General features: G+C 43.6%; 1 protein-coding gene and 1 pseudogene across 1 annotated transcript; both read right to left on the reverse strand.

The window, feature by feature from the left end:
• Positions 1 to 7858: 7858 nt before the first annotated feature.
• Positions 7859 to 21200, reverse strand: SRGN (serglycin). The gene is made up of 3 exons (XM_045842061.1): positions 21047 to 21200; positions 11522 to 11669; positions 7859 to 8774 (listed from the first exon to the last, which is right to left on the reverse strand). The coding sequence occupies exons 1-3, from the start codon at positions 21120 to 21122 to the stop codon at positions 8555 to 8557; spliced, it is 444 nt and encodes a 147-aa protein (XP_045698017.1). The 5' UTR covers positions 21123 to 21200; the 3' UTR covers positions 7859 to 8554.
• A 29951-nt stretch (positions 21201 to 51151) lies between these two features.
• LOC123821171 lies at positions 51152 to 51916 on the reverse strand (annotated as a pseudogene).
• Between the last annotated feature and the right edge of the window lie 20173 nt (positions 51917 to 72089).

Consider the following 72089-nt stretch of genomic DNA (forward strand, 5'->3'; position numbering starts at 1 on the left):
TTTCCATCTATCTGTATTTTAGTCTCCTTTCTAGGTAATTTTCCCTAATTTTAAGTTCCAACCCTTTTATTATTGTGTTATGGTAGCCAGCTTCTAGGATGGCACCCAATGATTTATACCTCTGTATAGCCCCTTCTCAAATTCTGTCATGGTTGGTCCGTGCGACCAACAAGATAAGGTGGAAGTGATGGTACGTGACTTTCAAGGCTGCTTCTGACTGGCTCTCTCTTGGATCACTCACCCTCCGAGGAGTCAGCAGCCCTGTCAGGTAGCCCAGTGGGAAGGCCCAGTTAAGGAGGAACTGAGGCCTCCTGTGGATGGGGAGCACTAACTGCCAAGCATGTGAGTGAGTCATCTTGCAAAGCTGACCCTCCCACCCCAGTCATCCTCAAATGGCTGCTGCCCCAGATAACATCTTAACTGCAATCTCATAAGGGACCCTGACTGGAACCACAGAAACCAGGAAATAATAAATGTTTTCTGTTATTTTAAGTCACTAAATTTGAAGTCATTTATTACACAGCAATAGATAACTAATGAGGGCAATGATAATTTTCATTTTCAAGAGCTCTTTCTCCTTCTCTGAAAGCTCCATTTTATTAGCATTTTGTCCTTTTGAAGATAAACAAAACATTCAGTAGTCAACATGTAAACATTTACAAATGTAAATCTGTACATAAATCACTGATGTAATTTCTTCTGCAACAAATTGCATATCAAGTAGCTGAATGATTGTGGTAGTGAAATTCCTAGTTCCTATGGACCAATGATAAATGATAAATCATACTGTATCTTTATAAGGTATGAACGTAACTGATAAGACTTTAGTCCAAAAACAATCGTGGCTTAGTACAGTGGTTCTCCAGAGGGAAGTGTATTTCTCCCCAATGGGCATTTGGCAGTGTCTGGAGACATTTTTGATTGTCAGGTCTGGGGGATACTCCTGAGAGCGAAGATATGCTCCTTGCTCTTTAAAGCCTGAGATAAGGGTTTCTAACATTTGTGTGTTTTCTCTTAAGTAGCAAAACTACAGTGAAGTTAACATGTAGAATAGATCACCTTACACCTGCCAGAATGGCTACCAACAGCAAATCAACGAACACCAAGTGTTGGTGAGGATATGGAGAAAAGGGAACCCTAGTGCACTGCTGGTGGGAATGCAGACTGGTGCAGCCACTGTGGAAAACAGTATGGAGTTTCCTCAAAAAATTAAAACTGGAACTGCCTTTTGATCCACTGATCCCACTTCTGGGAATATATCCTAAGAATACCAAGACACCAATTCAAAAGAATACATGTACCCCTATGTTCATAGCAGCATTATTTACAATAGCCAAGATCAGGAAACAGCCCAAGAGCCTATCAGTAGATGAGTGGGTAAATAAGCTGTGTTACATTTACACAATGGAATACTACACAGCTGTAAAAAGAAAAGAAAAGAAAAGAAACTCTGACCTTTTGTGACAGCATGGATGGACCTGGAGATTATTATGCTAAGTGAAATAAGTCAGGCAGAGAAAGAAAAATACCACATGATCTCACTTATATGTGGAATCTAATGAACAAAATAAACTGACAAACAAAAGAGAAACAGAAGCACGGACACACGAATCAGACTGACAGCTGTCGGGGGTGGTGGGGACTGAAGGGAAGAAAGTAAAGGGGTTAGCTGAAGAACACGTATGCATAACCCATAGACACAGATAACAGTGTGGTGATGGCCAGAGGGCAGGGGGTAGGGCCTGGGTGGAGGTAGGGAAAGGAGGAAAAATGTGGACACCTGTAATAGTTTCAATAATAAAAATAAAGTTAAAAAACATGTAGGATAGAAAAGCTGTTTCATATCACATATTCACACATCACTATTAATAGAGTTTAATTTCTTTCAATTTATTATATGTGAATTAACACTGCTCCTCATAACCTTCCATTACCAAATCTAGAATAATAACTTTGGTGATCAAAGCAGATATACAGCACAGCCCCTGAAAGTACTAGTTTTAAAAGAGAAGGGCATTTTTATGAAGATATAAGGTATCTCCTGAAGTCTTGGTGCAGTTTTAATAAGCTTTGGCACTTACAGAAGTATAAGTGTTACAGATCCACAAAATATCACCTGAGAATTCACATTTCTCTCAAGCTGATTCAGTACTGCAAATGTCAAATATTAAGCTTTTAAAACAAAAAAGTTTAATATCTAAATTTGATATTTTTTGTTTCAGCCAATTAGGGCTGAAACAAAAAAAGTTCAATACCCTATAATTATGGTAAATAATTAACAAATAGGACCCAAGAGGTAAAAGAGTAAGAATTAGAAAGAACTCATCTGCATGCATTATCTCCCCTCTGTGCCTGAAAATTTATATTCATCTATCTACCTTCCTTTGCATCAAGCAAGACTAACATTACATTCACTCCCATTCAGTCCTTGTTAGACTCGAAGCTCAAGGACAAAGGCTGTCTCGCTTGTCCTTGTTTTTCTCTGTGTCACACGTACCTGGCAAAGTACCTGGTACATGGAATCTTTAAAATAATCTTATGACACACATTTTAGTCATTAGAATTTATAGAGGTGTCCTGTGTACCAGGCACTGAGCTAATCACATCTCTTACATTGCTTCATTTAATCTTCACCACGACCCTATGGGCAAATATTGTTAAACTCTAGTACAGGTAATGATCACAGCCCATGTTTATTGATCACCTGCTCAGTGAGATTCCCCCAAGAACTTTACATACATTAATTTATTTAATCTTCTCAACAAACCTATAAGGTAGGCATTATCATTCATTCTAATGATAGATAGAGGAGAAAACTGAGGCACAGAGAAGTTAAGTAACTCACCTAAGGGCACCTAGTTGGTAGGAAAGGCAAATCCATACTTAGAACATATGTCTGTTTCTATTGGAACAAATGTATGCCCTGCCCACCTCCCCCTCCCCCCCATACCCTCCCCCCTTCGAGGATGAAGGAGACTAATAGGCAACTTACCACCAAGGTCTTGAAGAATGGTGTCACATTAGTAGTTCAGCAATGAACTTTGTTGCTGGCATGTGGGACACTTGGCAACAGCAGTAACTAGATCAGTCTTGGTTAGTGGGAGCCCATTTGTAGCCTTTTTCCTGCCATTATGGCTCCCCCCACCCCCACTCATTCACTGGGCTAGCATTAGGGCAGTCCATGACAGAGGCTGGCTGACATCTGCCCCTGTCATTTTGTCTACCTGGTTGTTTAGAGCCTCTTCAGTGATGGATGCTTTTTGATGGATATTATTATTTGATAAAGATTTTCTGGGCCCTGGCTGGTGTGGCTTAGTGGATTGAGTGCCGGCCTGTGAACTAAAGGGTCACCGGTTTGATTCCCAGTCAAGGCACATGCCTGTGTTGCAGGCTGGGTCCCTAGTGGAGGATATTCGAGAGGCAACTGCACATTGATGTTTCTCTCCCTCTGTGTCTCTTTCCCTTCCCATCTCTCTAAAAATAAATAAAATATCTTTTAAAGATTTTATTTATTTATTTTTAGAGAAGGAAGGGAGGGAGAAAGAGAGAGAGAGAGAAACATCAATGTGCAGTTGCTGGGGGTCATGACCTGCAACCCAGGTATGTGCCCTGACTGGGAATCGAACCTGTGACACTTTGGTTCGCAGCCCGCGCTCAATCCACTAAGATACACCAGCCAGGGCATAAGATCTTTAAAGAAAAAAGATTTTCACACTTTGCTATCTTCTGTAATTGGTCTATTCACATGTCTTTATCCCAGACTTCTTAGTCCCCAAACTTCTAATCTTTCTATTTCAGGCTCCTAACCAACTGACCAAAACATTCACCACTACCCGTAAAACTCCGTTTTCTAATGTTGGGCTAGTTCTCTTTCCATGCAGAGTAAGTGACCGGGTACAGCTTCTGAAGCGCTGCACTTCAGAAGGGTTTCCTGTCATAGCTATGCCCAAGGCCACTCCTGATGGGCACTGCCATCCACTTTGGACCTGCACCTGCACACCAGGGCAGTGCATCTGTGAACCAAGCTTGACCTTATTCCTACTCTGTCATTTGGTCGTAAGGAACCCACATACCCTTCCACCATATAGTCACAGATGTGAGCTGAAGGAGAGCTATCAGGGCATCAGTGGTAGATGAGGTGGGGTATCTGGTCACACACTCACGACCCTGTTATACAATAGACTTACGTGATATTCTGTGAAATGTGCAGCCGTCCAGGTCTCTTTGTATCATCATGACAGAGGGTAGAAGAGTTAGCCTGGCACTGGGAGTAGACTATAAATATATACTGTTGTCCTACCCAAGAGAACATAAACTGTTTCTGATCCTCCTTTTGACAGGGATGGAAAAGACAGCACCTGCCAGCTCAGGGCTTGCCTACCACATACCTGACACTGTGCGAGTCTGCCCCAGCCAAAGTTCCACATCTGGCACAGCTGCTGCAATTAGAGTACTGCTTGGTTGAATTTGTGATAGTCCACTGTCGTCCTCCAGGGTTCACCTGGTTTTTTCAAGACCTGGACTGGTGAATTAAATGGAGATACACTGGGGACCAGCATCCTTGCATTTGTTAGGTTTTTAAAGGCACTGCTCATCTCCCACATTCCCACCCAGACGAAATGTTTTTTATTTATTGGTGGATATGGGGGGAGTAGTGGTAGAAGTTTTTGCTTGGTCTTCTTCATCACAGTAGCTCTTCTCTCACAGGTCAAGAAAGCAACATGGAAGTTATGCTGACTGCCAAGTATGTCCACCCTAATTATAACGTGGGGACTGGAAAAATGACCATTGTGATTGGAGAGCAGCAGTCTATGGGACTGAGCCCGTAAGCTGTGGAATCTGATGCTATCTATAGGTAGGCAGTTCAGAACTGAGGTAAATTACAAGATACCTGGCTACTGTTGGAGACTGGCTGATTGGGGTGAGGTGCCCCACATTCTCCAACACACATTGTAATTTGATGCAGAACTCTTACCAACTATTTTACTTCTAGGGAGGCCCTGTCCATAGCTCTTTGCCCATCAGGCTCTCCTGGATTTCATTCTAACTTTGGTGCTTATTATGATCATTGTACCACCTGGCTTCTGATGGCTGAGAATACTGCTGGCCTCTATTATTTTGGGGACTTATCATTCCCATTGCTATTAGAAAACCCAGTTCTGTGACATCTATACCATCAACCCTCCCCTTCAGAGGAGGGTTACTACTGGCAGCTCAGAGATGCTGTCTCTCTCACCAGCACATTCTTCATTGTTTGGACTTCCTACAGAACAAAGTCACCTCGAGGGTTTTCAAGGCTTATGCAGTCTGTGCATCCCAGCACACTCACTTCCTTAAACCTCTGACCCCTCTTCCACTTCCTTCCATGGCAGTTCTAGCCTTTCTACTTTACTTAAGAGGGGCTGTTACTCTCTCCAACCTTCTACGAGCCGCTCTAGCAGCATGTCAACACCTTCTCCTGGGGTTCTGCCAGGGTGTTAAAACCTGTATGCTAAAAGAGTCCTTCCATATTGGTGTATCCATGCAGAAACTTTATTTCTCTAATATGACTTTTTCTCCTTTATTCCCTTTGGATTCAGTGCCTCATTCAGCATCCCCACTCACCTGCTTCCTTCTCCCTTGCATGTCCACTCTCTTAATCATTAAGCCCTCAGGACAGCAAGCACCTGGTGGCATCAAATAATCTTAGGAACAAAGCCTCAGGTCTATTGACCAGAGACAGCATTTCAATCAAAGTAAAGATAATGTCTAGGTTCCAGTTGTATTCCAACTCCAGGCTCAGAAAAGCAGTGAAACCAGATGAAGCGATGCCATGGCTGTTATCAGGACCAGATGCAATGACCAACTGCCTCATACCCCAGTGCTGACTAACCAGTAGACATGCCGACCCTGACCGCAACACTGACTCCATTGGTCACCATAATTAATGATTTTCCCCTGTATGAACCATCCCCTAGAAGCCATCAGGAAGCTAGGTCTTGCAGCATTAGCTCACCTGTGACTCCGGATGTGGGCCACTTCCTCAACTAATAAACCCTTACTTTCTTTGCTGCAAGCTCTTGTGTGTGTCGTATCGGTCTGTGATGCATGCTGGCAAACACCTTTAGTCCAGTAATACTGGTAAACACTGCCTTGTCCAACTTCATGTTTTATATCTTCTTCCCGTGATCTAGCACTCTTAGATTTAAGTCGCATAGATACTACCCTTGCTTCTGAGGTACATGACAGGTCCTGCAGAACCTTCAGAGTGTGCTACCTTCCCTCTTTAGCAGGTTCAACACTTTCCTATTTCTTTTCTTTTTTAACTTTAGTTATTGATCTAGTGGGTAGGAGGGAAGGTGTGGACATACCTTAAGGGATTATGCATGTGGTCTTGAAGGGCAGAAGTCTCTTAATCACCTTCAAGCTAAAGGAAATCATTAGTTCTTAAAGAGTGGTCCTCTATAGAGTACAAGGGTTTGAGGAAATCTGGGAATTTAAAATCTGAATGTATCATTCCAAATGTTCTTATCTCTCAGGGTCCCATTTTTTTTTTCCCCAATCTGGGCCCTGACCTTGTATAATCAACTTGGCTAGGTTGACAATGAAACATTTTTGAATTCTGATATTCTTATAATTACATCCTGGACCTGGTCCTCAGCTTTCTCTGCCCTTCCACTGAAGAAGAGTTTCTTAATATGCTGCCAAGGAGGCCCACTAGTTTTCCCATTTAACCTTTAATTAATCATCCGTAGCCTTTCATTGTCTCTTTTATTTTATATTTTTTAAGATTTTATTTATTTGTTTTTAGAGAGAGGGGCAAGAAGGGAAAAAGAGAGGGAGAGAAACACCAATGTGTGGCTGCCTCTTACGTACGTGCCCCTCATTGGGGACCTGGCCCACAACCCAGGTATGTGCCCTTATGTGGATTGAACCAGTGACCCTTTGGTTGAAAAGTTGGCACTCAATCCACTGAGCCACACCAATGAGAGCTCATTGTCTCTTTTAAAAGCATTAATTGCCTCCAGCAATAGCTATCTAATACCATTGTCTTTATCATTCCTACATCCCCAGAGTTCTCAAATACCTGATACGTCACACCCTGGAACACTTCCTTCCACTGGTACACCATCCCAGTTCATCCTCAGTGGAAGTTTTAACAATTGCAATGCTATTCTGTGCCTGTGCTGCATCTATGGCCAAAGTGGGGTTCTCATTGACAGCCAGGCAGCAGGTGATTTAGCTCCAAAATCCCATTTTGTCACAGGTTGGATTCTCTGTGCAGCAAATTCTTGATGAAAACTAGAGTGCGGAAAGTTTCTATGGGGGCATAGCTGTGAGGGGAATGGAAGGAAGCAAGACTAAGGAAGAAATTGAGCTGCAAAGCAGTGCTAACAGACTCAGCAGACCCCTCAGGGAGCTCTGAATCCATGACAGCCCGTCTAAATTGCTCCCAAATTCAGGGGAGGAGCCTCACATTCATATGCCTACAGCAACCAGTCATTGAGACAGGCTGCCCTAAGAAGAAGGTGTGGCCTTGGACGGGTGGCTCTCTGTAGCAAAGATTAATGTGAGTCCTCAGTTCTGAATAGGTCTGGACGGTGCAGATCAGGGTCCATGACAATCAAAGCAACAGGCCCCCTGAACTAGAGGAAACAGAAATGGGAATCGCCCTCAAGAAGAGGAAGTGCTTGGGCAAGAATAACCCTCTTGCTATATAGTATGATTGTTTTCTTCATCTATTAGTTAATAGGATTTGACTCTAGTTACAAAGTTTGATCTCATTATAGCAAAATGTAGATATTTTGTTAATAAAATGTTTGCACAAAAATAAGTATTATCCTGCATTTAGAACAAAAAATTCCAGACAGCTTAACCCTTTGATTATACTTATGCTTTAATAGGATAACATTGGAAAATACACAGATATCGGGGAGAAAGGTAAAGCATGCGAGGTACTGAGAGCACAACTGCGCTGTGAATTGGGCCTAAGTTTGTCATGGTAACAGCAATTGTGCTTCTGAACAAACCACGTCCAGTCACTCTGCAGACGCAGCCAGTGGTAATGTGAGAGCTGCGCACTTTCCACTGTAAGAATGTCAGATACCCACTCTGTAAATTCATTGTGTGTTTCATCTGTTTTTTTTTTTAATTAAAAATAGGGTATATCTATAATTCAAAATTAGAGTCAGGTTCCTGAAGACTTAGGTATGAAATACTGCCGGTCAATTTGCTTCTCAAACCGATTTTTTTAAAAAGAAAAACAGTACAATTTAGTCTTTAAAGCAATTTTATAGACATTTGGAATCTAGTTACTTTCACAGTGATGTTGGCTGAATATAATATAAGGAAACGCAAGTATAAGGAAAATAGTATAGATAACAGAGGCTTTAATAATCCATGAGAAAAAAAAGGTGATAAAACTTAAACTTCTTTTTCAGACAGACAATAAAAGTAAATAAATCAGATGTTTTAAAATTTCTATAAAACTTTCTGTCCAAAAATTAATCATTTTGCTATGGTACACAAAATACGCCAAATGCATTGCCTGGTGTCAAGGCGGGAACACTCTTTCTTACATAATAAAATTCTCTTCTAGTCCATTCTGACCCAAGTCCGGGTTGTCTGAGGACACAGGCTTATAGTCATAATAAAAAGCATCATTTTTATCTACTGGTTGGTATTCATGTTCCATTCCCATCATGAAGTCGCCTCCAGATCCTGAGCCAGAGCCAGAGCCAGAATAGTCCTCAGAAAGAGGGAAGACATCATTCAAGTTCTGAGTGCTTGCCATTCTGAAGTGAGACAGAAAAATGAAAAAACCACAGTGAAATTGGAGATATAAAAAAGATAATTGAATACATGTTTTAAGATAAGAAAATAAATGCAGTCATCCAATTAATCAAATTAAAAGTTTAAAATTTCCCAGTTACTCAATGCTTTGAAACAAAAAATAAGTCTGACCTTCTCATGTTCACCTATGCATATTTTATGCAACCCATTGCATTGATCAATTCCACATCTATGTATTGCAAATTCATATGAACAATGCTGATTTTCTTATCACTAGCATAGCAATCCTATATTTGGAATTTACTTAAGGGATCCTTTATTCAAAAAAAAAAAAAAAGACTCTCTTTTCCATTTTCTCCCACTAAAGAAAGAACGAACAAGTCAACCTAGATTGATGTCATCCCTTCCTATTTTAGAATTTTGACAAAACTTCTAATAATTCACAGTGCTTCAACAAAGCCCTCTGTAAGAAATTCATTGGGACAAGTTAAGCATTATATTTGCCAGTATATTCACATTCAATTTCCTCTAAAAAAATAAGTGCATTCATTCAGCTGGGTTTTGCATGCTGGTTAGAAATTCACTCAGATCAGAAGTTTGGAGCAATGGTGCCACCCCTCAGTAGCAAAAGAAGGCAACAACGTTCAGAGACAAACGTTGAATGTCAGAGCCTATGGGTCTTTTTCTCCATGAAAATGATAAACCACAGGCCATGCAACAGATTAGAGTTTGAGTCATGCATGCATTCAATAAATATTTACTGAATATCTGATCTCTGTTCTGAGTACCTGGAATAGAATGAAGACCAACAGATGAGATCCCTATGCAAGAAGTTTATGACTTAGTGGGGAAGACAGACAATTAAAAGTGAATAAATCAGAAAAACATTAGGTTGTGCTAGATGCTTTGCAGAAAAATGAAGTATAGTAATGCAATAGAGGGTGACCAGGGGGCTAGTTTAGACTGTGGGGTCAGGGAAAAGGGGTCAGAGCAGGAAACACAGCTTTGGTGGTTTTTCACACAACACACACACAGTATTAAGAGCCAGGGAACAGGATGAGGTCACCAAAGAAAGCATGCATATAGAGAAGAGGCGCAGGACAGAGCCAGGGCCACACCAACATATTAAATATTGAGCAGAGGAGAAAAGAACAGCCAGGGACACAGAAGGAAACCCAAGATAAGGTGGGGCCATGCAAGCTCAGAGAAGAAAGCATTTCAAAGGACAGGTGATCCACTTGTTTTTGAAGGCATTTAAGAACTCAAGTAAGCTAAACAGAGAAGGAACCAGTGGCGCTGTCAGGAGTCACTGTGATCTTAACAAGCTCACTGGGTGGAAGGTAGAAAGTCCAAGCAGGAGGGGTCAAGGAGAGGGGGGGGAGACAGCAAGCACAGGCTACCCTCAGGCAGAGCTGCTGGGAAGTGCGAGAGGATGCAGTCAAGGAAGGGATTTTATCTGAAAGTAGGAGATACAAGCTAGTGTCCGCACACTGATGGGAGGCACATGCCAGGTTCAGAGGGGTAACTACAGAACTGGGGTCCTGGAGCAGATGTGTGGGGACAGTGCAGCCAGCACAGGAGGAGAAGCCTCAGAAGCTGCCACAGTCCAAGTCCAACCGGGGTCTTAGAGCAAAAATATGGGGCAGGACTGCAGAATTTCATTCTGAGGGTGGCGATGATGGAGTCTCTTCTCCTGTGAGCACAGCGATGAAGACGGCCAGCAGCAGCCTCTCGAAGGCCCTGCTGGACTCGCCAGGTTTGGGTGAGATGATTTACCTGGCTTTGAGGAGAAATGCCTGGCTTTGGCATTTTCTAGGTTTAAATCTAAGGATTAAAACTTTTATGATAATCCTTTTAATAATTCACTTCTGCTGTGTGATATGTAATTTTGATATTCATTGAAATAATGGATTCTAATGCAATTCACTTTTTTGTTACTTATGAGTTCCTCCTGAACTTCTTTTGCAAATGTAAAGCAGGTTTTATTTAATCAAGAAGAGAGGTTTGGTTTTCTTTTTGTAAGTCATAGCCATTTATTCTTCCTTTCTCTAATATCCTTTAAAAAAAATCACTTCAACCTAATTCCAGAACATTTTTATCACCCCCTCAAGAACCCAATACCTATTAGCAATTTTTGAATTGCTCTTTATCCCTCACTTCCCCCCAGCCCGGGGCAACCACTAATCCATTTTCTGCCTCTATGGATTTTTCTATTCTGGGCATTTTTTATAAATGGAATCATAGAATATGTGGCTTTTTGTGTCTGGTTTCTTTCACTTTGCATAATGTTTTCAGGATGCACCCAGACGGTACAGTAGCAGATGCCAATACTTCATCCCTTCTTGTTATTAAATAACATCACACCTCAGGATACACTGCATTCTGTGTGTACATTAGACTGATGGACTTTTAATGGATTTTAGTATTTACTGTGCTCAATTTACACAAATAAAATAGTGTTCAATCATTTTCAATACCTATTGATGAAAAATATTTTCACCAATTATCACAAATCCTTCCCTCAATTTCGTCTCTGCCACGATAAAGAGACTTTGCGGAAGAAAACCCGAACCGTGTATTCCTATGCGCCTCATCCACCAGCTGGTACAGCGCAGTTTTACCCAGCCTTGTGCAGTGAAAACCAAATGTCAAAGCAAGAGCCTGAAGACACACCCTGGACACCCCTCCCACCTCCCTGTGGAGACCCCAGCAGAGACTGGTGAAAGCGAAAGAGGGCAAGTCCACTTACGAAAAAGGGTCAGTCCTCGGAGGGGGGATTCTGTTGGATTCACCCGGAGGTGAGTCGAACACTGGGCCCTTTTCATCAATGCAGTTTGCAAACATACTGTCGGGAGTGCAGCGGACCCACTGGTACCTGGCTCTCCGCGCAGGTAAACCTGCCCAAACAAACAACGCACGTGGTGAATAATCATCTCTTACAGAGCTTCTAATCCCTCTGCCCCCAAGAAATGTTTAATTAAGCAGACTCTAGACTTGGTAGAAGGCAAGGTGTGGCGAGGTTTCCTGACCACCAATATAACAGGAGCACCCAGCGTACCGGCCTTTCATGTGCACCGCATGTCCTTCTCACAACACCCTTACAAAGCAGCCCGGAGCTCAAGGTTGGAGCAGGCTCTGGCGATCAGCTCCAGCTCTGCCACTGATGACCTGTGGAACTCTCACTTCCCTGAGCCCTCCCCATAAAGCCAAGAGGCGAACGGTGTCTCTTTTTCATAAGCTGGTCACAAAAATTAAATGAGAAATGCAGGTAAAGACCTTAGCATAGTTCCAGGCACACAGTAAACACCTGATAATACTAACCATTATTACGTTTGCACCATTATCTCCATCTACACAGAGGAGAACTGAGGTCGCACAAGTGCTAAGCAGGGGGCCTGGGGTTCGAACCTGTGTCTGACCCCCAAACGTGTCTGTGCTCCTAGAGATGAGTCCAGTCACGTTTAGGAAGGTTAAGGAATATAGTGAATGTACCCAGCATATTACAGAGGCCTCGTTCTTTAGGGCAACATAGTGTTTTTAAGAAGGAAAAGTAGACAAAAACTTGGCCTTTTTTTTTTTTCTTTTGCCCTCCTATCTAGTCAGAGATTTCAAAAGAACAAGGCTTCTCTTGGAGGGACAGACAGGCTGGGATGCCCTCATCTATCATAGCTTCATTTGAGTTTCACTTCTGTGCAAAAGGCTCCAAATCTGGTGTTTTGAGATTGTATAGGAGATCCCTAATTAATTCATTAAATTCTTCATTCCTCAATTTAACAAGGATAGTGGTAAGAAATACTTCACCCTTCAAAAGGTTCATCTCCTCCTCACCCAAGCACACATGTAAGTGCAACTAATCACCTAACAAGAAGGGGCATGTTGAAAATTCTTTTTCTAATTATAGTTGACATAAAATTCTTAAAAAGCAGGAAAGATGGTTTTAAAGGCCAGCACACTGCTGTCCTGTACAGATCGAAATGTAAACAATAATAACTATTTAAGGGAAAAAAACACACAATGCTGTGCACAATCACTGAAGCATTTTTTACGATAGCAAAAGCTTAGAAAATTAAATGTTAAATAAATTAAGGTACAGCTTACAATACTATACAGTCATAAAAAGAATGAAGCAGCTCTCTGGGTACTGCTATGCAATGATCTCCAAGGTATATTATTAAGAAAAAAAGTAACAAACACTACGCATTGTCTATCACCACTTATGTATGTTTGTGTTTTTAAGAACACATTCACATAAATGTTTACCGCACGGAACACCTCAGAAAAGATGCACTGCAAACTGATTGCCTTTGTGGAGGGAATTGGAGGCTGGGAGAACACTGGCTTTTCACTGCATCTCCTTGTGAACTTTTTGATTTTTGAGCCATATGTATGCATTGTGTATTCAAAAAACGTTTTTTATTTTGTAACAGCTTCATTAAGGTGGAACTGACATTCACTTAGCTGAATGTACTTAAAGCATACAATATAATGTTTTGACATATGAAGTCTGTTCAGAATAATCCAGCCATGTGATATGAAAAATAGAGACATTTATTGAAGAAGATACCAGATACAAGAAACATTGTACACAGGACAATGACGCCTCAGTCCCCTTTGAAGTAGGCACCTTGGGACCTCACACAGTTCTCCCAGTTGCCATCAGCTGCCCTGTTGTATTTTCCTGGATCTCACTGACAGTCTGAAATCTTTTCCCTTTCAAAGGTGATTTTAGTTTTGGGAAAAGCCAGAAGTCAGGGCACAAAATCTGGGTCACCCAGGTGCTGAGTCACCTGGGTGATTTATTGTTTCACCAAAAAACTCTACACAAGATGTGATGCATGAGCGGGCACATTGTTGTGATGAAGCTGCCAGTCACCAGTTGCCCGTAGCTGTGACCTTCTGAATCATCTGAAGAGTTTCCACAGAGCAATGTTCAAGCTTAACGTAAAATTTGATGCAGATTTGTTGCTCTACTCACTCATTTTGAATGTGACAGCCACACAGTACCCATGCTCACTCAACATGGGGTCTACTGCCCTCACTGACTAGCACAGTGAATTGTCATTGTTCATGCATGTGCATTCCAGTCCACTCTCCTTGGCTGCCAGGTTACACCAGTGTCACACAAACTGTTCTCATTATATTAACAGTGGCTGGACTTTTCCTGGACAGACCTCCTCTGTGCACTCCCATGGAGCCACAACTACAATCAGGGGTATGGACATATCCAGCACACCCCAAAGTAAAACTTTGAAAAACATAGCAAACGAAAGGGAAAATTACCACTAATCTTATTATCCAACTCTCCAGAGCTCATGGATTTGGGAGTTTTGCTTTTCTTTCCCCTCAGTGTCTGTGCTTCTAGGAGAGTGTGCACAAGTTGTGTTCTATTCTCTTCTGACAGCAAGTATCAGGTTGAAAAGTGGAGCCTCTTCTGAGGTCAGGTTCACATCACATCTCAATGGAATGGCCACAAACTTGTTCTTAAGAGACTGCAGAACCAGTTAACTTTTTCACAATGTCCTCTTTCCCTATTATGTTCCCTTTCCTGCTGATTGTCTATTATCTCTATCCACGATTTTTGTCTAGCTAGCATTTCTGACTAATTTCATAAATATAACAAGTTATTATATCATTAAGATATACATGTATCTATAGAAAAATATATACATAAATATAAAAGATATATGAAACTGTTCTATTGTTCAAAACAAGGAAATAACTAAGTAATCAAAAGAAAATACTCAAATAAATTATGGTGCATTCATATGAGACAATGTTAACCAAATGGTAAAAAAGTAGTTGGCTATGGAAAAAGACTATCTAACATCATAGGAAAATCTATATTTTAAAATGAATGGAAAAAACAGAATAGCACTCTGTGTGTGTAATAGTTCATGTAGCTACATAAACAGATATGAAAGGAAATGGGAGAAAATACACAAAAATAACTAGCGATAGACTGAGGATTTTTTCTCATTTATTTTCTAAATTGCTATAGTAAACAATATTTCTTTAAAAATATAAACAAAAAGCAAGATTCTAATGTAGAAAAAGGTAAATATTCTTCACTGTCCTTCCTCCCTCCCTCCCTCCCTCCCTTCCTTCCTTCCTTCCTTCCTTCCTTCCTTCCTTCAGAATCACCATCCTATCACAGTCTTCCCCACGGGTCCCAAAACAATGTCAGGTCCAGGACAGCTTGTCACTGATGAGGGGTCAGCTCTGTCTCCGCCTGGAGGTGGGGGGTAAGGTAGCAAGATGGCATCACAATGTCTGCCCCTTACCAGCTGTGTGTCCTTGACTAACTTACTTAACCTCCCTATACTTCAATTGTCTCATCCATAAAATGGGGACAATAGTAGACCCAATGATGAGATGCAAATATCAGGTCTTTAGGATAGCACCGTGGGCATAACTCTTTAAGAGCTAGTTTCTCTGGTTAGGAGAACAAAGACCTATCTCTGATGGAGAATAGCTTGTAGAGAGACCAGAATTTAAATTATTGTTCTACCATTTAAGGCCTCTCTCTCTGGTTCTCAATTTTTCATCTTTCAAGTGTGAAAAATAGTATCCCAAAGGGTTCCTATTTAAGCAAGATAAACATTGGTGAAACATCTAGCACAAGCCTTTGCATATGGTAGGTATTTAATACATTTTAGCTCTTTCTTTCTCCTTTGATTCTTTCCCAAAGCAGCTTAAACTTGGAATCTAGTTACTACTTACAAGCTTGATCTTGTAGGTGACAGAGCAACATGGTCTCCAGCAGAGGGCGCTATATTCACACCCTATATTGTCTAGACCAGCTATTTATTCTCCATGGGTGTATGGCAAGAATTTTAAAACATGCAGTACCTGACTATTTAATCAGGGGCACTGACCTCTTTTCCCCTAGATTGTTTAATAAAAAAAAATGACAACAGGCAACACAACAGCCATCTGGTGTGAATGAATTAAAATTGTACCTATTTTTTGTAGATTGACAAAAAATGTTTTTTGGTGTGCTGCAGAATTTTGACAATTAAGTTTATGTGTGCCATGAGCTAAAAAAGGCTGAAAATCACTGGTCTAGACCAATGCTGTCCCATAGAAACAGAAGATGAAACCACATGTGGAATTTTCAATGTTATAGCAGCCCTATTTCAAAAAGTGAAAAGAAACAAGTGAAACTCATTTTAATGCATTTTATTTAAACCAACATATTCAAATATTGTTGTTTAATATAATCAATATAAAAGTTATTAGTGGGCTTTTGACATTCTTTTTTTCATACTAAGACCAGATCTGGTGTAATATTTTGCACTTAAAGCACATCTCAGTTTGGACCGGCTGCATCATACGCATTTGAAGAGCTCAGTAGTCACGAGCGGCTGGTGACTACCGTTTAGGACAGAGCAGGTCCAGGCAGTCCTCTCCGTGTGTGGTGATGCACTAGGTACCGAGCCAAAGAACTATTCACAGAGATAGAAAGTGCAACAGAAAGGAAATCTCATAGTTTGTGAGGAGGAACTAGGTGATTGACCACATATTTTCTCTGGTTATAACAAATAAAACTTTGATAAATTAATTTTTAAAAATCTAAAATACAAATTTTTCCCCAGAGTTCAGAATCTCAGCTTTTAAAATTTATAAAGGGGGTTTATTTTTTTTGGGGGGGGGGGCCTGATGAAACATCCTGAAGCCAACTATGGGGATGGTTGTGTGCGTCTGTGAATCCACTAAAAACCACTGAATGGGAGGCTTTCCCTTTAAATGGGTGAATTGTTTGGAATGTGAGCTCTATCTCAATAAACCTGTTTAAAGATTTACAAAGAAATTAAAGGTAGAAGTGACCCCCCACTCCAAAAGTTTATTTGATTTGGGACTGATGCTTGGAAATCTACTTTAAAATAAAGAACACAGGCACAGACACACTACCCCGGACCTAACTCTCCAAGGGTGTCGGCAGGATGTGAAAACTCAACAGTTCCAGCCTCCGATGCTGTGGGAGTTTCTTGATGCTATCTTGCTTAAGAGAAATATTTTATGGTTACTGTATTGTAAAAAATAAAAGGGAGTATGCTTGTGAACAGAAAGATCGATTATCTTCCTAAAAGACCTCACTTACTGGATCTGCTGGTTGATTTTGTTGTGGACTCTGGGGCGAAGAATGGTTTTTACTTAGAATCCTTTTCCCTCATTGCCCACTGCCCCTCTTCTCTCTCTGTCACTACTCCCGCTTTACCAAAATACTTTCTATAAATAAACATTACCAGAGCAAATAACTCAACCCCACTAAGCTTTCTGTACCTTTTTATATTGCAGTACCAATTTCCCCCCAACATCATCAAGATTTACTAATTTCCTGTTGTAATGGGGACTTGCCGCAGGTGTGTTAGAGCAGCCTAAGCAGAAACTGCCGTGGGAGGAGGGGGGGAAAGACCCTTCTGATTCACCATTTGGCAGCATTTGAACAGACCTCACTGTCTAAGCTGAAGCTGCTTCCCACTGACCAGTCAGCTCTACAACACGGAGAGGGGTCCCCACCCTGAGTGGTTTTACAAGCTATATAAAGTGTCATGTTTACTTTCAATTTCTAGTCAAAGCAAGGTTTTTTGCAAATACAGAAAACCTCCAATTCACCATGAAGATGGCCAAATTGTAGTAGAAAGTTAACTGACCTTGAAATTAGATGAGTTCTGCCATTAATTAGTTGTAATGGGCCTTGGGCAAGTCTCAGAAATTATTTGCAAAAGTTCTATGTAAAGAGCAAATGAGATGACGAGCGTATGATCCAGTTTTCTGCCCTCTGCATCGGTGTTGAGTCCTCCTCACAGAGAACGTGGCGATCATTTACCAGGGAATGGATGTGAAAACCCACTGCCACCAAATGGGGGCACACGGGGTGGGACCGCCATCGTTACTATGATCTAGGAGACAGTGTGGAGTGGACATGTGCTCCGGCCCTGACCCCCTGCACCACACCTGCTCATGGATTTTATAGTTTCTCCCTTTATGGGTATCTTCAAAAAAGAGGCAACGAAAGGGTTTAGGATTTACAGGCTTCATCAGGAATCAGTCCCCTAGAGCTCTCTACTTTAAATGGATCCACCCCCTGTGCTCTCCAGGGTCTCCCACACATCGCCAGTCTTCCATGGTTTTGATTCGGCAGACAGTGTTACACCATGTCTCTACCTGGGTTTGACTCATAGTAACAGGTATGGGCTGGGTTGTGTCCCCCAATTTGTGTGTTGAAGTCCTAACTCCCAGTACCTCAGAATGGAACTGTACTTGGAGACAGGGCCTTAAGAGAGGTGATTAAAGTAAAATGAGGTCATATGGATGAGCCCTAATCCAAGGTGGTTGGTGTCCTTATAAGAAGAGGTGACTGGGACGTGACATATACAGAGGAAGGACCAAGTAAAGATACAGAGATAAGACAGCCAGCTATCGGCCAAGGAGAGAGGTTTCAGAATGAAATTAACCTTGATCTTGGACTTCTAGCCTCCAGAAATATGAGGAAATAAATTTCTTTTGCTGAAGTCATTAGCCTGTGGTACTTTGTTATGGCAGCCCTAGCAAACTAACACAGTAACCTAAGATGTTTTGAATTTGTTCAGTAAAAGAAAGCCAAAAGCCTAGTCAGTTTGATCAGTTCAGTTAAACCAATGGGTTAAGTAAAAATCTTTCAAGCGGGGGAAAGAATGCTGTTGAATCATAGCTGGCACCACGTGACTGCACAGTGACACGGTGCTGTGGCCCTTTGCCTGGCAGCCCTGAGCGCCCGTCGCTCACTCACTCACGCCGTGTGGGTGGGCGTCTAGTTCCCTTCTTACTCGGAAGTAGACACAAACTCTTAATTCCAACACCAAGTGCCCTTCTCTGGAAACACCCTAGTTTTTCACTCCGCTTGTGTTCTCTTTTTTGGTTTCTTTTCTAACCCATAGCTAAACCTACCAGGTGAGAACATAAATGCTAGTCTGTTATACAATTTCATAAGGGTTTCTTTCTCTTTTCACTTTGTTTTGGTGAACACCCACTACATAGGAATAGTTCTGTTTTAATTCTAGTTTTACTTGTTGAATCTCAGTGGGGAACATGACATTTCTGGGAACCCTGGACGATGGAAAGACTCACATGGTTCTGGCCAGGGTGGGCCCAGCACCACTGGCCACTCCAGGCTGCGTGGCAAACACACGCCTCTCTGCTCCAGACCTTGTGAGAACATGGGACCACTTCACCAAGCTGAGGACCTTCCCTAAAAGATCCGAGTGAAGCCTGTTCCCTACAGTTAACAACGTTTCATACTTTAAAAAAGAAACAGATTAGCGGAAAAGTTTCCGCAACATTACTTGCTGTGTGTTCTTCAATGATTGCACGACAAGAAAAAATGACTTTATAAAGTGCCAATACATAATTCATGTATCTGAGATCATCTATACGATTTCACTTCCGCAAGAAGTAAAAGCCAAAGAAGGAGTTACTTCAAAGGAACAAATCTGGGACATATGTGTCACCGTGACTCAGTATTTCCTTTACGATTTAGGGAAACTTCATGTTTTTCTAATGTAAATTCTCCCATCTATTTGTCAGGCCGTGACCTCCTGGCTTATTTACACAGGGTCTCTTATTTACTGAAAGAGCAGACGTTGTATATTCCTTAGAAACTGATCATTTTTGTTTTCTTAGTTATTCAAAGTTTTGTTTCTGACTAGACAGCCTTAAATGACAAAGAAACCTAACAAGAAATTTCCAAATGTGATGTCTCTCTGAGCAACAACTGCACAAATACTAAAATTCTTTGGTCTGTCTTTAAAATCTGAGAGGATTTTCATAAACTATGCCAAACTATAATTGAATTTTCAGTAAGAACCAAGTTACAAAAGAAGAAAAATACACATAAATTTACTCTGATTATAACATTGAAGAAAATAAATAGACTTCAGTTTTTCACTTCTTTTTACATGTACTATAGGTGAATATTGATTTTAAGTTAATTGATACATTAAATTTCTAGGTGAAATTTTTTTAACTTTATATTTCCAATGACTGGTCTCAGAAGGATTTTACATGGAATATGTTCCCTATGCATGATTTAACCAGAAAAGAAAACCTAAAGGGTAACATGGGTATTTCAAAGTAAATAAAATCCTTTCTGGTGTGAGAGGATCTTTTGATTTTTATTAAGCTTTCCTTTGCCTCTTAATACAAGACACATTAATGAGCACAAGTATATGAATACATATAACTACTTTTGTGATATGCAGTGAATGCTTCTTTTCTCTGAAGTTTAGGTATCAATTAAAAGATACTCCCTAATTTCTTGTCTTGATTTTGCTGAGGATTGGTATGATTTCAGTAAGCAAACTCTTTAGATTTTTTTCCTTAGGTTTTTTTTTTAAAATTTCCTTTTCTGGTAACAATGATAGTGCATGTTCTCAGTAACATAGGAAGGTCCAGAGAAAAACAGTAACTTAAAGTTCTTGTTGTACTTAAAAAAATAATCATGTGGTCCTGTCAATATTTGAAGTGCTAGGTAATGACATCTATAATTTCATCTTTTTATCTCAAAGAAGTACAAATATGACACTTTAAATATGTAAACATTTTAGATAATGTTATTATTAATGCCTTAACATAATTTAAGTTGTAGCTATGTTGTGGGAAATATTTTAAAGACAATCTACATTCACAATGCTGTGCTATGCTTTCTAAAGTTTGTGTACTTCACATGTATATTTTTGGTTTGGCATAGGATACTATTGTAATTTTTTGGCATTTTGCTCATAAAGAATTTTTGAAGGAATGATGACTTCTCAAGAATTGTGAATAAACACATTTTTACATTTAAAAACTAAAAAGAAAATTCTCTGATTAAAACCGGCACTTCCCAGTGTTACAATAATCATGACACCACTGTAGAACTTGGGACAGATGCAGACAGACCCTTGGGGGTAGGCAGATGCTCTAAAACCTTGTAGGTGCCGTCTCCTCCAAGCGACAGGTCGTTATTCCTCTCCGAGCTTTTAAAAATTTGTAAACCATACATTTGCATCCAGAAATCAAGTAGTGCAATTCAGTCATTGTAAGACTTTGCAAGGCTGTGTCTGCCTAAGAGTTTAATATTTCCTGGGATCAGACTTAACCGAACTCACAGGAAGAAGTTCAGTCACCACAATCCTCCTCCTTTGCCTACTTTCCCAAGTGGAGCATGTTCTGTACCTTCACGTGAGTGGAACCACTTGTGTGGTCCCCGGGCTTACGAAGAAGATTATAGGAGAACCCGAGTCCAGGGGCTTACCTTGAACGGAAGAGTCCAAAACCAGGATGAGGGTGAGAGCCAGGGCCAGCCGACTGCACGGGAGAAGCACACCCATCGTGACCAGCTCGCTTCAGCTCTACCGCCTGGACGCCAGCCCCACGATTAGGAAATGTAGCAGGGTGTTCTCTGCGCCTTTTAGAAGGGTTCTAAAACCTCAGACCCTGCCCAGAACACACGTCACAATTTCCTGAACAAATAGAAAGAGACCCACAACAACAAAAAAAAATACCAGAAAGATTAAAAAAAAGGAAAGCAGCAAAATAACTATTCATACCCATTATGAAACTGCATTACTCTCCCCAGGCCTGGCTTTTCAAAAGCTTTGTTGTTTGCCATTTGCCTGTCAGAAAATTTTTTCCCACTGACACAGTAGAATCAGCATTCAGTACCGTTTGTTTTTTCTTTCTTCAGGTAACAGTCTAAACAGGAAATTGCTAGCATTGGCGTCCACTGCACTGTTGATGAGATAAGGGAGCTAGGTACTGCTTTTTCATCACTGAATACTTTCCACATAAGATATTCTCAATTTTCTTTTTCTTCAAGAGTAGCATAACTCCCTGAGCCAAGCTCAAGAAGTGAATCTTCAAATCGGAATTCTAATCTACAAGAAAAGTGTTGTCAGATTCCAGATCATCAGTTTCTTCTTCTTGGACTCAGTTTCTCCCATTGAAACACAGATTCTCCCTGTAGCTCAAGAATAGAATATTTTATGTTACAAAGAACCAGGTAAAACAAAAATGATTTTGCATTCCTCTGCTCCTTCACACTGAGTACTTATGATTTGATGCCATTTATACTTTCTTCTTTTCTCCTGGTAAAAATTTTCAACTTGAGGTTTGGGTCCTCTGGCCTTGAATAAGCCGAAAATCAAGATTAAGAGGAGGCTGTCCGCAGTGGGCTACTGGACCTCAGAAAACACCGGATCCACCACCGCCCCTGTGAATGAGGCACAGCGTTTCCCGGTCCGGGGATGGTGCAACTTCAGCAGGACTGAGGATCACCAGGTAGAGATAAACACAACAGTCCATCACCAGTTCTTGCCCTTGGGGCACATGCTTTTTCCTCCTTCCATTCAAGATTCAGTCAAGCTCCCTTCCCAAGCCTACAGCTCCCACTTGCCACCTCATCCTCACTCCGTCCAGTCCTTTGACAGGAGGGAGGAGTTTCCCTTCCCTTGGCTGCGGCTTCCTGCTGATTCCTTTACCGTTTCCTGCTGAGGACAGGCCTCGGCATCTAATCTCTGAGGGGCTGTGGTGCGAGTCCACGGGGTCACTGAGAATGAACATTTGGCCCTCCTCCAGCTGGAAGTGTGTCCAGGCACCCCTGTGAGCTCCATAACCAAGCCCAGCTCCCAGGTGCAGTGAACTTCCCACTACGGAATATTGGTTTAAGCTGGAAAGAACAGCCCTCGAGTTTGGTTCCTTTTAATCTTATCCCCTGGTTTAAAACCCTGGCACCAAAACAATAATCCCTGTCAATAACTTCAATTAATTCCCTGCAAAATGTCAGAGCTGATTAAAACTTGTGTTTGAAATGGTGATTTTGGAGGCTTTTTCCATTTGGGTACTTCATTTTTTTTCTTCTTTGGGGTGTGATTTAAAAAAATATTTTTGCAGATTTTAAAAGCATTTGCTCTTCTGCTGGTACACTGACAACTAAGTTTCTTCTTCTCAAATAGCCTCCCTCCGGTTTCCTTACGCTGGTTCTCTTCAAGCTGTGGAGGAATGGGTCAGATGCCAGCGGTGGCCAGAAACCTGGTCCAGAGCTTGTCTCCCTCACTGCCCAGCTGAGACATGCTGGGCCACCTGCACTTCATGTCCTATTGTCTTGGCTCTGAGGATTCTGTGGGAAACTGGAGGGTGCCCACGAAAGCTCGTGACACATACTGTGGGAAGCACATTGGTGGTGCTCTTCTGGGCTGGGTGCCATCTTCTCGCCCAAAGTTTCTTCCGTTAACCAAAGAGGACTCCTATCTTTCTCTAAACCTTAGCCCCTACAATAAGCATGTTTTCCATAATTTCAAGACATATTCTATTCCAGACTTAATCCTTTATTCACCAGGCAACTTAAGTGTACCCTACTTTACACTCCATTGATTTGCCTGTAGAATGGCTATCTTTATTTCTCCATAGTTACCCTGTAACGGGACACCTGTCAGTTCCTTGTATAAGAGGGTAATTTACCCCCTGCACCCCCAAACTATATAAACATCACTTTTTACTAGCTATAGGCTTTAGGATGGTCTTTTTAAAAAATATTTTATTTATTTATTTATTTTTGAGAGAGAGGAAGGGAGGGAGAAAGAGACCGAGCAAACATCAATGATGTGCAAGAGATACATTGATCAGTGTTTCTCGCACACCCCAGCTGGGGACCTGGCCCACAACTCAGGCATGTGTCCTGACTGGGAATTGAACCAGTGATCTTTCAATTCACAGGCCGGCACTCAATCCACCGAGCTACACGAGCTGAGACAGGATGGTCTTTTTAAAACAAGGATCCATTTGGAACACTTGAACCTTCCCAGCATCACGACTCAGCAGAATACTTGTCCAGATGCATTGAGGCCGTGAGATAATGACATGCACACAAAACCATCCTGAGGAATGCCTCCAAGGCTCATTTGTTTTTTAAAGCTCCACGTCAAAGATTCTGCCACTCAGCAGCCACTGGGATGTGAAGCATGGGAAGGTCTTGACTGTGAACTGGGCACTGCACCAAGAAAGCAAATGGCAAACAGATCCTGTACCAAATCCATGTATTTTTGGACCATAAGATGTACAAAGGTTTTAGAGGAGGAAAATAGGAAAAAAATTTTTGAAGCAAAAAATGTGGTAAAATATTTAATAACATAAATAACATAATATTTCACCAATGTAAATATAAACAGAACTCAACAGCAGCATTAACAATCATTATCCCTCCCAAATGGGGGGGAGGGGGTGCATCTTATAGTCCAAAATATGGCATGTGTTTCTTGAGGCTTAAAGGATGATACTTGCATTTTTTTTATATTTCTAGAATTGGAAGAGACCTTAGAAATCATCTACTTCACACACTCCAATGGGAAAATTCAAGCCCAGAGAGGTACATGATTTGCCACTGATCACACAGCTGGTGAGAGGCAAAACCAGGTCGAGAACTCAAGTTACTGAATTCAAAGTCCAATGACACATGAGGAATGATGAGAAAAGAAGACCAAGATTTATAAGTCACCAGAGTTATTCCTTTTAGTTATTTTACTTTTTAGGGATTCATACCAAAGTATTTCTATTTGGAATGATAAAATGGCTGGGAATCGCTCTTGAATAATTCATTTTGAGGAAGGGGGATAAGAGAGGTATAGAAGTGGACATTTAATTGCTGAAGCTGAGTGATGGGTATATGGAGGTTCATGATATTAGTCTCCCTACTTTAATATATGTTTGAGAATCTCCATGGTAAAACACTTTTAAAATCAGTCTTTTAAAAGGGTACCTTTATCTTATTTGAAGTTCATATCAATAAAAAAAATCTAACTATAAAAGGGACCTTGCAGGGGAAAAAACTATTTTCCCAAAGAAGTGACTCCTATATTCATGGGTCTCACCGCCTTCAAGTCTCCCATTCTTTCATTTCTATCCTCATTCTCACCTCCTCCCCCTCGGTGGATGGGGAGACTGCGACCAAGACAGAAAAGCATCTTGACATTTCTGGCTCAAGGGAACAGCTACCACTGTGTTCTTCGTCAGGTCACTGAGTACCAGTGGATGGGTGCCCACAGGGCAGGAGCCATGGAAGAGGACACAGCCTCCTGAGCACCCCCAGCTGAGCCCCCTCTCATAACTGTAGCCACACATCCAGTTTCCCGGGAGCAGGATCCTTGTCTTGTTGAAGGTCTCCACGGCCCTAGCCCAGAAGCCTCTCCAGGTGAGGTCAAGAACATAAAAGTTTGAGAACCTCACTGTTTTAATCTTAGACTGGGACAGGGTGGAAAAGAGCTCCTCCACCATAGTTTGGGCCTACAGTCTTACAAGACAAAAAACTAGGGGCAGAGGATATATAGGAAATCTCTGTATCTTCTGCTCAATTTTGTTATAAACCTAAAACTGCCATAAAAATAAATTATTTTTTAAAGATGTAAAGCCTTCTCAAATGCTACCTTCAGTTTAGTAGAATATGACATTCCAAGTCCAAAATTATAGGTCTCGGAGAAACCAAAAGTTGTCGTGGAAGAGCCACGTGCTCGGTGGTGTTGGTGTAAATAACTGGGAACAGGGGCTGTATCACTTCTCTTGGGAATATTTTCACAGGGATCAGAAATATTGGAAACAGATCTCTTCAGGAAAATTTTAGACATGAGAGAACATGAGCGGACATGTAGGTGGAGGAGAATCAGACCCTTTAAAAATAAATCATGAAAGGAAGTCTGTATTTGACTTCTTAAGTCTTATCTTTTTTCCAAGGCATACTATCTATCAATCCTACTCTAAGTTATTTTTTACATCTTTAGTAAATTATATTTAAATTTTTTTCAATTACAGTTTATACTCAATATTATTTTGTATTAATTTCAGATGTACAGCATAGTGGTTAGATAATCATATGCTTTACAACATGTTCTCCCTGATATTTCTGGTAACTGACAGGTACCATACATAGTTACAATACTATTGACTATATTTCCTATGCTATACATACATTCAAATTTAAAAAATTAATAATGCTTACTGTGGAAAAGTGGACAGTTGGGGAGTGGCAAGGGAAGACGTAAAAGACAAATCTTTTATCACCTTCCATCCAGAGAAGACTACTGCCCTACCCTGCCTTTGGTGATTCAAAGCGGCACAGACTACTTCCTAGCACACTGGGTTCCTTCTTATCTCCTCTTATTGCTTTTATTTTATACCTTACTCCGTGGCACTACCCGGCCTCACAAACGTCCCCAGAACTAACGAGCCAATCTGTAACCCATCCACCAATTCATCACCTCTGCAGATAAGCAAACTACCCAAGTTCCCAAACTCAGTGATAATATTCCCTAAGCTTCACAACGCAACCTCACTATTTCCAAAAACACATACTGAAATTCCACTCATACTTCTGCAATTATACTTAAGGTTATTGGCCACTAAGGAAGAGAAAAGTTCTTGCCCCTTAATTTGTAGCCACAGAGCATCAGCCAGGTCTGCAGTGGCTCACTGGTTTCAAGCCTCCAAGGCTGACCACACTGACTAGTTAAGTTACTACACTTCAGTTGGTTCTTATTCTTTGTCAGACTCTAAGCTCTTTTTTTATGATCTTGGTCACAAACATGAAAAATGAACGGGATCCCTTAGTGAAATACCATTTAGAAGCTTAACCATTTGGTCACAGTTACTACATTGAGACAGTAAAAATTTTTCTCATGGGAAAACTTGACTTTTAACACAACCCTCCCTGCCCCAGAGAATAAAAGGAAGTACCCATCCTCCATCCAAAAAGATAGTATCTACTGCTAGAACCGGTTGCTCTTCTGGCTTAGATAGTCTGGTCTACATTTGATGACCTTTATTTGATGATATCCCCAGATGGACTAAACTTCTAGATTAGTTTAGTATGTTTCTGTACATTCCCCCAAAGGAATGAATGAATGCTGTCTCGAACACTTCTATTTTTTTGCATGTGCTAGTCTTCTTATTTTTATTTTTTTGAGAGTATGTTCATTAAAGCTGGAAACAGTGAAACAAAGGAAGGACTTAGGGCAGCGATCCCCAACCTTTTTGGCACCAGAGACTGGTTTTGTGGAAGACAGTTTTTCCATGGACAGGGGTAGGGGATGGTTTAGGGATGATTCTAGTACATTACATTCAAACTCACCTCCTTATGTGCAGCCCAGTTCCTTAAAGGCCCGGACTGGTACTGGTCCACGACCCAGAGGTTGGGGACCCCTGACTGAGGGTAGAATAAGCAACAGGAGAGAGCCTGGGTGGTGCTCTGCTTTGACTCCCTAGAAACATTCTGGGATAAAAGTGAACCAAGGCAGGGCTACTTTGAGCTCCCTGAGAAGACAGAGGGAAGGGGCATTGGAAACAGGCTCCAGGGGTAAGCCCAAGACAGATGCTGCTGCCCATTGCTCCTTGGTTGGGAGACCCTTAGTGTTTGGGTGAGAAAACTAAGATGCGTGCCTGACAGGGAAGAAAGTGCGGGAACGCTCCAAAGAGAGAGCCTGCCTCGTGTGCTAGTCTTATCTTCACACCAAGATTATTCTAGAGGTATATTTTTGATTGGTATAAAATATGATAACCTCAAAAAGTTTTATTGATTTGAGAGAGAGACAGACATCAATTTGTTGTTGCACTTATTCGTGCATTCATTGGTGATTCTAGTATGTGCCCCGACCGGGGATCGAATCCCCAACCCTGGTGTCTTGGCATAATGCTCTAACCAACTGAGCTACCCAGCCAGGGTCATCGCTGTTGATTGCCCAAAAGTTAGTAGTGGTGTTTTCTAAATAATAGGATAACAAATGTTTCTTCTTCATCTTTTCCAAACTATGCCAAACTTACAGAAAAAATGTACATATATTAGTAATCAAGAAAAAACAACTCAATAAACATAATTTGTTGGCAAAAAGTTTAACTTAAAAAAATGCTACTAAGGGAGAGCATTCTTTGACTAACCTCCCCTTGGGCACAGCCAGACTAAGGAAGTTGGGTCGGAGATCAGCACTAGGAACTGCCTGATAAAAGCAGTTTTCCTCAAGGCAATGTAGCTGGGAATAGTGCAGACAGGGAAAACGTAGTAGTCAGGAAGACTGGAGGGAAAGAACATTTGTGTGATAAGTAGATAGTCCAATTTTATCACTGATGAAACAAGAATAGAGTTTCTTTTCACATTTTAGAGTATCCACCAGGTAATAACACTACTAGCATATAGGTGTAAAACAGGCCCCTTCCACTCTTCCAAAGGACTGGGAATTAGGGAAATGAGACTCCCTTCATATAAATTATAATATGAATTGGAGGAAAGATGTGTAAATTCACCCCAAAACAACAGAATGAGAAAAGGAAGAGATAAAGTGAGAAATTTCTGTCCTGGAAATGAAGTCAGCCTTCTCCAAGGCACATCCTACTTTATCTTTTTTTAAGATTTTATTTATTTTTAGAGAGAGGGGAGGGAGGGAGAAAGAGATGAAGAGAACCCTCGGTGTGCAAGAGAAACGTCCATGGGCAGCCTCCTACACGCTCCCAGCCGGGGACCTGGTCCCTCATCCCAGGCCTGTGCCCTGACCAGGAATTGAACTGGTGACTTTTAGGCTTGTGGGAGGATGCCCAACCCACTGAGCCACACCAGTCAGGGTGACACATCCTTCTTTAAAGGCCAAACTGAAATCTCCTTGAATAGGATCAAAGGGCATTTCCCCAGAAGGAAAGAGGTGGCCTCTTCTTCTTCTGGGCTGCTGAGAATGGACTAGCAGACAAGTCTGAAAATTCCTATTTTAAGAAACTCCTTGTGTAGTTGTCAGGTTCATATTTATTCACCTAGAAAAGTACATACCCATGGTGCCCAGAATGTTGGTATCAGCCCCTCCCCTCATAGCTTCTGCTTTTAGTTAGTGAAGTACCCATTACAGCTAAGTGACTTGTGTTCAAAGGGCTCATTAAAGGTCTGGACCCTGCAGCATCAGCTCTGCAATGTCACTTCTCAGAGATTTCCAAAAGAACCCCAAAAGGCATTCTGCTTCCCATCTTAATCTCTATCTCACTACCTTAGTCACAGTGGATACTCAATGACAGTATTACCCCAACATTTGCATCTTAATAGAGGATGACAATTTTGAATAAACTGATTTTGGAATTTAATCCTCAAGACAAGAAGAGATGGAGGTTGGGGTTAGTGAGGAGGGAGGAAAGGACCGTTAAGGGCACACAAGCATTTACTCAATAGGTCTCAGTTTAAAACCACACTCTTGGACTTGGAGGGCTTGCATCAAGATCCTCCTTGTGCCCTGGCTGGCATAGCTCAGTGGACTGAGTGCGGGCTGCAAACCAGTGTCGCAGGTTCGATTCCCAGTCAGGGTGCATGCCTGGGTTGCAGGCCATGACCCCCAGCAACCGCACATTGATGTTTCTCTCTCTCTTTCTCCATCCCTTCCCTCTCTAAAAATAAATAAATAAAAAATCTTTTTAAAAAAGATCCTCCTTGTTTCATATGGTCAGAGGACCCCCTCACCATCTCACAGCCCTTTCTGGTCATCACAGCAGTGATTGGGAGAGAGTCAGAGCCCAGCCTGACTAGCTCACCCAGGCTAAGAACCATCCTCCTGTCATTTATAACATCACCGTCCAGCATGGCAGCCACATGTGGCTAATGCATGTGAAATGCCATTAGTCTGAATTAAAATGTGCTGTATGTGTAATACATACATCGGATTTCAAAGCTGTAGTAAGGAAGCAAAGAACATTAAGATCTCATTAACAATTTTTATATTGAATATATATTGAAACGATAATATTTTGGATATATTGGGTCAATAACATTATTAAAATTAATTTCACCGGTTTCATTTTATTTTTTAAATGTGGCTACTAGAAAATTTGCAGTCGCATATGGCAATATATACTCATGGCCTGCATTACATTTCTGCTGGACAGTGCTGGCTTAGAAAATGATGGCCCCTTTATGATTGAGGAAACTCTTGGTTAGAAAGAAGAAAGGTGCATGACTTGAAAGTGTGCTTGCACTGAAAATGTCCTCTAAATAGGCAGCTCTCGATGAAAAACACTCAGACATCAGTTAGGAAAAGGCCGTGTCACCAAAGGCAAGAGCTCCCACTGTTGGCTGTTCCTCTAGGGCATAGGCACCATTCGAAGGACTTCCTGTGGATCGATTCACTTCATCTTCGTAACTGCCCTATGAAGTCACACCTATCATACAGATGAGGAAACTGAGACACAGAGCGGTGGACATGCATGTGGAATTTTATTTTTGGTAATCTGACTTCTGACCCTGACCCTTATCAGTTTTGTGACCCCTCACGTGAGCTTTCCTTTCTGGATGAACCTTTGGCGGGGGTGGGTATTTGTTAGTCCTGTTTCTCCAACCAGCCCATAGTACCTCTCTCCCGCCATAAAAAACCAAAGCACTTCTGTCTGCAGGGAAAGCCCTGCAGGGCTTTCCTGAATCCTGGACCCTGAATCACGGGGTCCAGGACCCTGAATCCTGGAATTTGGGCAAAACCATGTCTGACAATATGGTGCTTTCAAATCCCTCCTTTCAGCACCTCAGTGGATTGTGAGGACACAATTTTGCATTTCTGGCCCCAACATCTCAAAAGTTAGGAAACTTTGCCAGGTTTTCATATTTTTATTTGTCAAAGACCGTTGTTTCACCTTTTACATAACACTCCCAAACGTTCCTGGACTGACCGTTGGCCGCTTGCAGATGTGCTGAAGCTCAGCTAAGGAAACACCCTCAAGGAGCCAAGAGGGGCCCTCGAGCAAGTTCCCACAAGGGGAAGACCGTTAGAGGCTGGTGAGAGGAAGCCTTTCGCCTCCTTCACCTACCGGCAATTCTTTTTCCTGAACAAAGGCCACATTCTCACCTTTCTTTTCCTCAGAAACCACAGAAATTAGATGGTTTTACTTTTGATTTTATAAAGTCTCAATAATAAGAATAAATAAGTCATTCACCTTGGAAAGATGCTGCAATTGTCATCTTATTTGTGATGTTATCGGTAGTACTATTATTACTACTGTTATTACTACAAAGTACACTCAGAACTGGCAGGCACGAGTTCAGAGCATCACCAGATGTGGGCTATCTTCTTTTACAGACGTGACCACTGAGGCCAGTATGCATCTTACTCAAGGCCGCATCTACGTTGTGAAAGAGCCTGGATCAGAGCTGATTTCAGTTAGCCCAGAGGTTTGGGCAGAGCCTGGTCTCCAGGGTTGGGTAAATAACCCCACACAACAGGGCAGCCACACAATGCAGGCATGCAAGCCCTCCTCCTTCCCTCCCCATGGCCTTTCTCAGACTCCTTATCTTTCGGTGGCCCCTTCCTGATGTTTGTGTTGGATCTTGTTCCTCTGAGGCTTTAACTATTCCTGCTGCCTGAAACTCACTCTTTCCCGATTCCCGCACAGCTAAATCCTCACCTATTTCAAGTCTCGACTCAAATCTGACCCTCTTGAGGGAGCCTTTTAGTGCTGCAGTTGGTACTGCGGTCTGCCCTGGCACGCCAGGCACCCCAGCCCCCTCCCTTTTCTTTTTGCTGTAGCATTTATCAACTCACTGTCTGCCTTCACCACTAGAATGTAAGCTAGTTTCCTGATGTATGCCTGGTGACGGTAGACAGTGGAAATGGAAAATTGTTCAGTGCCGTTCTCGATGCTCACCAGCTCAGATTTTAAGAACCTCCGGGCAAGGATGGTGTCCCTGCCATAGGTCTGTGATGCAGCGTCCAGCACTTGGCAGCCCCTCAGGTTCAAAGTCAACTCTAATCTGCATAAAATGTCAGGGGAGGAGGCCTTAGTGATAACTTGTTTTCTCTACTTCTTTATGCTTTTATTTCATTTGTAAATATTCTGGAATATGAAAATAAACTAAGCTATTGTAAAATAAAATTCTGTGTGGGACAGAGGACCCTGGTGTGGCTTGCTTTGGACTCTGTGTGACATTGTCCAGAGCATGACCAGTACAGGGAGAGAGCCTGGAATACTCAGGGCCAGGGACAGGAAACCAGCCAGGCCCCTCTTGCTTCAGAAAAGAACAGGCTCAGAGAGACTTTGAGAAATCATAAGACTGTTTTCAAGCATGTGAAAGAATGTGCTGATCGGCAGTGTTCCGTCTCTACAGGTGACAGAACAAGCAAAAATATGCCTGTTTCTGAGTATAGCAGAGTTTAGTGAGATTTAGAAAGAATGTCTTCTTCCTTAGAAGGAGATGAATATAACCAGGGGAAATTAGAGACACTCAGCTCTGGAGTAAAATACATTTTGCCTTAAAAAAAGCAAGAACATAAAACTCTGACACTCAGTAGGACAAGACGACACTCCTTTTCCCAGTTCTTATGGATTCTAAACACGGGGTCATACAGCAGTTAGGCCTCATACTGAGGCCTAGACGGAGGCTGCTTGGGCTCAAACCTGCCACGTCCTAGTTGTGGTGTTGGGCAAGTTATTTAACCACTTGTGCCTCAGTTTTTCTATCTTTTAAATGGGTGATAATCACACCAACTTCCTAGAAACACTTGGGATCAAACAAACACATCTGTGTGAAGACCTGGCAGTTGGCAATAAAGAACAAAGAACAAAGAAGAAAAAACAAAGCCAGGTACCCAGGACGTAAGCACCCTTACCATTCAGGTGTGGTCAAGTTAGAAGTCCTTAAAGGTATAGGTCATTTCCCAGAGGTAGACAGCCACAGGAGGGACCAAAGGACAGTAGTCCTGGTTGAGACAGAGGCTGTAAGGAGACACAAAGATCCGGAAACTGGAGGATGGGCCGCTTGGGGGGAAGGGGCTGCAAGAGGGTGGACAACTGGGAAGTGAGGAAGGAAAATGAGCAGGAGCAAAACTTTAAACCCATTTTCTTTGATCTTGAGGGAGGAGGGGCCTACTATGTGCCAGGCAGGGTGTGAGTGGGAGACGCGACCCTCACATAACTCCACCAGGTTGGCCTAACCAACGCCGACCCATAGGCTCATCTCTGTTAACAAGGCCAGGTGTAGGTATAACAATAACTGTTCACTTGTAAAATAGGAGCAGGCAGGGCTCCAGGTACTTTTCAAGCACATTAACAAATGTAATCCCTCACAGCACACTGAGGATGCACTGCGAAGGGAGCTAAGGATACAGTTTAATCAGCTGAGGCTGAGCTCCAGGAGTGCAGGACAAAGGAGACCTTCCCAACCCAAGGTGGGCTTCTGTCAGGCAAAGAGTCCAGACTCATGCCCTGCCAAACCTGTCGCCAGGCAGCTGCCAGAGTCACCTTGTTACAACGCAAATCAGATCACACCACAGGCTCTCCAAAGGCTGAAGCCCAAAGCCCAACATAATTTTTCCCTTGCTTAAATTTCCATTTAACGCCCCTACTCCTGGCCTCAAAATCTTAGGAGGAGCTTCTCTGATAAGATCCATCGGCAGCATCTCCTATTCTGTGGTGTGTGTGTGTGTGTGTGTGTGTGAAGCACAGATAGGGGGAAACTCACAATGGGTGTGCAAGGCAAGAGGTCCAAGTCCTGGAGATAAGAGGCCTTAGAGACGCCTGACTGTTGCTTTAGTCACCCAAGGAGGATAATCATTACCTCAGGGTAGCCACAGAGGATGAGGTTAGGCTCACCCCTGACTGTCCTTTGCACGTAAGCAGAGACAGGAAGCAAGGCCGCTCCCTGTCCGGGCCCATTGTCCTCTGGATGTCCTATTCCTGGCTATCCTAACACTTTCTTCTCTCTGGCTTGTCTCCAGACCACCCTGGTGCCATGGCACCATCGTGGGATCTCCATATAGGCTGTGTGTGCCTGGCACACAGCAGGCTGTAGGACATTTTTGCGGACCAGACGTAGCCGGACCCAACACTTACTGTACACAGCGTGGGGGGCGAGAACACAACTGACAGGAGCTGTCTGTCTTCTCATCTCTGCTCTGATGTCTGCCAGCTGATGACCTGGGGAGCCTTAACCTTCCAGCACTCCAGTTTCTGCACCTGTGAAATGGGGTAATACTACCTCCTTCGCAAGGATGATACGAGTATTAAGGAACTCCTCTAGTAGTAAGCACTATTAATTACCATTATTATATTTAGCTGCAAGATATTGGGCCAATCACATCTCTGAGCCATGGTTTTGTTCTTGTAAAGTAAGGATATATCTATCTCACAGAGTAATCAAGAAGACTGAAAGAGAATATTGTGTGGAGAGGACTGAGTGCACATCTTGGAAAGCAAAGGGTAAGACACCAACCATTCTTTCAGGTCTTGCTAATTGAGTGACCAACCAGCCAGATGTGTGAAATTAATATTAGTCCAGGTAGACACTCTAGAGAAGACAGAACTGCTCTGGGCCTCCCTTGCTAAGGACGTATGACCAGCTCCCAGATATAGTGTCTCCCAACTTGCTTCCATGCTTGATCTTCCTCAGAGTTGAGTCACCGGTGGCTGGTTTTTCATTGGAGAAATGGTCCAGAGAGGCTCCCTTTCCAGATCTGTGCCTGAATAGGAGCCTTCAAAACCCTACTCTCAAGGAGGAACTAGCGGAGGTATTTCAGGCACAAGGCATTAGTGAGGGAATATTCGGAGGCAGGGGCTGTACCAGTTAGCAAATGTCAAACCAAATTGAACACCCCACTTGCTCCTTGTCTACAAGCCAAGTCCTTCCATGTGCTGGCAGAAAGGCCCTGGCGAGCCTGGCAGAGTGGTGGATTTATGCACCGGGACCCCAGGAAGGGAGAGATGGCAGTGAATGCCCGCCCCCAGCACCACAGAGGCCCATGCTTGGAGCAAGAGGGAGATCGACCCTAAGTTATCAATGCTCAGTTCCAGGTCAAAAGGGATGTCAGTTAGGTGGCATCACCCCCATGACTCTGAACCCAGAATGCGGTGCCATGTGGACAAAGGGCTTTCACTTCCTTTTACATTTTGTTTACACACAAAAAAGCTTACAGGTAAAAATTAAATTAAATTTTTTGGTCATACATTTACTAAACCACTTTAATTGAAAAGAACCAACTTATGTACTATTAAGACAAGAAATCACAGTACTTAAACTTTTCTTTTGGTTGGTGGTTTGTGGATCAGATGTAATTCTTTTCCCAAGGCTTTGTCCTCCCTAATCAAAACACCACGGGTATCTTCAAAATGCACCTAAACCTTTGCATAAGCTACCCACTGAGCCACTGTTCAGTAAGTATTTATTGAGCACTGACTACGTGCTAGGTGTAGGGCTGGACGAGAGGCATGAACAAAATGGACCCTGCCCATGAAGAGCTTCATGTATCCAGGGTAAACAAAGGACTTTGGCCACCCAAGTCCTGGTTATGTCTATCACGAAACATGCTGCAGAGGTTGGGTTTTTATTTTATACTGATGATGTAACAGTCAAAATTTAAGAAAAACCTTGAATCATCCCTGCCCATAACCTCACTGCCTTAGTAGAATGATTTCCATTTGCCTTTTCCTCTGGTTTGAAACCACAACATACATGTCATGCTTTCAAACAGCAGCAATGATCACAACCTACTTACCGGATAATATTTTCCCACCATTTACATTTTTATATATGCTCACCTGGTCTTCATAATTAAGTTTTTCAAAGGCTACCTGCTCTTCTGTCTGGGCTCCTGTGCCAGAATTACAAATTATTTCCCCATTGTTGGACCTTCACCATTTTTTGGGGGGGAAGCGATGTGGAAAACAGTTGTGTTCATTGACTCAACAATGACTTTGGAGCGCCACCCAAAGATCAAGGTCCCACTGGCCCTTAAAGTCCCAAGGAACATCAGCAAACCACTGCAGTAAAATGAAAGGATACTTTGGAAGATCTACAAAGTGAATTACGCTAAAAAGCCCCAGCAAAAGGGACTCAAGTCTGAGGGGCCCGAAAGAATTCTCCATTTTCAAAATGACTGAAGTAAAGTGTTCGAAGAAGTCCCAGCTCCCAAGTTTCAGTCACCAGCAGAGCTGAAACTACCTCTACACAAAGTTGTATTTCTAAATGGCAGCTCTTCTGATTCATTGGCGACTGAGGGAAATCCCCTTCACTTCGGAATGTTCTTCCTGACCCTCCTGACCAGCCAGGAAGTCCCAGACTCTCCTTCTGCCCGCAGGCCAGCCCAGTGTTCAGGATGGCGGGGCTACTTTGTGGCCTGACCTCTCTGGGCTGTCTTTGCCTCTCCACTCCTCACTCTGAACAGGGTGGGAAAGCAGCCTAGAAGGGGAACCGTGGCTTGGATTTCCTCGTTAACTAAGTTTCCCACTGCTTCCTTAGAAATAAAAGAACACACATTCACTTACTCTACCCCAGCACCATCTCTCCCACAAAACCCTATTGTCTGGTAAAACCTCTATCTCAGCTGCCAGAAACTGATGTAGAATTAAAAAAAAAAAAGGTACACAGCCCAGCTGGAAACTCCAGGTCTCAGGCAGCCTGGGGCCAGTTGATGAGTTTGTGGCTTCTCCTTCTTCCTCTATATTCTGAGGCTCAGCTGTGCGCCAAGTGGTATGGTAGGAGGGATGGTTACTGGTCAGATTTGCCCATCTGGAAGCTTCCACACAACAGAACAATTCTTCATCGTTTTCCCCTCCAGGGTGAGCTTCCCTTGGGGGCCTTGGCAGAGCACTCACCACATAGGATTGCGCTAGGTTGGAAAGGGCAGTTCACTTGCACCTCCAGAGCCTTGAGCCCTGAGGGCAGGCACAGGTCTCACAGTGACAACTTGGTCAATACCCTGGAATGAGTGACTCAGGAGCACCCTCTGGAAGCGTCACCCCCTCCCTGTCTTTACTAGATAGGGGATCCAGGACAAGTCACGTCCAGATCCAGTCAGGTCCAGGCGACGAGAGGACAGCAGGGCCCTCTCCACCAGTACAGGACTGCATACTAAGTACACTAGGCAATTTGGTCTGAATTTCCCAGACTTCAAAACATTTCAGAAAATGAAATCTCCCACTAGGTAATACAGCTAAAGGAAGAGGGTTTCCCCAATGGTAGGTACTCGGTAGGTACCTACCACTGAATAAATGCCTGTCTTTTTTCTTGGCAAACCCCAGGAAGTGGGGATAAGGAGCATCTGCAGAGATTCTGCAAACCACAGCCAGAAACAGCCTACCCAAGGAGAAGCCCAAAAACACTAGCACCTGGTTCTCAAACTCAGCTGAATGCTGGGGAGCTACAACTTTGAGAAACCCTGATGCTAGAGGAATGGGCAACTCAAGCAAAGTCAAATGGCCACGGCAGAATCTAGATGATGAGTATTTGGCTATTCACTGTCAAATTCTTTGAGTTTTGCTATATATTTGAACATTTATAACATTTGAACATTTAGCAAAGCTCATGATGCAGTGTTGGAAAGAAAATCCTAAAGCCTGGGCCCAGGGATGGATTGAATTGGTGCAGCCTGTGCGTCAAGAGTTGAAAGAGCTCCAAAGTGATTCTACTATGCAGCCAAGGCTGAATCCCTTTGCTCTGATATGGGCCAAGTGTGGTTCAGACCAGCAAAATCAGCATTACCTGGGAAATTACTAGAAATGTGAATTCTGGGGCCTCAACCCAGATCAGTAGAATCAGAAATTCTGGGAGTAGACACAACCATTGGTATTTAACAAACAAATGCCTTCTGGTACACGCTAGCTCAAGTTCATGGTGCTCAAACTTGGCTGAGGAAATGGGACAGGGGCAAAAAACAAGCCCCGACTGGTGTGGTGGCGTCCCACAAAGCAAAGGGTAGCTGGTCAGAGTCCCGGTCAGGGCACATGCCTGGGTTGTGAGTTTGGTCCCCAGTTGGAGCGTATTCGAGGGGAGCCAATCAATGGTTCTCTCTCACGTCGATGTTTCTCTCCCTTCCTTTCTCCTTCCCTTCCCTTCTTTCTAAAAATAAATAAACAAAATCCTTTTTTAAAATAAATAAACAAATAAGATTCCAGAACCAGCCTCAGACCTCCTAAATTAGGCCCCAGGGGTTGATGCAGTCACCTTGGTACTGGTCGGCTTCAGAGCTCGTCAAACCCAGTACCCATTGCATTTTGACGAGAGAAAAGATTTCAGCACTTGGTGCTTGCTTGGGGCTTGTCGCACTTGCTAGAACTTCTATAAGTCATGACACTGCCCCACAAGAGAAAATTTCTTACAGGAAAAATTCCTTCGGTACATACCCGTTTCAGCATTTGTCAAGAGTTCCTTCAGAAGTTTGGAATGCATTAACAACTAGTACCAAGCTACCACTGTATACTTTTTTGTAAGTTCCCCGATGATTCTGATGTTAACCAAGATTTGGGCCCAGCCCCTCCTTATGCCAGTCTGGAGCTGAGCCCGTCAGAGGGCCGGGCCTTGGGCAAGGCTCACAGAGTCCCAGAGGAGTTGGTGAATAGGACCCAGGCTCCTGGCTCCTTGCTCCACAGCTCTCCACACCCGCTGTGTCTGCTCCTTCTTTCTGTAGGTCAGGTGGTCTTGTGGGAGCCCAGGCTCACAGTTCCCTTTCTGTAGCCTCCTACTTCTCAAACCTGGCTGCACATTGGGGTCACCTAGAGCTTTAAAAAATCCAGAAAGCTTTCTCTGAAATAAGTAGGGTACAAGAAATGTCCTCTGGTATCATTCCATCTGTACAGCAACCCCCTCTCCCTCCGGCCTGCACCCAGCCTCTGACCAGTAGGTTAAGAGGGAATTCTGTAGCTGCCTACTAATTGCTAATTTTGCCCAACCCACTCTGTGAGCCAGCTGCATTTGTGGAATCCAAGCACGAGAAGTAGGGCTATCTTTCTGCTCTGATGTCAGCCTGCGCTGCACCCCCGTATCATTCCCTTGGTTCCGTGAAGTCAGCAAGGAGCCTAGGGGAGTCATTAAAAGGGGTGACTGGCATGGAATTTCTCACCTTCCTTGTCTAAAAACCTCAGCAAATAGTGTCCCCAAAATAGTACTGTGAGAGGTCATTGGAAAAGGGGGCAGGGGAGAAAATGAGGCAGGAAAAGGACTAAAAACCCTGGGGGAAGAGAAGTTCCTCAGAGTAAGTGCAAGGCAGGAGGCTCAATGTTAACACAGGAGAAGGGCCCTGCCTGAGTCAGGAGCAATGAAGGGCACCCACTGCCTTCAGGGTAGTGCAATAGGACCTGGGACATTCCTTGTCCTAAGCTTGTCACCAAGCACCAGGGCAAGGAACTAACAGGGTGGTGGGGATCAAAATGGGTCAGGGTCCCCATTGCACAGGTGAGGAATCCCAGGCTCCGAAAATGAAGCATGTTGTCCTAAATCATACGCCAGGTAGAGAGAGGGCCAGCTCTGTCTCCAAAGACCCAGCCCTTTCAACTTCTAAGTAGCCAAGCTAAGACCAGACTCCAAGTCCAGTGCTCTTTCCCCACAGCCGCAGGAAGTTCTCAGAGCTCCTAACGAAAGTCTCAGCCAAGAGCCCTTTTCACAATAGGGGACCTGACAGTGAAAGTTCCATATTTACAGTCCCCAATCCCCAGCCTCCTGCCTGCCCCCCTGCCCACTCTCTACCTGGCAGCCTTCCCAGCCTTGAGTCCGACTCTTCCTTTCTCAATTGTTCCCAGAGCCTTGGTCTGGGTCTTTCTTGGCCAACATAACTGAGGTCTAAAACACAAGGATTGGCCTGGTGACTTTTTTTTTAACGAACCTTATTATGTCCCAAACCAAACCACCCCCAGGAGAATCACTGGTGTATGCCAGGAAAAGGCAGGAAAGTTTGAACTTCTATCCACTCACCCCTCTCTGGCCCCTGTCCCTGTCGGAGCTGGGCTACCAAGGACTAAAACTGAGCAGGAGGTTGGGTTCCTTAACACCTGGCAGAGTCAGGGAAAGCTTGAGTCTTTACATACAATGGGACCACCTTCAGGTCAGCAGACGGTCTGGTCCAACAGAGGGCTCAGAGATTGTTTCTCAAGGCCTGCCTAACCCCCAAAGCAGAGACGTGCAGCCGGCGCGGGAGACCATGCAGGAGGGGCAGGGCAGCCGGGTGATGAGGCGATGAGAACCCCACGTCCTCAGTCCTTTTTGTGCGAGGGTTCACTTCTTCCATTTGTGACTTGGTGAAAAGAGTACTGAAATGAAATGGAAGAGATGGTTTCACCTATCGATCCATTGATTTATTTATTTATTCCTCATTCATTCATTCATTTATTCATTTATTCACTCATTCAGTAGATAGTTTGGGGGCATCTGCTATGAGCCTGGCACGGCTGTTTACAAGGAGAACAGTGACACAACACCCCAAGGAGTTCAGTTAGGATCGTCTCAAAGGAGTTCATGCCCCTTAAAGTGTTCTTAACTCCTAAGGCCATTCATTGCAGACACCCCTAAGACATTGATGAATCCTCTTCTCAGAAAAATGACAGTTACCATGAAACTATGCACATAATTTTAGAGGTTTTGGTAAAACTCAGAGTTAGACCTCCCTGTCTTCTACCTAGGACCTTCCACCAATTCTCCATGACTGAAGGGTTTCCCTACTGTAGGCTGCAGTGTCTCCACCTATAACATGAATTTTCTGGACTCCCTTCACCAGATAGTCCATGCGGTACTCTCAAATCTCAGAGATCAGTCATTTCAGAAGCTCTCCCTAACCCCAGGTTTCAGAAAACTGGTCCATTGCAGTGAGATTAGGAGAAAAGCAGATAAGACCTTGAAAGTTCTTGAGGACAAACAGAAGGTGGAGGGCATAAAGCATTGTCCTTAACAGAGAGAAAGAAAAAGAATTCTGGGTCCCAGCCCAAGGTACACACAGTCTCCCCCCAGGGCAAAGGTTGTCTGGATAGTGCAGTGATAAGTTCCTCTGGAAAGCTTAGCTTTGGTGACACTCAGTAACCACCCCTTCAATCACAGGAATTCCCAGAAGGCTGAGGTCATCAAATTCATCTGTGCATTCAAATAAGTAATTATCGAGGAAGGCTCCAGGGATACCAGGTAAATGACCCAGATGAGGTCCCTGACCTCACGGGCTTCCATTTTAAGGGGCAAACAGCAGACCACTCACATGGAAAACAAGCAAGAGCATTTTAGGTAGTCATAAAGCGAGAAGAAAATAGAACCGGTAATGGGGTAACTAGGGCTGGGGCTACTTCACACAGGGTCCATAGCAAAGGTGAGGTTTGAAGTTAGAATGACTTCAATGAGCCAGACAGGAGAAGGTGGGAGAAAGCCTTTCCAGGCAGAGGGAATGGCAAGGGAAAAGGGCCTGAGGTGGGAAAGAACTTGGCAAAGCAGTAAGGGGGGAACGTGAGGCTCTGGGGTCTGGGAGGAAGTGGGCTTACACCATGTGGAACCTTGTAGGTGAGAAGGGGCTAGAAGCCACCAGGAAGTTTTCCAGAGAAGAAAGAATAAATGACCTTAAGACTGTAGGGGGTGTCCCCTCCCTTTACCTCTTGGACCTCATTCCTTCCCTCTCTCCTTACAGCCACACTAACCTCCTTGCTTTTCCACAAACAGGACCACTCCAGGCCAGTCGCCTTGCGTCCTTCACAATAGCTATTCCCTCTGCCTGCAACACTTTCCCCCCCGGATATCCACATGGCCCACCCCCTCATCTGCCAGTCTTTGCTCAAATGATACCCTCTCAGGGAGGCCTTCCCCACCTCCAAATGTATAATTGCAACTCAACCAATACTCACTGCCTCCCTCCTCTGCATTATTTATCTCTGGAGTACTTACCATTTGCTAACACATCAAACAATTTGCATATTTGTTTGTTTACTGTCTGACTCCACTGGAACATCAGCTCCATGAGAGCAGGGATTTCATTCATGTGCTTTGTTCACCACTGATCCCCAGTACCCAGAACAGTGCCCAGCACTAGACGGCATTCCGTAAATATTTCAGGAATGAACGATTACGGTAGTTCAGATACAAAATAATGGTGGCTTGTAACAGGATGGTGGCAGAGTGGATGGAGGCAAAGGACAGGGAGAATTCTGGAATGTTAGGCTGAGCAAGTCTAGAGCTGGCCGGTCCCCTGCCCACATGCTCTGCACTACCGACCGCCTTGTGGAGCCACAAGCATGGGGATCCCAGTCTCAAACCTGAGTGTCTCCTCCCTCCTTCTTGACTTTCTTTTTAGCATCACATCTGAACAAGACCAGGGGCCAAAAAAAAAACCCAACCTTATTGTTGAGACTAGACCTAGAACTCCAAAATCCCCTACAAAATGTAAATAAGTAGCCAACCTAAATTTATGTAGAACTTAGTACCTTGTTCTCACTTTCATTCTGTTTTTTTTTAGATAAAATTTACATACCATAATATTCACCCTTTTAAAGCGTGCAATTCAGTGGGGTTTTTTAGTGTATTAGCATCCATCACCACTAGTACCTAATTCCAGAACATCTGGGTCACTCCAAAAAACACCCCTGTACCGATTAGTAGTGACTCCTGTAAGATATCTCACAATGGCATATTGATTGTTTAAAATTAAAATCACTTGAGAAGCAGGAGGAGCAAGAAGAGCTCTCTGACCCTCCTAAGTTCAGGACACAAATCTCCTCGTGATAGGTGCCCTCCCTGCTGCTGAGGGCCGAGAGACAACTTCATAGCAGGGGTTATACAACCCAGAGATGACAAAGCCTGTATAGACTAACCTTGCAGCTCCTTTACTAATGTACCACCCAGGCCCAATCCTGGCTTAGAGTCCTTGCTAATGAGCACTAACGTTCTGTGTTCTGTCAATTTCTCACAGAGTCACTGTTTCTTTGTCTAAAAAGTACTGAAAGCTATCTAGCTTGATCATTTCTTTCAGCCTCACTTTATGATCTGAATATTACACTATGATTCTCCTCTGTGCACATACTAACTTGGTTTTTTTCTTGTTAACCTAGTCTTGTGCCAATTTTATTCTTTTGTAAATAGTCCAACCGTAAGAACTAAAAAATGGTACAGGGGTGATTCTCCCCCCTCCCCAACACTCCCCACTCCTCCCGCACCTTGGCCCTGGCAAACACTGATCTACATTCTGTCTCCATGGACTTGTCTATCTGGACATTCCCTGTAAACAGAACCATAACAGATATGGTCTTTTCTGACTGGCTTTTTTACTTAGCATGGTGTTTTTGAGGATTACTCATGCTGAACATATTACCAATGCTTTGTTCCTTTTTGTGCCCAGTGCTACTCCACCGCATGGCTGCACCTCATTTCGTTTATCCGTTCATCCACAGAGGGACGTTTAGGTTGCTTCCACAGTTTGGTTTTCATGGTAACAGGGCTCTGAATATTCACATACAATCTTTGTGTGAACATATACTGTATTTCCAGTTCTCTTGGGTAAATACTCAGGAGTAGAACTGCTAGGTCATATGGTAACTCCACATTGAATTTTGTGAGGAATTGCTAGACTGTTTTCTAAAGTTGCACCTCTGTTTTCACCCCCACTTTACTGATAAGGAAACCTAGGTAAGGAGGAAACTGAGGTGAGGAGGAAGTGAGGAGATTTGCTCATATTCACCAGCTTTTTAAAAATTAATTAATTTTTTTTAGAGAGAGGGGAGGTGAGGGAGAAAGAGAAGGAGAGAAACATCATGTGTGGTTGCCTCTCACACGCCCCCAACTGGGGACCTGGCCCCGCAACCCAAGCATGTGCCCTGACTAGGAATTGAACCTGTGACCCTTTGGTTCACAGGCCAGCACGCAATCCAGTGAGACACACCAGCCAGGGCCATATTCACCTGCTTTTGAATGGCGTACCACAGGGCACTGATGGGCTTGCTCCTGAAAAGGAATCCTTTCCTTACCTTCAATGCTGTTTGTCCATTTTTAAAACTTCCGAGTGACTTCTGTGTGCTGGGTGCTAGGATGGCCTCTGAGATAGAGATAAACATAATCTTTGCCCCCTTGGAGGCACTGTCTAGTGGGGAAAACAGACAGTAGGCAATGATTACAATTTTGATGAGTGTAATGGTGCTCTACAAGAGGAAACACGGTGTAACCTATCCTGTCCTTTGCGTAGTAAGAGTTTGGGCTTGGAGCCAGCCTGCTCAGGTTCAAATCCCTGTTCCCCATGTACTAGCTGAGGGATCAGCCCGGAAAGCTCCCTAACCCCCTCCCTACATTTCTGTTCCTCATAAGGAAGACAGGCTGAGCAGCAGTACCTAATCTGAGGGGTGGAAGGTGGATTTGATGCATCAAAACCTGTAAATCTCTTAAACCCTGGCCCAGGTGAAGCCCAAATAAATACTAGCTGCTGAGGTTGCCCTTACACTACACCTTACCATCATTCAGCAATATAAATCCAGGTCCCTCTGACTTGCACTGCTTCCCATTGCATTTCCCCCCACTGACCCTACACCGCTCTGGACAGAATTAACCCGAATCCCCACAGGGCTCTGTTCCAGCATCTGCAGTTCAGCTCATCTGGTCTGATGCTCCAGTTAGAACTCCTGAAAGCCAGGCTCCTCATTATACAGAGAAGAAAATGCTTTTTCTCTATCTTTTCTTCTTAACTAGATTGTGAGCAACTTGAAGCCAGACTTTCTCACTCTTATACTGCTAAAAAGAAAAATAAATTGGCAAGAAAAACAGACAGAGACAGAGTCATAGTGGGTGGTAGGGTCACAGGCTCTGGAACCAGACAGGCCCAGGTCTTAGTCCTGCTCTGCCACCTCCAGCCACCTGACCTGGGCAGGTTGCTGAGATCCTTGGAGACTCCTTTCTCATCTGTGCGATGCAGGTAGGGGCAGCTGCCTCTTAGAGCCGTGGCGGGCTCTGCAGTGAGCTCAGTGCCCTGCCTGGGCAGCACGCCCAGCAGAGGCAGCCAAGTACAGGAAGTACACAAGGTCAAAAATGAGCTCGCAGAGATGTCCTTTGATCATTATCATGTACATTGATTGGGTTGAATGGAACAGAATTTGCTGTTTGGGCTATTTTCCTCTCCTAACCTTATAGATGCTTCCTTTGTTATTTTTATTAAACAAAACAGGAACAGAAAGTATTCATTTAGCTGTACATCCAGAGAGCTATGAAGAAATGTAGCGATTGTGTAATTCCCAAACTGCCGTGCTGCGTCATCAGACCACTAGTGCAAGAACTACTCTAACTCCTAAACTATACTCTGTCGCCAAGGAGCTTCCTGGGCTGGCTTCAACACTTACTTAACAGGTATGACAGAGGGTATTAAAAAATTCTTCCCACTCAGTGATGCAAAGGTGATCACCCGTCGCCCGTCGGTAGTACATGTCCCATATTTAATCTTCAGAAGTTTGTGAGGAATAATAAATAACATCTTTGCCTTTGAAAGGTGCCTTTTCTTCAAGTGGGTTTCATTAAGGATGAGATGCTTATTTCTATCAAAAGCAGTCACAGGTGGCAGCTCCTGCTTCCTGTCCATTTTGTATTCAGAGGCATTAAAAACCAGGAGAATTTTGCACAAAAGAAGCCCCCAAATATAATTCTAAATTCAGAAAAATCTCACTCATTTTGGCAGCGGTGGAGCTGGAATTTACCCTTATTAGGGCAAGTGAACTGTATGTTAGTGATTTAAGAAAATGTAACAAAACAGACTCTGCTAGGACCCCACTTTAGTCAAAAGACATGCTAATTATAAACCATTCTAACCTAGAGTCCTTTTTCAGATACTCTCTAAGACAGACTTTTCATCAATGAGTTTTAAATCTGATTGTGAAATCAAACATAGATTAAAGGCATAGAGCACAGGGGATACAGTCAATAATACTGTAATCACTGTGTCAGGTGACAGGTGGGTCCTGGAATTATCAGGGGACACTTGGTAAAGTTTATGATCATCTAACCACTATGTTGTACACTTGAAACTAATACAAAATAATATTAAATGTAAACTGTAATTGAAAAATAAAATTACAAAATAGGTTAGTGGTGACTACAGTTGGGCAACCCAGAAGAAAAGGAGAGAAAACAGAGGAGAGGAATGAACGGCGCCATGCTGAGCTGATGTTTGACAGACAGCAGTCAGACCTGGAGAGTAAAGTTGGGGGCATTGCCCAAACCCACACACTCCTGCTCCTACCGCAGAGCCCTGCCCGCACCAGGCATCCTGGGGCTTTGCTCCAGACCCTTCGTAATGACGGTTTCTGGATCCATAACCAGGACACGCAGCTGAAGGATATAGCACATCTGAAATGAACACTGACTCAGAAGATCCAGCTCTCCTGAAACCCGACCTCAGACACCGCAGCCTGAATTACCCTTGAGAGGGATCCAGAGCACTAGAAGCACACTCTCACCCTTTGCTCCTTGTTTTCAGGTGGAGGCAGTTGGGAGAGTGTGGGTGATCCTCTACTTATTTCCAGCATGTTCCTTGTGTCGTTAGCAGCCCCTTTACCACTGCCAAGGGGTGTCTGGGGAGAGGAGTCTGCCTGGGCTGCCCAGCTCATGCTGAGAGGGCGCCATGTTCAGGCACCCCAGGCACAAAGGCCTCTCTTTCACATTTCAGCACAGTGGACACTGTGTGGTTGCCATGGTTTGTTCTTGTTAAAACCCTCAAACCCTTCTCTGCTTGAGGAGAGAGTCTTGGATACAGAAGAAGTTAGAAGACTCTTTGTAACTTCCCCAGGTCATGCCTCAGGGAGCAAACCTTGTGGTCTTCTGCAGTAGAATCAAGAATTCGGAGGGAGGGTGAGAACCGGGGAGAACTAGATACCTCCACCACCTTTGTACATGTGGTATCCTGTGCTTATTTCTACCAGTCAGGCTCCCCAGTATGGTGTGGAACCAGATGTGCAGCCTCCCCTCCAACCCACTTCCTCTTTTCCAGGGGAGATGCTGACGGGGAGGGGAAAGGGCAACGAACTAAGCCAGCAGGGACCTGGGGGCCTGGCCCTGCCACCAGCTGTGCAGTGGGCCACAGGGAATTCATTCCATGTCTCTAGCTTTATTTCTTTCTCCTCCAAACATGGGGTTTCCACACTTTGGGTGATAACTTCTGGAACGGGGTGCAGTATTCAAATGATACATGGACATTCTTCTGTGAAGAAGTGCCTGTGCCTTTTGCCAGGGGCTGAAAGAGTGTCCCGACCTCACATGGATAAAAGGTCATGACTGAGGGCCCTATGCTCCGACTCTGGGTGGCATGGTGGCCATCCCCTGGGCTTGCCATTCGACGGGGTTTTATGCAGGCTCTCACCACAAGTGACCGTCCACTCGCAGCTCAGACATCACCAGGGCTCTCTGACCCCTTCTGGGACCCCTGCTGCCCGCAACCGTGATTGTTTTTGTCAAACCAAGTCTTGTTTGGGCCGTAGAACAAGAGATCAAGTTCCCCGTGGTGACACTGCCACCTCTCTCCAACTGGTCACCAGTGTGCTTGCCTTTCGCAGGGTGCATGTTCCCAGGAGCAGGGGGAGAATGGACCCCCAAGGACACTTGTGAACTGTGCAGTTGACACTCCAGCCTCTTCTCTATCCAAGACCTTCCTCCTCAAGCAGAGGAATTGTGCAGGACCTTAACAAGAACCAAACCATGGTGACCTGGTGACCCAGAGTGTTCGCCCTCACAGAATCTGGAAGGAAAGTAGGCCAAAGGCTTTTGCATCCAGGCTGCCTGGAAATGACGCCTTTTCCGCATGAACTCAGCAGCCCAGGAAGTGGGCCCAAGCTCCTCCAGCTCCTCTCTGTGCCTCTGCTTCTCCGTTGTTCTACCGAACAGCTGTGGGCCCACTGAGCACCCAAAACAGCCCGGGAATGGGTGTGAGAGTGTGGAAGCATCATTTCTCATTTACCCGTTAGTTTCTGATTTGCTCTCCGCACCTATAACCCCCCTCAGCGCCAAGTCTTTCTACAGTTTTGATCTCTCCCTACTCTGAGTTCTTGGCTCCGACATCCTCACCACCCTGGGAGTTCCCTGAGGGCGGGGACTGCGTCTGGGCCAGGCCCAATGCCCCTGCATCTGCTACACTGAATGGCTCTAAAGCAGCGCCTGCAGAAATCCATGGGACACCCCTCTCCTTCCTCTGGCTGACACACCAATCACAGGGACGGGCGGGAAGGTGAGAAGGCAGTGAGGAGCCGGGGCTCCAGAGAGGCTCAGGGGACTGTCACCCTCCTGCATGCAGGCTCTGGTTTCCATTCCCCGGGTCGCTCCCACCCCAGGGGGCTGACGTAGTAGAAAGAAAGCCCCAGCTGGTCACCAACGGGAGGGAAGATGAAGGGGCACTGTTGCCAAAAGATGGGAAATGGGGTGAGTGAGCCGGGACACTCATCCCGGGGGGAAGGTCAGGTAGCTGTAACCGTGAGTGATGTAACCTTTGCCCGAAGACCACACAGGACAAGAGAGCAAGCCTCCTCTGAAGATGCATCTTCACCCGGGTCAGGAGCCCCTTTGGCCATCTGGGGAAGCCTACAGAGCCCCTCTCAGAATGCTGTTTTAAAATACACCCAAGACACATAGAATTTCAATGAAAACAATCATATTTAATACTAGCAATCAAAATATTTTTAGAAGTATAACATAGTGATATACATGCAACTTTATGAATGCATCAAATAATGAAACCTGGGAGCAAGCCTTTACTTACCTTGACTTTGAAGAAGGGATGGACTGAAATACCTTTCAAGGTGCCCCACAGCAATCATGAAATGATATGAAGATATCTGTGATTTCTATAGGTGACAGTCACAGGCACTACTGTGGTTTGACACCCACATTCACAGTGCAAGAAAACGCTCAATTTCAGTTGGGAGTTACTGAAAATTAAGATGTAATTTATTCCCACTCAAGTTCACAGACTCCTTTAAATCCTCTTTGTGGAGCTGCAGGGTTAAGAATCCGTCACCCAGACCCTTCCACAGCTGTGAGACAATAGCAGGACTTCTAGGGCGGCGGTTCTCACTGGCCATACACGAGAACCTGGTGAGGAGACACTGGCCCCACCTAAGTGGAATCCCTCATGGATAGTGCCCTGGCATCCAGGGTTTTGTTGTTGTTGTTGTTGTTGTTGTTGTTTTAACTCCCTAGGGGATTTTAGATTCTACTCTGCAGCCAGAGTGAAGAGCCACCAGCTAGAAGGACAGAACCAAGGAAAGTGAGCCTCACTGTGTTAGAGGGCTGGGTACAAGAGCAAACCTGAACTCTCCTCTTGAGACTGGAGCCTGGGCATCACTGCCCACTCGCCCAGCCTTCATCTGTGGGGAGCTGATCCCGGGTCAGGCCTAGTGCTGGACACAGAGAACACCACAGAGGGAGGCTGCCTCAACCCACGCCCCTTCTGGCCTTGGGCTGGTGATGATCTTTCTTGGGTAGAGCCCTCCCTCCAAGCTATCACACCCCACACAATTGTACCTATTCTCTTTTCTGAGCTCCACACCATGGTCCATCCACAGCCTCTCCCAACCTGCCTCACCCACAGGCGACTGCCTTGAAGAACTCCAGGGACACCACTTACATTGGGTTCTATGAAAATGGTGCCCCCTGGAGTTGTGCAAAGAGGGAACTGACAATCCCAAGTAGAATGCAAATCCTTGAGGGCAGCTCTGAGTCCAGTCCCACTCCCCACTGTCTCTCTGCTTCTAGCACTGACTCTGGCACAGTCTGTAAGCATTCTAAACGATTCCTGTCTGTTCTCTACATCTCAGCTCCCTTGTAAAGGAAGGTGTGGGGGAGTAATCATTCTGGATTCTTCCATTCTTCACAACCCATTCATTTGTTTATTCATTTCAATCCACAAATATCTGAGTACCTACTATCTGCTAGGCACTGTTCTAGGGACTTGAGCTATGTCCGTGAAGAAAAGGTATGAATCTCTGCCCTCATGAAGTTCACAGGTTAGCAGGATGCGGGCGGGGCGTGGGAGAGACACCGGCACATCATGCCTGAGGAGGCTCTACAGTGTGGAAGGGGGATGAATGCAGGAGAGAGATCAGGTGGTCGAAATGAGAGGCACTCTTTTTAAATAATGTGACCAGGAGCACTCATCTGGGAAGGAGACATCTGAGTAAGGTCTTGGAGGAGGTGAGGAAGTGAGCCAGATGGAGAGCTCACCCATGCAAGGGCCTGGAGGCCACTTGCCTCCTCCCAGAAGAAAACAGAGGCCAGCCTTGAACCACAGAGGGACACAGTAAAAAGTCTCAGGCCTATCCCTGGGGGGAAACAAGGAAAAAATGGAAGAAGGGGTTTTAATGAACTTGAACTTCAATACCAAGTAGCAAAATAATTCAGCCCTTATTGTCTGGCAAAGATAACATGAGAATGGCATTGGACTGAGAGCCAGCCTCCACCCGGCCAAACAATGGGGGAAGTGGGGCTGGAGGAAGTGAAACTCATGAACCAAAAGCCTTAGAAGGACCTCCCCACCCAAGCACAGCAGCTTTTGACAGAGGGCCGGATGCCCAGGCCCCAGCCCAGGCCTTCCCCCAACTCCTTTCTGGCCCTGGCACCTTTGGTGGGCCACCGTATCACCTGCCCTCTCCCTGTGTTCCTTGAACTCATCAAGCACAGTACCATTTCAGGGGCCTTGCATTTGTCTCTTGTCTCTAGGGGCAGAGATCTAGGGTAGAGATCTCTGACATTCACTGTGACCTCAGTCTTATTCTCAGGTTTTGCCTCAGTGGTCTTCCTTGCACATCTTGTACTTTAAAAGTAGCTCACCACCACGCTAACCCTGTTATTCTCCATCCCCTACCCTGATTTCCACAACCTAATATCATGTTATATATCAATGCACTGGCTGTGTCTTAGGGCAGTAGAAAGTGAGCTCCATGGGGCCAAGACTCTTCTTCATTACTGTGTGGACAAAAAGGAGCCACATATTAAACCTGATCGGCTCAGTGGAGGTCTGCATGGCAGCCTTCCAAACTCAGACTTAGAGTAACCACATAGGATGGTCTGCAGTTAAAACTTTCTAACTAAAAGCAGGTCATGTCATGTCCTAGGCTAGAATGTTCCCTAACAAAAGTCCAACTTTACCTTGACTGAGCCTTTCTATCGTCTTTTTGCATCTATGATAAGACACTTTTGGAATGACAAGATAATTTCCTTTTTTCAGACCCCTCAAAGCACAAGCAGGGCACCAGAGGGGAGACCACAAGCCTCCTCATTGTTATTGGTATCATGTTAATTGTTGACTGTTAACCATCCTGTACCCACCTGTGTGAAAGAGGTATGTGTCTATCATTTTACAATGTTATCCAGTCCCAGAGTTCCCCCCTCCCGCTCTGCTTTCTCCCGCCTCCTTAATCCACCACCAATGGATTTCGTGTAACCCCCCATGCCACCTCTTTTGATTGTAATGTATGAAATAAGATGCCAAACTGCCCATTTCCAGAGCATTTCCTCGATCTGTTGAAGTTTTGCTTCAGAGCAATTGTCATCAGTTTGACTCATATAAACTCATAAAAATTCTTTATGGATTGGACATGTCTTATGGCCCTAGTCCAATTGTCTTTTGTTTTGTCTTGTTTTGTTTTGTTTTGATGGTGGCAGCATGGTTTATGAAGCTGAGCCTTACTGCAGGTCCTGGGGCTCGCCCGCAGTGCTCCTGATATGCAAAGCCCAGATGTTCTGAGCAGTGACACCGGGAACTTGACAGCAACGTGGGTGTTGAACACAAGCTCAGCATCTGTCATCTTCACATGGCCACCAACCACTGCCAGACACAGCACCTTCTTCGTCTGGGACTTAATTGTGGATTTTACTTTACTGACTTTGGCCACCATGTTCTCATTGTGGTCAACAAGGAAGGGAACTTGGCAGAATTATTCAGGCCTGTGCCCAGGATTCTCGGGATCTTGATCAGAGACTCTGAAGTCAAAAAAGCGTCATACTTCTTGGCCAGGTGAGTGACCAGTTTCTCATTCTTGTTGACTTTCTTCAGTGCCTCGATGTCCACGTGGGGGATGTCCATGGCCTTGGCCTCATCACAGAGCTGCTGGTCCCCCAGAACACACACAGAGAACTTGGGGTGGGGAGTGGACTTAAGCCTGGTGGTGCCTGAGAAGCATTTGCCCTTCTCTAAGGGTCATAGTTCTTCAAGCTGATCTGCAGCTCCACCCAGCTTGCACTGGTTCCCGGGTAGGACTTCCTGCTCCACCTTGTAGAGGGTGGAGGGGTGGAGGGAGACTTTGCTGTTCGTGATTCCTCGCGGCACAAAAACTGGAAAAGAGCTCCAATTGCCTTTGTAAGAAGAGAATATTTGGACACAGAGGGAAGAAGACGTGAGACAGAAGGAGAAGGCCACGTGACCATGTGGCAGCGACTGGAGTGGTACATCTACAAGCCAAGGATGGCAGACCCCCACCAAAAGCTAGGAAAAGGGAAAGGATCTTTTCCTACAGTCTTCAAAGGGAGTAGGGCACTACCGACACCTAATTTCTGACTTCTAGTCTCCAGAACCATAAAAAAAATTTCTGTCTTAAGCCAGCCAGTTTGCGGAGCTTTATTGAGGCAGCCCTAGGAACTAATGCGCCAGTGTTATCTGGAACTCCAGTCCCGTAAGCGGCCAAAGATGGACCATTCCATTGGCTGGGTGCCCATCGGTGGAGGGCCCAGCTGCAGTAGACAGGTCCCTGCCCTCAAGGAGCTAGTGGGGAACACGTGATTTACAGCTTGTTTACAGCTTGCCAAGATTTCCCTGCCCATTCTCGAAACAGCATCTTCCAGAAAGAGGAAGTGATGGACCTCCAGTGAAGCAAGCTGACATTGTGAAGGCACATGCTGACTCAGTGGAAAAGGCCTCACGTCCCAGGTCACAGAATGTCATCACAGAGTGGCACTGACTGATGCAGACATAGCACCAGTCATGTATGTCATTGCAAATGTCCTCATTATATTTTCAAAAAGCAAAATAAATAGGTAAAATTAATTTTAATATTTTATTTAACCCCAAATATCCAAATTACCTTTTCATATATTATAATCATTATAAAAACTATTGAGGTAGTTTTATTCTTCTTTCATACCAAGTCTTCAAAATCCAGATGAGCACAGAACATCCCAATTCAAACCAGCCACGTTCCAAGTGCTCTGTGGCCCCATGTGGCTGGAGGACTCTGCACTAGACAATGCAGTCATAGAAGCTTCCAGACACACTAGCTGTGCTTAACATAGGCCCATAGACTTCCAGGGCTTTGTCAATGAGCTTTGGAAAGTCCCTTAATTTCCCTGACACTATGGGCTAACATTCGCGTCCATGTGCTTTTCCCTCAGGAGAGGGTTGATAATTCTACTGGATTTCAACGTAGTCCGGGCTCTTCCAAAGGGTCAAGAACCCCTACAGTGATTACAGACTTATAGGCTGAAGTCGGAGCCTGGCTCCTTCCTTGTACAGTCCAGGAATCTGCACTGTAATCTGAACAGAGAAGCGGGGTGCCTTATTCCAAGGACCATATTGCTTTGTGATACAGTTTGGACTGAAAGCCATGGTTCGAGGCTCTGTTAGTACCCCACCCACCCCCACTGCTAGTGTCCCCAGCCCTTGAGGGCAGCTGAGATTCTTGTTGTGATATCAGCAGTGGAGAGGGTGTGGTGGGGGGGAACCAAAGTCTGCAAGCAGCAGTTTCCACAGCTTTGTGCGCCTACAAATGTGACACATTCTTCTGCACTTATCTTTTATCTCATACGAGTTTCCACAGAAAGAACATTTCCTCTTTTTTTTTCTTTTTTGCTCTTGTCCCATCCTCCTCATCGAGAGCCTCGCATCTACGAGTCACCACCCTGCCACTCAGAGAGAGGCTCCCAATAGAAATGCTTTACCGCCCCCCCCCCCCCACTCAGGGTGGACCTACACTGAAGGCTTCTTTATAATGGGAGTCCCCAAATCTGGCTGGTCATCAGAATCACCTGAGGAAGTGGGGAGTTGGGGGGTCAGACCCATACATCTGAATCTCTTGGAAAAGGGCCCAGGAATCCTCTGCTGAGAGGTGGTTCTGTTCGCATTTGCCTTTGGATGTGTTTCTTTGCCCTAAGGAAGTGGCATGGCAGAGTGAGAGCTGGGCTTTACAGTCACCTGAATTTCGAAGCTGGCTTCCTGTCACTTTCTAGCTCTGAGACTTTGGGCAATTTTTGTTTTAACCTATGAGTCTCCATTTCCTTACCTGCAGGATGGAGATAACATGAGATTAAATCACCCACAGCTGTTAAGAGCCCTGCTTTCACTTCTTACAGATTCCAGCCTCCTGGTCCTTGCCCTTGCCTTCCCCCCACAACCGCCAACCGACTCCCCCATCCTCCCCCATGTAACTGGGAAGTTTCTTTCAATAATGTGGTCTAGTGGCTTGAAGAAAAAACAGATGTTTCAGACACTGGAATATTTAGGGTGAAGACACTTCCTTTAGTTTCTCCCAAGATGCCAAAATAAAGATAACCATAGCTATCTCCCAAAGGATGGAAAAAAGAATATTCCTGAAACCAATTTCAGAGTCTTGACATGACCCAAAGCAACACTACAGATTTCCCACAAAGTCAGTGGCTGGAATCCTGCAATTTCCTTCAACAGAAATGTTAGTGTTGACTCATTTAGTGATGACGTATTTTTTAAAAGCCCATAAACTCCCAAGTAAGAAATGGTTTCATAAAGTCCCTTATTGAATTACTCTCCAAGATCTTCTGAGAGGGCTGGAGCAGCTCTAGCAGCCTTGGCCTCCCAGAACATCTGACATCTATACTGTCTTCTGCTGGCCTGTCTCAGACCTCCACCCATGTAGGCCAGGCTCCTGCCAGTGCCTGAACACCACTGAACCACGCTAGCCTGAGTCCTCATCACCACACGTGCCTTCTTGTCCTCCCCACCCATTCTCATCCTTCAAGTTCTACCTTCTCCAAGAAATTTCCAGGTCTCTCCAGGCCCCCAAATTTGCAGGCTCCTTCTTCTGAGTTCCCAAAGCCTTAGTTACCAGCACTTCCTCCTTGACCTCTTTACTGGGAGCTGACTGGAAGCCTGGGTTCTTGGGCAGGGCCCAGTGCAGGGGCTTTGCCAAAAGAAGTGCTTGATAAAGCTTTACTGGTTGCTGGATTTGATAAGCCTTCCAAAGGGTGGAAGTGGAAATTCAAATTAACTTAGGGCCTAGTCTAAATTGTATCAGTCTAAGAGCTGCATGACTTGGTTTAGGTCAAGTCCCATTAAACCTGAGGCTGCAAGAGAGGAAACAAGAGTTTCAACAAAACAGCCTAACCACAGTGTGCACATATCTTGTTTGTTATCTGCAGTGACGCTTTTGGTTTCAGGCACAGAGGCCTATTGCAAGATGAGTTTTCTGGTCCAGGAACTAGACCTTTGCTATTAGATCAGGTGGAGACAATGAGGATGAGCCTCTACTCAGGGTTAGGACCTCTGTCACTTTCAGAAAAACTTTTTCATAAATGGGCTTCTTTTCCACAAAATGAATCACAAAGTCAAGAAGAAAGCATATTGAGAAGGGAAAAGTCCTGCCCAGGGTGTGTTTTCCTGAGTCACTAGCTTGTTTTATTTCATGGAAATACTATTGAATTGTGTAACTAAATCCAGTTTCCCTTTTCTCATCGGTTGCTAGAAAGCTAAGAGTTAATTCTGTGACCTTCCACAATGAGGATGTCTATTTCTGTATTAGTTTCTTCACTGGCTCCATTTTATGTTGATATCTTCACTTTTTCTCTATTTTTATCATCAACTTGCTGAAATTTGTCTTAAGTCCTATTTAGAATAAGGAGGTGGGTAAGAGAAGGAAAAAAGTGGTCCTTGCCCTTTAGGAATCAAGACTAGATAAGTAACACAAAGGGAAGTTAACAGTTATTTAGCACTTATGCAAGGCAGTAGGGTATATATCATCTCACTAAATTCTCCAAAAAGTCTCACCAGGTAAGTAAGCACAGACCTGTTTTCCTCAAATTGAAACTAGAAAAGTCAGCGTTTGTGCTGTCTGTCACTACAAGAACCAATAAGTAGAGCCAAGAATTGAATCTTCATTGGCGTCTTCTCAGATGCCAGCCGTCTGAGAAGATGGCGAGTTCTGTGACCTCAAAAACCATCTTAACATCCCAAGCCAATCTTTTTTATAAGGAGACGGAAAGGGTAGGAAAGGGGTTTGGAAAAAGGTTAATCAGATAAGATTTGCAGTCCTGTGACAATTTTCCTAGTATTTCTTTATCTGCTGATCAACTCTTTGTCTGAGTCACTTCCCTCCCTGGAACACAATGGCTCAGAAACCATCTCCACTGCTTTCAGACTCCCGGGGGCACAAAGGCTGAATTACTTGTGGATGTCTTAGAGTCAGGAGGTCCTGTACTCCAGTTCCTGGAACAACAGTTTTCCACATGCATTAATCACCTAAGCCTATCAACTATGACTAAAGCTAAAATCTTTAACTCTTGAGTTTCCCTACCAAAATTAGTTTTATAGATTGGGAAAGAGTAGCCAAGAGAGTCATGAGGCCAAGATCACACAGTTGCTGAGTAGTATGGCTGCAACCCAAGCCCAAGTGCAGGTGATAACAAAGCTTGGGCTCAGAGGCACAGTATTTACAATCAAATTTTAAGGGCAAAAAGCGAAAGTGCTGTATTGGTTTTCATAGAGAGTCTGTGGAGGTAAAAGCAGTAACTTCTGGGTAGCCTGCTCTAAAAAATGCAAATGTCTTTGACTCAAACAGAGAACATTATTACTAGGTTCATAGTATGTTGGTGGTAATAATAAATAGCTGAAAAAGTAGAGAGCCTGAGGGTTCCACTGCTACTGCTCCCAACTTCCCCTCAAAATCCAGGCTTTAGGGAGGACATGGGGACTGCACGCCCCTGAGGGCAAAGTTTTTATATTGGAGGCAGGTCAAAGTGGGGTTTCTGGCAGCAATGTATGAAGGGGCCAGGCCTCTGGACTCCCACACAAGTGTCAGCGGCAGCTGAACCACCTCACCAAACAGGGAAATGCATTCTGCCAGCTCTGAGAGCCTCATGGGAGCAGGGACGCATCATCATGACCCATACCTTCTGGGAACACAGAAGCCACAGTTGTCAGCTGCCTCTGTCTAGACGACCTGACTATAAGGTCTTTTGAGCTCTACTCTGAGAGCAGTGATGCGAATAATGCACCAGCTGAAGGGAAACAAGATTCCATCCCAAGGGCCAGCCCAGTGACCTGTCTCTGTGTCTTTTGGCACTCTACAGGAAGGATCAGGCCATCAGATACACATATTCAAGAAAAATGAGGAGATCCAAGATGGCAAAGGAGTGAGTGGAAGCTACACTAACCAACTCCCAGGACCAATCTGGAATTACAACTAAATTGTGAAGAAATCATCTGGAATAAACAACTGAACAATAGCAGGAGAGAAGCCTCATAACCATGGACCAAGAGAAGAAACTGCTTCACCACAACATGACTGGTACAGAGTGCGGAAAAGATGCAAGAGGCCTGGCTGGGCTCCCATTGGCGGCTGCTGAAGTTCTGGAGGAATATTTCAGTAGTCAGGGGATGCCCTTGAGAAGTGTGAGATCTAAACCCCTAGCTGAGCTCCTCAGCCTACAGCACCAGAGCCTGAAAAGTACACAGATAACATCCAGTTGCAAAAAGAAGCAGGGTTTATCTCTGCCAGAGATGGATGGCTGGAGATGCAAAGAGTAGTTTAAAGGGCCAACACACAAATTTTCATATGAAGCCACTTACCTGAGCTCCAGCAAAGGGAGGGGGCAGGGTGGACTAGAGACACTTTAGGAGAAACTAGAGACAGTGGCTTTGGGGACAGAACTGAGAGAGCAGCTGCCAGGATTTCTGTGCTGAGTCATTCCCCATACTGCTGGAGCCATCTTGCTCAGGCAGAGCACCCCTCTCCAAGTGGCATCAGCCTGAGGGGAAGCAGAATTACTCTGCCCCACCCTGTAGAGCTTAAGCCTGACTGCTGATTACAGAGTGACTAGATTAACAATTGAAGGAGACAGCCACGGGCAGTAGATCCCTGGTAGTCTGCCTAAAACCAGATTAGGATACCATCTGATATCACCAGAGGAGGATCCATAAAGAAAAAACAGTGGTAAATACAAGATGCTACCAAGATGAAATCCACTGAGTTCTTCTCCATGATTTGTGATATTTTCTTTCCTGAATAGCTTTTTAACATTCATTTCTTGTCCTTCAAGTTTGTGGATATTAAGTCACTAGATTTTATATTTTAGTTTATCTCAGTTCTCATAATTTGCTCCTCCATTCTCTTACAGCATTTTACCTTCTTCTTTCCTCTTATCATTTTCATTTTAAATTTTGCTTTCTCTCTTATTACAACTTTTTTCCATTTTGCACTCTTACTATTTCTTCCCCATCCAGCCTCTCCAAACCAATTTTCTTATTTTTCCCACTCTTAAAATACCTGTGTTCTCTCTATACCTTTATCACTCTATGCTTGTTGGTTGTGGATAGTGTAGTTGTTCAATATATTCTATTTTATCCCATTTTTTCAATTTTATCTCTAGATTTTCACTATTTTTGTATTTCAAATCTCAACTTTTATTGTTCCCCAGCCCTGCTCCATTATGCCTTCGTCCTGCCTATTATTTTTTGTCTCAAAATTTAATTTTTCCCTGTCTTAGCCTGCTTTTTTTCTTTTCTTTCCTTTCTTTCATCCTACCTTTTTTTTTCTTTTCAGGGTTTTTTTTTTTTTTTGTCTCGAATTTTAATTTTTCCCTGTCTTAGTTTGGTTTTCATTCCTCACTCTTAGTATTCCATCTCCCTCTGTCAAAATCACTTCCCTTTTCTCTAGATTTCTCTTAAGCTTTTCTTTCTTTCTTTTTTCCATCTTATTCCCATTCCACATATATTAATCTTAGCTCATTTGTTGTTGATAGTGCTGTGGTGGATCTTTTTCTCCAATTTAGTTTCTATTTTTTTAATTACTTTTTTCCTTCTCTTTCTCTCTTTCACTTTTTAAAAAATTTGTTTAAACCTAATACTATATGTTTTCCTCCTTACTCCATTCTGCCTTCTTCATTCTCTTTTTTATTTATGATGTAAATTTTACTTTCTCTCTTCACATTGCTCCAATTCCTTCTTCTTATTAGTGCTGCTCCCTCTACACTCTCAAAATCATTTTTCTTTCATTTAATCATCTCATATTCACTTCTCCTTTCTTATAATAGTCTTACTCTCTTTACATGCTTATTAATACTGGCTCATTTGCTGTTGATAGTGAGATTGTGGATACGAGTTATTTTTGTGGGTGTGGGTTTGTTTTCTGGGCTGTGTGGTTTTGTTCTGGAAGCACCTGCACAACAGCATATAAGACATAATGAGTATAGTGACCCTCAGTCAGCCAGCTGGAGGGAAAGACCCACCAAAGAATAACCCAATAACCAAAACCCAATTATATCTAGAGAGTCAACATAAACTGAATAAAGGGCATCCCAAGATCACCAAGTTCAGGAGATCAAGGAAACTGCACCACTGCATCCCACAGGTCTCCTACCATAGAAGTTCACACCACAAATACATGGAGTCAAAGCAGATAAATGTAAGAAGCAGAAACAAAGAAAAGTCTCCCCTAAAATGGGGAGACAAATACCCCCCAACTGAAAGGAAATGAGAAATCCCCAGAAAGCATGCTAAATAAATAGAGGCAAGTAAACCATCAGGCACTGAGTTAAAAAAATGGTTATAAGAAAGTTCAATGAGCTCAGTGAGAATTACAAAGAACTACAGGGAAGCTACAAGGAACTTATTGCGAACTACATCAGCATGAAAAAAGACATAGAAACTATCAATAAAAAGCAGGAGGAAATGAAGAATGCAATTTCTGAATTACAGAACACAGTAGAAGGAATTATAAGCACACTAGATGAAGCAGAGGATCAAATCAGTGAGCTGCAGGACAAGGGAGAAAAAAATTCCCAGACAGAGCAATAAAAGAAAAAAAGACAGAAAAAGAATGAAGAGGGGTGGTGTGGCTCAGTGGATTGAGTGCTGGCTTGTGAACCAAAGGGTTGTCAGTTGAATTCCCAGTCAGGGTACATGCCTGGATTATGGGCCAGGTCCCCAGTAGAGGGTGTGTGGGAGGCAACCACACATTGATGTTTCTCTCCCTCTCTTTCTCCCTCCCTACCCCTCTCTCTAAAAATAAATACATAAAATGTTAAAAATAAAAAAGAAGAAGAAGCATGAAGGGGGTTCAGGTAGCTGCAGGACAATATGAAACATAATAATATCCAGATAATAGGAATAACAGAAGGAGAAGAAGAGAAGCAAGGGATAGAAAACCTGTTTGAAAAAATAATGACAGAAAACTTCCTTAATTTGATGAGAGAAAAGATCACACAAGTCCAGGAAGCACAGAGGGTCCCAAACAAGATGAAACAAAGAGACCCATTCCAAGAAACATCATATATAAATGGTAAAATTCCAAGACAAAGAAATAATTTTAAAGGCAGCAAGAAGATACAAGAAGTAGAATGCAAGGGAGCCCTGATAAGGCTAGCAGCTGACTTCTCAACAGAAACACTACAGGACAGAAGGGATTGGCAACAAATATTCCAACTAATGAAAAGCAAAGGACTGCAACGAAGACTACTCTACCCAGCAAGGCTCTCATTTAAAATGGAAGGTGAAATAAGGAGTTTCCCAGACAAAGGAAGCCTAAAAGAATACACCCCCACCAAACCAGCACTGCAAGAGATGCTAAAGAGACTGCTTTAAGAAGATGAAGAAAAAGTGTGAGAGAGAGAAAGGAACACAGGTACAAAGGGGGAAAATGGCAATGAATAAGTACCTATGAATAGTAACCTTAAATGTAAATGGATTAAATGCTCTAATCAAAATACATAGGTAGCCAAGGCTGATGTAGCTCAGTGGATCAGATGCGAGCTGTGAACCAAATGGTCACTGGTTCAATTCCCAGTCAGGGCACATGTCTGGGTTGCAGGCCAGGTCCCTAGCAGGGGGCATGTGAGTGGCAACCACACATTGATGTTTCTCCCCCTCTTTTTCTCCCTTCCTTCCCCTCTCTATAAAAAGCAAATAAAACCTTTTTAAAAAGTTACATACTTAAAAAAAAAGACATAGGTAGCCGAATGGATAAGAAAACATGACCCACACATATGCTGCCTACAAGAGACACACCTCGGAACAAAAGACTTACACAGACTGAAAATGAAGTAAAAAAATATTCCAAGCAAATGGACAGGGGAAAAAAAGCCAGGGTAGCAATACTTATATTGGACAAAATAGATTTCAAAACAGAGGCCATAAAGAAGAGACACAGAAGAACACTTCATAATACTCAAGGGAAGAATCCATCAAGAAGACATAAACATTGTAAACATATATGCACCCAACAGAGGAGCACCCAAATATATAAGGAAAATCTTGGAGGATTTCAAAAAATATATAGACAGCAATACACATATAGTAAGGGATTTTAACACACTGCTGTCAACAATGGATAGATCTTCCAAACATAGAATAAACAAGGATATTGTGGCATTGAATGACACACTAGATCAAATGGACTTAGTTGATATATACAGAACTTTTCACTCCAAAGAAGCAAAATACACATTCTTTTTAAATGCACATGGAACATTTTCAAAGACAGACTACATGATAGGATATAAAACAAGCTTCAACAAATTCAGGAAAATTGAAATAATATCAAAGACTTTTTTGGACCACAGTGGCTTGAAACTAGAAACCAGCCTCAAAGAAAAAACTCAAAAACAGTCAAATTCATGGAGACTGAATAACATGTTATTAAACAATGAATGGGTCAAGAATGAAATTAGGGAAGAAATCAAAAAGTTTCTGGAAACAAGTGAAAATGAACTCACAACAACCCAAAACTTATGGGACACAGTAAAAGCAGTCCTGAGAGAGAAGTTCATAGTGATACAGGCCTACCTAAAAAAGATAGAAACATTTCAAATAAACATCCTAACCCTATAGCTACAAGAACTGGAGGAACAACAACAAAGCCCAGAGAAAGTAGAAGGAAGCAAATAATCAAGATCAGAGCAGAATTAAATGGCATAGAGACTAAAAGAACAATTCAAAAAAATCAAAAAATCCAGGAGCTGGTTCTTTGAAAAGATAAACAAAATCAATAAGCTTTTAACCAGACTCATCAAGAAAAAGAGAGAGGACCCAAATAAACAAAATCAGAAATGAAAGGGAGAAATTACAACTAATATCACAGAAATACAAATGATTGTAAGAAATTACCATGAACAACTATATGCCAAGAAATTTGAAAACCAGGGTGAAATGAACAAATTTCTAAAAACATATAATCTTCCAAAACTGAATCAGAAGAACCAAGAAGCCTGAACAGACTGATAACAGCTAGTGAAACTGAAGCAGTAATCAAAAACTCCTGGCACACAAAAGCCCTGGAGCAGATGATTTCACAGGACAATTTTACAAAACATTTAAGGAAGAGCTAGCCCCTATTCTTCTCAAACTATTCCACAAAAATCCAAGAAGAAGAAATACTCCAAAACTCTTTTATTAGGCCAGCATAATCCTAATTCCAAAACCAGGTAAAGACACAACAAAGAAAGAAAACTACAGGCCAATATCACTGATGAACATAGATGCTAAAATTCTCAACAAAATATTGGCAAATCACATCTGGTAATGCATTAAAAAGATCATACACCATGATCAAGTGGGATTCATCCCAGGGATCCAAGGATTCTACAATTTATTTGCAAAGCAATAAATATAATACATCACAGAAACAAAATGAAAGACAAAAATCACAAGATCATATCAATAGATGCTGAAAAAACATTTGATAAAGTACAGCACCCATTTATGATAAAAAAAAACCACTCAGCAAAGTGAAAGTAGAGGTAGCATACCTCATTATAATAAAGACCATATACAAGAAACCTACAGCCAACATCATACTCAATAGGCAAAAACTAAAAGCTTTCCTACTAGGATCAGGAACAGGACGAGGGTATCTGCTTTCACCACTCATAATCAATATAGTACTGAAAGTTTTAGCTACAGTGATCAGACAAGAAGAAGAAATGAAAGGTATACAAATTGGAAAAGAGGAAATAAAACTGTCATTGTTTGCAGATGACATGATACTGTACACAGAAAACCCTACAGACTCCACCAAAAAACTACTTGACCTAATAAGTGAATCTGGCAAAACAGGAGGATACAAAGTCAATATTCATAAATTGAAGGCATTTTTGTACACAAACAATGAAATATCATAAACAGAAATTAGGGGAAAATTCCCATTTACTATAGCAAAAAGAAAAATAAGTTACCTAGGAATAAACCTAACCAAGGAGATAAAAGACCTATATTCAGAAAACTACAGAACACTGAAGAAAGAAATTAAGGAAGACACAAATAAGTGGAAGCATATATTGTGTCCATGGATTGGAGGAAATAACATCATTAAAATGTCCATACTACCCAAAGCACTTTATAAATTCAACACAATCCCTACTAAAATACCAGTGACATATTTTACAGGTATAGAACAAATATTTCAAAAATTTCTGTGGAACCATAAACCACCTGAATAGCCTCAGCAATTTTGAGAAGGAAGAACAAAGTAGGAGGGATCATAATACCTGATATCAAACTATATTACAATGCCACTGTAATAAATACAGTCTAGGACTCCAGCCAAGATGGAGGCATAGGTAAATATACTTTGTCTCCTAACCAAAAGAAGAATAACAATAAATTTAAAAACAAGAAAATAACCAGAAGTGCCAGAAAATCAAACTGTATGGAAGTCCAACAACCAAGGAGTTAAAGAACAAACATTCATGAGACTGGTAAGAGGGGTGGAGATGGGCAGCTGGGGCGGAGAGGACTCATGGCAAGGCAGCAGCTGGAGGACTGGGCAAGGCAGTGGCTGGCATAGCAGGAGGTCCAACATTCATGTATGGATACACCGGGAGGAACAACAGGTGAACAAGACAGACTGCACAACCCAGGGTTCCAGTGCAGGGAAATAAAGCCTCAAAACCTCTGGCTGAAAACACCTGTGGGGGTTGAGACAGCAGGAGAAACTCCCAGCTTCACAGTAGAATTTTTTGGAGAGACCCACATGGCCCTACAATGTACACAAACCCAACCACCCTGGAATCAACACCAGAAGAACCCAGTTTGCTTGTGGGTAGCAGGGGAAGAGACTGAAAGCCAGCAGAAAGCTGAGCGAGCAGCTTGTTCCCTCTCAGACCCCTCCCTCACATATAGCACCACAACACAGCAATGTGGTTGCCTTCCCTGGTGAATACCTAAAGCTCTACCCCTTACAACTTAACATCTGTGCCAAGATAAAAAAATTTTATATATATATATATATGTGTGTGTGTGTGTGTGTGTGTGTGTGTATAATTATATATATATATCCCTAATGAAAGGACCGATCAAAGCTCCAAAAATAGAACTAAGCAATGAAGAGATAGCCAAGCTATCAGATGCACAGTTCAAAACACTGGTAATCAGGATGCTTACAGAAATGGTTGAGTATGATCGCAAAATGGAGGAAAACATGAAGTCTATGAAAAGCAAAATAAAGGAAAATGTACAGGGAACCAACAGTGATGGGAACGAAACTGGGACTCAAATCAATGGTGTGGACCAGAAGGAAGAAAGAAACATTCAGTGAGAACAGAATGAAGAAATAAGAATTCAAAAAAGTGAGGAGAGTCTTAGGAACCTCCAGGACAACTTTAAATGTTCCAACACCCAAATCATAGGGGTGCCAGAAGGAGAAGAACAAGAGCAAGAAATTGAAAATTTATTTGGAAACATAATGAAGTAAAACTTTTCCAATCTGGCAAATTAAATAGACTTATAAGAAGTCCAGGAAGCGCAGAGAGTCCCAAAGAAGCTGGACCCAAGGAACCACACACCAAGGCCCATCACAATTACATTACCGAAGGTTTAAGATAAAAAGAGACCCTTAAAAGCATCAAGAGAAAAGGAGACAGTTACCTACAAAGGAGAGCCCATAAGGCTATCAGCTAATTTCTCCAAAAAAAAAAAACCTTGCAGGCAAGAAGGGGCTGGAAAGAAATATTCCAAGTCATGAAAGGCAAGGACCTACATCCAAGATTGCTCTACCCAGCAACGCTTTTATTTAGAATGAAAGGGCAGATAAAGTGCTTCCTAGATAAGGTCAAGTTAAAGGAGTTCATCATCACCAAGCCCTTATTTTATGAAATGTTAAAGGCAGTTATCTAAGAAAAAGATCAAAAATACGAACAGCAAAATGACAACAAACAACTATCAACAACCAAACCTAAAAAAAAAAAAAAAGAACTAAGCAAACAACTAGAACAGGAACAGGTTCACAGGAATAGTGATCATATTGAGGGTTATCAGCAGGAAGGGGGAGGGGGAGAATGGGGGGAAAGGTACAGGGAATAAGAAGCATAAATGGTAGGTACAAAATAGACAGGGGGGTGATTAAGAATAGTATGGGAAATGGAGAAGCCAAAGAACTTATATGTATGACCCATGGACATGAACTAAGGTGGGGGAATGATGGTGGGAAGGGGTGTACAGGGTGGAGAGGAATAAAGGGGAGAAAAAGTGGGACAACTGTAATAGCGTAATCAGTATAATATATTTTTTTGTTATTTTTTTATTTTATTTTTTAGAGAGGGAAGGGAGGGAGAAAGAGAGATTGAGAGAGAGAAACATCAATGTGCAGTTGCCTGGCCTGCAACCCAGGCATGTGCCCTGACTGGGAATCGAACCCGCAACACTTTGGTTAGCAGCCTGTGCTCAATCCACTGAGCTACGCCAGCCAGAGCATATATTTTTTAAAAAACAGTCTGGTACTGGCATTAGAACAGACACATAGATCAATGGAACAGAACAGAGAGCCCAGAAATAAACCCAAGTCTCTACAGTCAATTAATATTTGACAAAGAGGGCAGGAGCATAAAATGGAATAAAAATAGCCTCTTCAACCAATGGTATTGCGAGATCTGGACAGGTGCATACAAAAAAAAAAATGAAACTAGACCACCAAATTACACCATACACAAATAATCTCAAGGTGGATAAAAGACTTAAATATATGTTATGACATCATAAAAGTCCTAGAGGAGAACTTAGGTAACTAAGAACTTAGGAAAATTTCAGATATCTCATTCAACAATTTTTATTTTATTTTTTATTTTATTTTATTTTATTTTATTTTATTTTATTTTATTTTATTTTATTTTATTTTATTTTATTTTATTTTATTTTATTTTATTTTATATTTATTTTTTAGAGAGGGAAGGGAGGGAGAAAGAGAGAGAAAGAAACATCAGTGTGTGGTTGCTGGGGGCTGTGGCCTGCAACCCAGGCATGTGCCCTGACTGGGAATCGAACCTGTGACACTTTGGTTCTCAGCTCGTGCTCAATCCACTGAGCTACACCAATATTGTTGCAGCTAGGGCTGCAACAATATTTTCACCAATATGTCCCCTAGAGCAAAGGATATAAAGGAAAGAATAAGCAAGTGGTTATTTACAATAGCCAAGTACTGGAAGTGCCCATCAATAAATAAGTGGATCAAAAAACTGGTACATTTACACAAGGGAACACTACTCAACAGAAAGAAAGAGGGAGTTCCTACACTGTGTGACAACATGGATGGAACTGGAGAGCATTATGCTAAGTGAAATAAGCCAGGCGGTGAAAAACAAATACCATATGATCTCAGCTATAAGTGGAACCTAATCAACAAAACAAATAAGCAAGAGACAGGGAACCAGAGACATGGAAATAAAGAAGAAACTGACAGTGAGCAGAGGGGAGGGGTTTGGGGGATAATAGGGAAGAGAAGGGGAAGGGTCAAGCAAAGGAGCATGTGTAAAAGACCGATGGACACTGACAATGGGGGTGGGGAGGATTGAATTGAACAATGATAAAAAAAAATTTTTTTTAACCTTTAATAAAAATAAGAGAAAAATGAAACTTTCTTAAAAACGAACAAACAAAAAAAAAGGATCACCAAGAGGCCACAAGAGGATCAGAGAGTTTACCTTGCATGATAGTTTTTGGGGTTTTTTGAATGTTAAAGTTAAAGTTAAATCTAAAAATACACAGCTTATAGCAAAAGCATATATAAAAGGGAATTATTTCCCTAAGAATTAAAGTCCATGTGAAGCTAGGAAAATTCCTTGACAAATGGAGTAGGGAAACTGAGACAGATCACTGAAAACAATGGCCACCCTACTTACAGCCAGGTGCTGGTCACTAGGGCTGAAGGCCTCCAGGGACTGGCAAAGGCAACACTGGCAAAACAAGGACCTCATCCCCAGGGCAACCTGTCCTCACTAGAGATAACGTCTAAGCCTCAGTGGTATTTCAGCTCCACCACCAAGTGTAACTACAAAAGACCCCTGCCCCATCACTGACCAATCAGAGAAGACCATGACCCTGAAAGGGCACACCTAGAGACCTGGTGAATATTCTGCGGAAACCCTCCCCTGAGACCTGCCCTAAGATTCCCACCTGCAAGAGAGAGAAAAGCCTCAAGACAAAGGACCCAGGGTGTGGACTCTCCCTGTGGGGAGCAAGCCCATGGCATTTCCTTTTCCTTCTTCCCCAACTTCTTTCCCCACAGCTCGTACCTCCTAAACTCAAAGGCAATGGGCAGCTGGCCGCTTGTCCCAGGCTAATCCCCTGAACCTGTGCCCAAAGTCCCTTTTTCTCTGACTTCCCAGTGAGCTAAGGCAGCCCAGCCTACGCTTTCCCGTTGCTTCTATGCTAAGCCATTCCTTATTTTACTGCCCCCAGCTTTAATAAGTGTACTAAGTGTAGTCACCCGAACTCCTGTTGTGAAATCTTTCCTACATGAAGTTAAGAACCAACACACTACAGCTGGCCCTAGGCAGACCCGCTCAGGGCCAGGCCCCTGTCTGGAACACAAGGTCTAGATGGGTTCCCAGATCTCCACTGTCCAGTAGTTGTCAGCCATTGACACTGTCCTAAGATGCCTAGAATAACATTGAAAAGAAAGAATGACTTTGTCAAAATCACACTGACCTTAAATATGTCCATTCCAGGCCTTGGGGAATAATTGTGGGGACACCTAGCTGCTGCCCCCAAGACAATGGCCTGCATGCACATCCTGGAACAGGACAGCATTCGGCCAAGGGGAGGGTAGAGGGGGAGGGTCCCCACCCCTCCACATCCAGGCTGGACGCAGCTCGTCTTGCAACGCCTCTTCATTCTTCTGTGAGAGTTAAGGGCCAGAGTGTCAATGACCTTCTACTATAAATCCCACCTTCAAGAATCACATGAAAACACAGCTTCCCTCCCTTCCATAGCCTGAAATAAGACAACTCAGAGGTAAAGTAACCCATGTAAGTGAGTAACTAAGTGTGAAGTGACACCCAAAGGACCTGAGTACAGCGAAGACCCCTCTCTCTAACCCCTGTTTGTCCAGATCTTAAGCCTAGGTTCCAATGTAAAAGGGGGGTGTCTCAACCAAAGCTTCAGGAGGAACTCCCTTGTTGATTAAAGTCAATGGTCCCAGAGGAGATTGGTGTCCTGTCCATCTCAGGGCAGCCAGCACCAGAGCGGTTCCTCCCTTGCCCCAGCTCAGGACTAGTTGTCCTTTCTTCCCTGGTCCATTGCCACCTCTGCTCCTGAGCTCTGGATTTCCCCCAGAGTGCGTTCAACCACTTCAGCAGACATTACTTTGTGCTGGCACTGTTCTCAGAGCTGGGCTCCACGGCATCATTCCTACCCCCACACAGCTGGCATTCATGGTCTTTACATTTTCTGTTTCCTCCTGTGAATCAGCCACTCACAAACTGTGACTCCAGCTGGGTCCTGACTCCAGGGCTCTAGCCTGGCTTGTACATCTGGATGGCCCATCATCAACTCAGATACGCCACAACTCACTGAATTTCACGTACCTGCCTCCTCTTGCACTTCACATACCCATTCCTGCCAATGGCACCGAGGCAGGAGACAGCATAGGAAGAACTCTGAGACTGCAATACTGTCACTGGCCAGCATCTAGCACCCTGGTTGCCAGGAAATGCCTTTTACCAATTAGGTAGAATAAACAGTAAACTGAGGCAGGGAGGAGGAAGGAGACAAGTCTCACATGCTAACTCAGCAGTCCTGAGCTGGTCTGATAATATCACCAGGTGTTCCAACATCACAAGAAACGCTATGTTAGCAAGAAAGAAGGAAAGTCCTTGAAATTCTATGTAACATTTCCACTATCTGGGAAAGAAAGCCCTGAAACTGTGCTTTCATCCCAAGGCCTGAATGTGGGAGAGGGTTCCCGGTGCCCAAAGAAAGAGCCCATTAAACAACTTCAGTTAATTGCCTACCTCTGGTCACTATCTACTTTACAAGGGAGTCCCTGATGCTTACAGAAAGAGCCCATAAATAACTTTGGAAAGTGCCCCAATTTTAATTAACTGCCTCCTGTCATGCATTTGTTTTACAACAAGATGAACAAATGGGGTCCGGAGCAAGATAAGGATTTCGGCTAACAGACCCCCACACATACCTAAGTTTGGGTAGTCACATTCCCCAAGAAAGCTGGCACCACATTGACCTATTAAATCAATATGTAACTTTTTTTCCTCCTATCCCACCAACTATATAAGTCCTGAGAACAAAGGACTCGCTCTCTCTCAGGGGCTCAGGGTGCTCTTGGCTCTAGGGCCACGGGGCCTCTGGCCACCCGGCCTCAGGCTGCCCAGGGGCTTGCCACCCTGGTCTTCAGCCTCTCTTGTTTTTCTCACCCTGCTTTGCCCTGAAACTTTGCCTTTCACCCCCTACTCTACCCAGTCCTGTTTTCTTCCATGGGAACGGGCCACTAATAAACTGATTACATACTACTAGATTTGCTGATATGTAATTCTTTACATGCGTCAGCAAGAAGAACCAGGTCTTTTCCATCAACAGCACCACCACTTACCAGTCACTCCAGCTTCAAACTTCAGTGACAATAGAAATGGGTCACATATACTAAGTGATGATTGTGTTCTGTGCACATTGCTATCTAATCTAACCCTCACCACAAAGCAATGAGGTGCGCTCACATGAGAACAGGGAAGGTCAGAAAGGTTAATTTGCTCAAGATCGCACAGCTACAAAATAGCATAACCAGAGCTCAAATCCAGGTATATTTCCCATGAGCAGCAGGTTTTTGGTTTGTTTGTTCGTTTTCAGTGTGTCCAAAAACCCTTGGGGATCCCTGAGACCTTTTCAGAGGCCTATAAGGTCAAAAGTATTTTCACAATAATTTACTCTTATTTACTCTTAGTTGGGAAGGGAGGGAGAGAGAGGGAGAGAAACATCAAAGTGTGGTTGCCTCTCTCACACCCCCTCTTGGGCACCTGGCCCTCAACCCAGGCATGTGCTCTGACTGGAATCCAACCAGAGGATTGAAAACCAGCGACACTTTGGTTCACAGGCCGTCACTCAATGCACTGAGCCACACCAGCCAGGGCTCACCTTTTTAACTCTTATGCTCTTCCAAGATTTCTGTGGGTTTTCAGAAACTGTGTGATATGTGGTATCACAATAGACTTGATGCAGAGACAGAAATAAGAATCCAGCAAGCTGTGTTTCTCATAAGCTGATTTCTTCCTCATCTCTTATGAGGTGAAAAATATTTTACATTCTGAAAAAGTGTAAAATAATGCCACTCTTCTCATTAGATTTTTCATTTTGGCATATATAGTTATTATCATAAAATATGTTAATGTGTAATAGGTTTATTGCTATTTAGATTTTTTGTTAGTTTTAATATCTAATTATGGTAATCATCAATGGATATAACCCAAGGCAACAAGATTCAATAATTTCAAAAAGGCATAAAGTGGCCTTGTGGTAGGCGGGTAGACAGACAGGAGCAGAGCAAGGGTGAGGGACCAGGTACAGAAGGTCACTGGGTTGGAAAGCCGCAGGTGCCTAGCGACGAGCAACACTGGGAAGACAGGGACTTGGACCCCAGAGTGACCTTTCCTCCCCTAGCTTATTGCTAATCATGCAGTTTGAACCCCTGACCTTTCCTCCCTAGAAATAACATTTAGGACTCTTGTATTTTAGCTCCAGGCCCATAAAAGCAGCAAAACCCAGCAAGCGATGCCATAGTGGAGGACATCAGGACCCGATACACTGGCTAATGATCCCCTGCCCTGGTGCTGACCAATCAGTGGGGACCCCAGCCCTGAAATGACACACCTGGAAAAGACTTACCTGGAAAGCTGATGATTATTCTATTAAGTTCCTACCCCTGGGAACTCCCCTAAAATCCCTGCCATTAAAAGCCCTTAGGATGGAGGTCCCAGCAGGCCAGGAGCACACCTACCCTGATCTTCCCCCAGGCTCATTCTCCTTGCCTCCTTCTTTCTCCTAAACTCCAAAGGTTCTTCTGCAACTTGTTTCCTGAGCCCATTTCTTATACCATTCACTTCTTCTACCTCGGTAACTTTCCAAATAAATTTTCCCAGTTAACACAGTATAGTAGGCAGAATACTGATCCCCTGCCCCCCACCCCCAAGGATGTCCATGTTCTGCTCATCCTAATCCCTGGAACCTGGGACTCTGTTCCCTTACACGGCAAAGAGAACTTCAAGGGGCAGATGGTATTAATGCTGCTAATCAGATGACCTTAAAATAGACTACCTTGGATTATCGAGGTGGGACCAGTGCAGTCCACAGGAGTCCCTACAAATAGAAGCGGGAGGCAAGAGAAGAGACCAGGGATCTGTGACGTGCAAAGGACATGACCACCTTTGCTGGCTTTCAAGGTGGAGGGAAAGGCCACAAGCCAAAGAATAAAAAAAGCAGCTAGAAGCTAGAAAACGGGAGGAAACAGACTCTCATCTAGGGTCTCCAGAAAGGAGCGCAGCCCTGCCAACAACGCCTTTGTTTTAGCCCAGTGAGCCGCATGTCAGGCTTTTAACCTGTTGAACTGTGAGAAAGTAAGTTTGTGTGGTTTTAAGTCACTACTTTTTTGGTCATTTGTTAGAGTAGCCACCCAGTCTGTGGCAGTTTGTTACAGGTTATTTTAGAAAATGGAAATGCCCTGCATGTTACCAGTTGCCCCCTAACAACGCCCCGTTAAAATGGTGGCCACCAACCGCGCCGGGGCCTTCAGGCACCTCCCTGTCTGGACTAAGCCTATCTTTCCAGCCTCACATTTCCATAAGTGCTTCTTTCATCTTCTCCAGTCACTTTTTCCTCTCATTCTCTTCTCTGGGCCTTTGGTGTTAAAATGATTCAACTCCACCCTGGCCGGGTGGCTCAGTCAATTCGAGTGTCGTCCTGTACCATAAAATATTGCAGGTTTGATCCTCAGTCAGGGCACTTACTGGGGCTGTGGTTAGATCCCTGGGTGGGGTGTCAATGGAGGCAATTGATCGATGTTTCTCACATCCATGTTTCTCTCTCTCCCTTCCTCTCTCTCTAGAAATCAATAAAAACATATCCTCGGGCGAGGATTGAAAAAAAAATTTAAAAACACTGGTCCAACCCCCC

Source organism: Phyllostomus hastatus, unplaced genomic scaffold (genome assembly GCF_019186645.2).
Source record: "Phyllostomus hastatus isolate PE091 unplaced genomic scaffold, TTU_PhHast_1.1 phas_contig_38, whole genome shotgun sequence".
In the NCBI taxonomy this organism is placed as follows: Eukaryota; Metazoa; Chordata; class Mammalia; order Chiroptera; family Phyllostomidae; genus Phyllostomus; species Phyllostomus hastatus.

What these genes read in the sequence shown, in the direction of transcription:
- SRGN (XM_045842061.1), bottom strand. Translation starts at nt 21,122, where the DNA reads ATGGGTGTGCTTCTCCCGTGCAGTCGGCTGGCCCTGGCTCTCACCCTC. An exon ending in TTTGGACTCTTCCGTTCAAG is followed by an intron (nt 11,670 to 21,046) that starts GTAAGCCCCTGG and finishes TTGTTTGGGCAG; the next exon opens with GTTTACCTGCGCGGAGAGCC. An exon ending in CCGAGGACTGACCCTTTTTC is followed by an intron (nt 8,775 to 11,521) that starts GTAAGTGGACTT and finishes GTCTCACTTCAG; the next exon opens with AATGGCAAGCACTCAGAACT.